Source organism: Dermacentor andersoni, chromosome 5 (assembly GCF_023375885.2).
Source record: "Dermacentor andersoni chromosome 5, qqDerAnde1_hic_scaffold, whole genome shotgun sequence".
Lineage (NCBI taxonomy): Eukaryota > Metazoa > Arthropoda > Arachnida > Ixodida > Ixodidae > Dermacentor > Dermacentor andersoni.
This window is the reverse complement of record NC_092818.1, coordinates 101,468,075-101,540,163: the sequence shown is the minus strand read 5'-3', so window position 1 is coordinate 101,540,163 and position 72,089 is coordinate 101,468,075. Positions and strand designations below refer to the sequence as shown.

Below are 72,089 nucleotides of genomic sequence, written 5' to 3'. Positions count from 1 at the left end.
ATTTCTTGACACAGGAATAAACAGCTGCTGCCAAGGATCAAAACTACAAGAAGAAACAGAGCCGTCATTTGCATCGCACAACGAGAACATGATACAGAACAACTTCTAAGTGCCGCTCCCAAGATGCGCCAGTGCCTTTGCGGATAGAGAAACTGAAGCTTCACTGACACAATCATCACCACGCTTCTTGATCTCAAGTGCTTCCAATATCTCCCTTGTCAGTTGATCATCAGCTCTGTCCAAAGCACAGGTTCTATTAAAATCTGGAATGCACTTGTGAGCCTTGCAAGGCTCACAAATTTGTCCGTTGTTTATTTGGCGCCTTCGTTGTAATCACTATCTATGTAACTAACTAACTAACTAACTAACTAACTAACTAACTAACTAACTAACTAACTAACTAACTAACTAACTAACTAACTAACTAACTAACTAACTAACTAACTAACTAACTAACTAACTAACTAACTAATTAATCGCTAACTGACTAACTAGTGTTGTGCGCGCAAGAGGCGGGTGGCGGGGCGATGTAGAGGACAACAGTGTTTGTTCCCTCCTCAGCTAGTCACCCTGCAATCCCAATTCTCATAAGCCCCCTTGTTGACGTCGCTCACCGCTGGTCTTGCATCACCTTTCGTCCGAAGCTGCGCGACCACGTGAATTGACCTTAGCCGAATGGGAGAAGCTAAATTTAGCTCCTATTGCGTCATACGTGGCGCGACAACGGCAGCACCTCTGCACGTGACTCATGCATGATCGAGTCATGTCTTGTCTTACCCCTACTTCATGTCTTCTTACCCCTACACACCGATACCAATGTATAGGCACGTGGGTATAGCAGAGTTGTAAATATGTACGCGATAATACTATTATGTTTTCGTTACATGTGGTTTTAGCAAGTGGCTCCCTATGCAGACCGAACTGAAAGACTTTTCCCGTCAGAACCCAACTCAAAGGTCGCTGCTTTCACACGATTTCTGAAATCAAGCATGAATCGCAGAAGGTGCTTGACCCGTTAAAGAAAGATTTCTAGGACATAAGCAATAGTAACAGTGAGAGCATGGCATTACTGAGCAAGGGAACTATTTTGAATGTGACAGCTGCTCGAATGCCCATAAATTTCTTTAAAACAGAGCCAGTCGTGAAACTTCGTGATACCAACTCGTACAGCTTCGTAGTCTTCGATGTATGATCTGCTCGGTTTGGCCTCCGTCTGGAAAGGTTTCCAATAACGAAATCTTTCTTTTTTCAACATGAAGTCTTTCTAAGCAGGTTACCACTCCTTTTCGGTATCGGGTATGTTTCTAGCCTCTTTCTTGGGCCGATCCCACAAGTAGTGCCGCGTAAAAATGTGGGCTGATATTCGCTACTGGGTATGCGCCCTGGAACCACTGGTCGCCGTAATGTTCCGCGTATTTATATATCTGTTTATGTAAATGTACAATTAAGCAAATAAATAAATATATAACAATGTCAGCCGGGGAGTTTCGATCACGGTACCGCCAGCACAGAAGCCCACCGTACTAATATTACGCCGCATGGTCATGCTTAAGCATCAAGAATAGAACATATTTAGACATATTTAGGAAATTTCCGCATGCAAGCCAGCGCGTGGAGATGCTTATAGGCGTTTTCCCGAACTCCGACGGCGTTCCGTCGGTCTCGCCTCATGCATACCGTCGATGTGCGACGCGCGCGACTCCACTGGTGGCGCTCTCCGTCACGCCAGCGTTGCCAGACGTTTGTTTCGTATAGCTGACAGGGTGCTGTTGCATAGTATGCACGTACGTCATTCAAGGATACTCCGCGACTTCCGGTTTACGGCGGCGCCATGTTGGGGAACCTGTAGGCCTATGCGCGCGCCTGCTGATAAGGTTCGCCAAGATGGCGCAAGGTAGCGGAAGCAGACGACAGCAGCGGATGTGACGTCACGTGCATACTATGTATTCAGCAGGAGCCGCCTTAAGTGCCGCGTCGTGCCGCACCCGCGTATGCCTTTAACACCATCCGGGGATTCCAAGCACTAGATCACGGGAGCCCGACACTATAACCATTACGCCATGGGCGCTTCCCCACTACCCTTTCCCCGCGGCGTGCAGTATAATCTGATCGTAGTTACGGCATCTAAAAACAACGGGAATTACTTAAACTTAATTACCGCGTCACCCTACATCAACATCTCAGCCAATCCAGAATGTACTGCAGTGAAAGATCACGCGAATCATACGCACTGTGGGAATCGACGTAAGCGAAGCTTCCTGAGCTATTTGATTTCATTGACCAGAATAAGCGCTGATGTTGACGGCGAATGTTTAATTTCTTCAGCGTTAAGTGCAATACGAAAGTGGTGAGTTGATGTTAAACGTTTCCTCGCGTGCCCACTGCTGTTTGTCTGCATAGTATACGCACAACACACAACGAGACGTGTTCGCTTGAGGCTCTGTGGTTCGCCATTGTTCATAACCACCGAGAATGTTAGCATTATCATTGCATTATATGACACATCGCGTCGGTGCAGAAGTGCTATACTTTGTGTTTGTTTTTAATTATGTTTCACGTGCCAAAACCACTTTCTGATTATGAGGCACGCGGTAGTGGAGGGCTCCGGAAATTTCGACCACCTGGGGTTCTTTAACGGGCACCTAAATCTAAGTACACGGGTGTTTTCGCATTTCGCCCCCACCGATATGCGGCCGCCGTGGCAGGTATTCGATCCCGCGGCCTCGTACTCAACAGCCTAACACCATAGCCACTGAGCAACCATGGCGGGTTACTTTGGTTTGATTACCGGGCTCTAGTGCGAAAACCGCAATCGGATTATAAGGCATGCCATAGTGGCAAACTGCGGATTAATTTTGATCCCCTAGGGTTCCCCCTTAACGTGCAACTAAATATAAGTTCACGAGCGTTTTTGTATTTCGCCCCCGTCGAAATGCCGCTGCCATATGAGACGTCGAAACCGCGGCACCTCGAGCAACGCCATAGCCGTAAAACTAACCATGGCGCGAGCCCAGAAGGGTTAATTTTACATGTAGGTGCTTGCGTATAGTGTTGCCTAGACCATACGGTGTTTTAATGCGACTTTGTGTATGCAGGCCCTGTGTCAATTGTCTACTTGACAAACTTGCTCGTTATTTTTTTTTATTTTTTTTTCAGAAGTAGCAGAAACGTGCCGTACCATATCTCGAAATTAAATTTATCCAATTGGTCCGCAACCGCTGTCGTGTGCGGTAGTAGCGTTTTCTTGCATTGTTACGTCGTCGTTTCCCTCTCCCGCCCTCCCCCCATGTGTGGAATGCGACAGTTCTACCCATTCTCTGCCTGCTCTCCCTACCTCCTCTCTGCCATTCTATTATACCTTCCCTCTGGGCCGTTGCACGTTAGTACAAAGAAAAGAGCTGCAGTTTCTGCAATGCTTTCGCGGGGGGTCCCAGATATTTACGGCAGTCAGGAGCGTATTGTAGCGCCGCCTAGATTACTCCAGAGAGCATTGTAGCGACGCAATGGAAAGGTCCAAATGAATTTGTCGCGTCACCTTTCCGCTCTGCCACGCCCCTGTCATGTCACGCTCTGAACCACCTCTCCATGTGGCGTACAAGACAGCGACAGCAGCAGCAGCAGCAGTAGCAGTAGCAGCAAAAGCAGTATAAAAGTAGAAGGACGAGGCAAAGAAAGCTTCGCTTTAAACAATTTACGAGTCCCACGCTCATCCTATAACCTCACGCGAGGGGCGACACAATAGAGCGTTGTGCGCAGTGAGTCCGCTCCTATATATCTAACCTCCAACTCACTCAGGAAGACTTGGTCTTTCGTCGACTTAAACTGGAGATTGAATCGCCATCCCATTTTTCTTTTTATAGATAGACTTTCGCAGCATCGCTCACGCTATCCCTCTCATTGCCCGCAGATCGCGCGAGATCCAAGACCCGGCGCGCGAGTCCCGGATGCGCCATCAATAACGGGACGGCGCAGCAGCATTGACATCGAGGGCTAGATCGCTCATCGAGTGTCCGTGTGATTACTATCACAATTAGACCAAACCAAAGGTGTTTTAAAACAAAATTACCTTGAAACCTCTTTTTCGGCAAGACTTGAAGGAAGGCTCCTTAGTGCCAACCTCGACACCACGCCACCTTCTTTCTGCATCCATTAGCAATAACTTAAGACATTAAACAACACAAATTCAGGCATATATTCACGTTGCATTAATATATTAGCTTAAAGGATATTAACGAACGTAAGGAATCTAGAGTTTGATCTTCATGTTGTGGTTGCCCCCTAATGTCAATTAGATATGCAGAAGTCATCTGCAGACTAACCAAAGCAACCAGACAGGCTTTTCACGATAGCGTGTGCTAGCTGTGCCAGCCTTTACCTGGCTCCATTGGCAGTGCAATTTTCCCGTTTTGTGTGTTTGCTTGGGGTGTGCCTAAAGTAAATTTAGGCCTAAGTAATACTTGGTCTTGTCTCGCGAGGCCAATTTTCCGTTTTGCGTCATCGCATCGTACGCATGTCCCGTGTGTATCATTTCATCTATCATCGCACATACTAGAAGTAAATGCTTACTTGCTATAGACGTGCCACAGTGGCAAACGTATGCAGTTTTCATTAAAGGCCAACTGCAACAAAGTTTTGTACCTCGTGACAAGCCTAGTTTAAGATAGGCTAGATATAAAATAGTCTCCATGCAAAGTTCGACGTTTAAGCTTTCGAACTAGAGTGTCAAAGTGGAAAAAGGTATGTGTGTGAAGTGAGTGAAGCAGGTCAAGTGGGAGAGGTACGGATAATATGGGAGAACTTAGAAGAGCGTGGATGGTCTAGGATCCAGTCGGAGATAGGAAGGAAGGAGAGAGAGCAGCGCAGCTGCGTATGCGCGCCCCAGAAAGGGAAAGTCGCAGCTGGGAAGGAGGGCGAGAGAGCAGCGCAGCTGCGATTATGTGCTTGAGAAAGGGAACGTGGAGCTCGCAAGGAAGGAGAAAGAGTGGCGCAGCTGTGAATTGACGCTCGAGAAAGAGAAAGTCGAGGCCGGGAAAGAGGGAGAGAGCAGCGCAGTGCGAATGGACGCTCGACAAAGGGAAAGCCAGAGCTGGGAAGAAGGGAGAAAAAGTAACGCACCTGTGAATAGGTGCTTGAAAAGGGGAATTCCAAAGCTGGAAAAAAGGGAAAGAGGGCAGCACAGCTGTTCTCTCTTCCTCCTTTCCAGCCCACTTTCTAATTGTAGCTAAATTATAAAAAAATTTCACGCTTTTACTTAACATTTCACGCTTTTACTTAACTTTTACTTTAATAATACATTGGCTACATTTATGAAAAAAATCCATCTAGGTTCTGGCGATCGATTAGTCCTGCATCTTCTGTACCTTCTTCCTTTATTCTTAATGACCAATCGTGCTCCCAATCTGAAACTATAGCCAATGCCTTCAATAACTTCTTCAAATCTGTTTTTTCTACCGATAATGGCACCAATCCCCCATTTTCCGCGTGCCGCAATCTGCCCTCTCTTCCAAATCTTGATGTTTCCTCCTCCGGAGTACATAACCTCATATTAAAACTTGATGTAACGAAAAGCCCAGGCCCAGACGGCATTCCAAATATGTTCCTAAAGAGGTACTCGGAATGGTGCGCAAACTATCTGACTATAGTATTTAAAAAATCAATAGGCTCTACAACAGTTCCCCGGCTGTGGAAATTGGCTAACGTCGTGCCCGTATTCAAGTCCGGAAACAAACAAATAATACCAAATTATAGGCCAATATCTTTACTTTCCACCAGCTCTAAACTCTTGGAGCACATTATTCACAAGCACATTGTGGAATATCTAAATGCAAACAATATTCTTTCCCGATCGCAGCATGGTTTTCGTGCTGGTTATTCCACTGTTACGCAGTTGCTTGAATTTACACACGACATTGCCTCTTCCCTTAACAGCCGAGGACAGCTTGATGCCATATTTATTGACTATTCTAAAGCCTTCGATTTGGTTTGCCATGCTAAGCTTTTAGTTAAACTTCGTACATTTTTTGGTGACAGCAAGCTGGTTGATTGGATAGCTGATTACTTACGGTCGCGCTCTCAATTTGTTACGTTTAACCGCGCGAAGTCGTCAGAGGTACAGATTACATCTGGGGTGCCGCAAGGATCGGTGCTGGGGCCGCTTTTGTTCATTATTTTCATAAATGACGTAGCAGAAATCATTGGAGATACTGAAGTTAAACTTAGAATGTATGCAGACGACTGCGTTATCTACAACACCATCTCTGATGCTCATGATCAGGTTGCGCTAAATAACGTTTTTTCATTGTTTTGTAACTGGAGTGAAACCTGGCAAATGTCTATTAACTTAAATAAGACTGTAGCTATGACCTTTTCAAACAAGAAACAGCCCCTTTCTTTTACTTATACTAATGACGGAGTCAGTCTAACACATGTTAAGGAGTTTAAATACCTCGGTGTGACTCTAACATCAAATTTAAAATGGCGCAAGCATGTTGAAATAATCTGCAATAAGGCTCGTCGAAAACTTTGGTATCTCCAACGCACGTTAAGTAACTCAACAAGAGAATGCAAATTGACTGCATACAAAACTTTGGTTAGGCCCATACTAGAATATGCATCGGTTGTTTGGTCACCTCACCTCAAGCACGACATAGCTATGTTAGAATCTGTCCAAAAAAAAAGCAATCAGGTTCCTTTTTCGTCGCTATGACCGGCAATTCTCGCCTACTTCTCATGCGCACGTTTTAACGCTGCAACCTCTCGAACATCGGCGTACTTCTGATCGCGTTATCCTTCTTCATAAGATAGTTCACACCAGCTTGAGTGTTCTGGCGCCGATTTCTTTTGTTGCAGCTTCTGCACGCTGTACTCGACGATCTGATCCCCTGAACATTGTGCCCTTCAGGTCGAATCTTGATTCTTTTAAGTTTTCCTTTTTTCCGCGGACGGTGGATTTATGGAATAAACTTGATGGGTCTCTGCGCAGACTCGGTACTGAGCATTTTGAAAATGAATTGCGTAATTATGTATTCTGTTAATGTTTTCTTGTATTCTGGTGAATTTTGTTGAAAGTATTTGTAATTGTATTTTTTTTTTACTCTGTACTCACTCCTGTTATGTCTCAGAAACTGAGACAGCAGTATTTGTAAATAAAATCTCACGCTAAACTGCAAGTTTAAGCGTGACGCTCATGTAAATGAGGCGCGGATGACGTTTCAAACACCACGTGACCGAAAATAAGCGCGACCTTCCTTCATGTAAGCGTGAGGACAAGATTCTGTGCCACAATTCGGTCTTGTGCGAGCGTGAGGAAGCCGCGCACGCGTGAGAAGAGCAAATCACGCGCTTAACATCCGGCGGAGCTCTCGCGAGGGAGTTTTCCATCACGCTTATAAATATCCGAATAGGGGACCCGTGATATATCACGTGATCTGCGCCGAGCGTGCGAGAACAACGATCTGCGCCTTCTCACTGCCCTGCGGACAATACGAAAACTTTTCTTGGGGAGGCTGAACGAGACCGTGGTGTTTTGAAGGCTGCGCTCGGCCATTTTTCGTGTCACTTTTCCGGCGGACGGCCACAATCGACGTTCGTTCATTGCAGCACAGAGCCTCCGGTCTAATTGTCAGAGTTGGTATCCATCGCCATGTTCCCTTCTACAGACATTCATGGTGTACAACGTGGGTGGTGCATGCATACATTGTGCACTGTGCCGAGTTTATGAGAGTTTACGAGAGAGAATCCACCACGGCCTGACGGCTCCAGAGCAGCACTTCTGTATGGATAATGGATATATTGCAGTCCCTCAAGTGCCCTTCACGGATGATAGAAATATAAGTAAGAACATTAGTTATGATACGCTTTTATTAAATGGCGGCTAATTGCCTATTTCTCATATAATTTCCGGTATGTGCTTGTATGATGTGTTGTGCAAAACTTGCCGTGTTGGTGCATTTATTGCAAAGCGATAACCTCTTCGCGAGAAAGCGAGCTTCGTGCTTTTTTATCAAATTTGAACGCCGGACTGTTGAACTCATCTGAATTGTTCAGTTTATTGTGCTGAAGCACCAAATTCCAAGAATTCCTTTTGTTTTTATTTCATATTCACCAGCTCACCGTTCTCTCTGTGCCCGCTGCTATTTCGCCTCGGGCAAGGGTGGTGAGCTGGGAGTTGTCCCTGTGCACTTTGGACCGTGCTTATTCTCATGATTACAAACGTTGTTAGTGGTGCATCAATGTGGTATATGCCGTGTACGCCGCGTAGTTGTCGCGTATGTCGCTCATAGTATACCGCTGCCTATAAAGCGAGAAATTCATAATTTTGTCAGTTATTTGTCGACTGACAGTAACCTGCATCTCAGAAGTGCCGTATGCGAGGTTGCAACCACACGTGCTACATTATTTGAAACCTAAAGTGCACTCTGAATTAAGATGTCTGCCTAGTGTAGCTCCGCATATTTTACATTTTGGGCTTTAGAGAGTGGAAGTGTGACTATGTTCAATGGACATCAATATACTCTGCCCGTTGCAGCTCTTGATTTCCAGATGCAAACCCATCTATGCCCGCAGTGAGAGTTCGCATTTGATAAGTTCACGTAGAATGTCATTCCTGTCAAATTTTCCATCTCCACTGGGTTGGGAATTTCATCGTAGCTACGTTTTTCTAGCTAATTTTTGATTAGGTATTAAAAGGTCTCATCGAATGCGTTGCCAGTTGCGTTCCTATTTTTCAAGTTTAGTTTTATGGAGAGCATGGTGGAATAAAATCAATTACAGCTACGTGTCCCACCTAAATATGTTTTGCCCATTGCTCCCTTGTTTTTCAGGTTACATTTGAAAGCGAACGAAGGTTTGGAAGTGGGATTGATGGAAATGAACAATAATTGAAAAAGTTCCTTCTGATCACGTCATAAGTACTGAAACTTTCTGAGCCTTCATACTCGTATGTAGCTTTAGAAGCGTGCTTGCGACCCAGACTTGCAATGCATGCTCTCATTACCGCGGTGAGGTGACCCTCTTTTTTATATCGCCTACTTCTAAAAACTACCTAACTGGAACATCTTAAGAGCAGTCAGTAGGAGAAATGTCAGAAGTCAAAGTGAAGTGTCAGAAGCAGTGAAAAAGCAAGCGGTCTTTGTTACCACATTTGGTCTAAAAGAAACATGTTTTTACCTCTGAAGTATTATACTTTGGATAGTAAGACATATTTCTTTTTTTTTTTCAGATAGCGCTAAATGACTTTATAAGACATTGCATTGTCTGGGGGAAATCAAGGCTCTTTATCTGCGGCTGTGAGCAAGAAAGCATTGAGATCAATGATGACACATCCCTAGAAAAGGCACTATCGATGTGTCTATGCCATTATTGCATGTAATATACCGCCTTAAACAAGCAAAACAGTCATTCCTCGCAGACACTGTTCCCTCCCTCCTTTCAAACAACCCTTCAAAATTCTGGACCATTATCAAGCGTCCCCAGAAACACGCCATTGCAGTTGCAGACGGCACTGGTCAAGTCATTCCCAATAACCAATGCTGTAGTATGCTAAATGAAGTATTTGCAAAGTCCCTTTCAGATACGACTACTGCCTTAATACCCCAATTACGCAGTCGCAAATTCTTTCCGATGGGTCCTATCGTGATATACTCAGTTGGAGTGATGCAACTGATCCGAGGCTTGAAGATTTCGTCCTCTTGTCGTGTGGATGAGATTGACTCGAATTTTTTTATAAACACTGAAGCGTACTCACCAGACATTTTAGCATACATTTTTACCCAGTCTCTAGAGAACAGCACACTGCCGCGGGATTGGAAGGTGGGTAAGGTGGCCCCGATTTTCAGAACTGGTAACGCTCACTCTCCTCTTAACTATAGACCAGTCACATGAACAAGTATCCCGTGTAAGCTATTAGAGCACATAATATATTCTAACTTCATAGGCTTCCTTGAATCAAGCTAATTTCTTTAGTCCCGCTCAGCACGGTTTTCGGAAACACTATCCATGCGACACGCAACTACTCTTCCTTACTAACAGCATAGCTTCCTCCTTCGACCATGGATTGATAATAGACTGCATATTTCTCGACTTTGCAAAAGTTTTCGATAAAGTCCCTCATATCTTGCTTCTTTTAAAATTACACACTCTAAACATTGGCCCTTCCGTTGTGCAGTGGATTGAATGTTTTCTTTCTAACGGCTCTCAGTTTGTAACAGCTAATAACTGTGTATCATCTACATCCCCCGCAAAATCCGGTGTTCCACAAGGTCTAGTTTTGGCCCCTTTATTGTTCCTAATATACATAAATGACCTCCCGAATGTATTTCCTCATCCATAAAGCTTTACGCCGGTGACTGTGTTCTTTATTATCGAATAACTAACTCTCATGATAACCTTCTCTTGCAATCTGACCTTGCCGCTATCTAATTGGTGCAACAGTTAGCTTATGACTTTAAATGCTGCTAAAATTCAAAAGCATGACAATTTCCCGCCGTAGTAACAAGCCTTTACCCTTTTGATACAGAATTAACTCGATACCCCTTGAAAATGTCACTTCCTATAAATATCGCTGTGTTTACCTAACAAATAACTTTTCATGGCATGTCCATCCAAAACATATCACCAAAAATGCTAATCGCACTTTGGGTTAATTACCTGCGCAGAAACTTTTCCCGAACGCCAAAAAATCTTAAGCTCACTTTGTATCTAACCCTAGTTCGACCTAAGCTCGAATATGCCTCCGCAATTTGGAGTCCAGCTGTTTGTATTTTAATTGACGATATCGAAGCACTTCCAAATCGTGCAGCGCGTTTCACTCTATCTAACTATTCCCGTACTTACCCGCCGTGGTTGCTCAGTGGCTATGGTGTTGGGCTTCTGAGCACGAGGTCGCGGCATCGAATTCCGGCCACGGCGGCCGCATTTCGATGGGGGCGAAATGCGAAAACACCCGGGTACTTCGGTTTAGGTGCACGTTAAAGAACCCAAGGTGCGGAGTCCTCCACTACGGCGTGCCTCATAATCAGAAAGTGGTTTTGGCACGTAAAACCCCATAATTTAATTTTATTCCCGTACTTCGAGTGTTTCCTCAATGAAATCGCAACCAGGTCTACTTAACTTACATCTTCGAAGGAAGTTCTCCCGTCTATGCTTACTTCACAAAATTTATTTCACTAACCCATTTTTAAAAATTGATCTCCTTTCCGAAGCAGCTTACTTATCAACATCTGTCGACCACACACATAAAGTTCACCCCCCATTCTGCCGTACAAATCTATTTCTGCACTCTTTCTTGCCGAAAACTACAACAGATTGGAACCACCTGCCCCCATCCATTGCCTGCATAGAAGATCCTGTGGCCTTCAATGGCGCGATCAAAAATTTTCTGCATTTGTAGCTTAAACACGTTAGCTTATCTTTGTACCTTGAATGTTTGTTTAAAGCCCTGCACCATGTGCTTTATGTATGTGTGTGCTTTGTTTTTCTTTGCTTTTCTTGATTTCATCCGTAACTTTAGATTCTGTTCTTGTTCAACCATGTACCCACCCCCTCTGTAATGCCCCAAAGGCCCTGAGGATAAATAAATAAATAAATAAATAAATAAATAAATAAAAATATAAATAAATAAATAAAGATATCCGGCAGTATATGGCCAGTTTTTGTGCAAACAAATATAAAGTCAAGAAGAAGCAAAGAAATACCATGGGCGCAAACAAGATTAAATGTTTTTTTTCACTGCGTTGCGCATTTAAATCATTCATTTATTCATTCATTCATTCTTTATTAACAACATATTTTACAAAATACGAAAGCATTACTGGACCCATAGCCCTTGGCTAGTCCCGGGTCCGTAGTCAACTTAGGATATAAAACGCAGCACGCGAGCAAACAAAAGCAGCAGACATAATACATAACAGTAATATTGACATAGACAACTCAGACACGAAGGTAAATATAACTCAGTGTTCTTTTATCCTTAACGCGCGTGAGCAACAAAACAGACATAATACATAACAATGAAATTGACATGCCCAACTTGAGCAATTGATATGTAAAACTTAGACAGGAATGTAAATATAAAAGAAGTGTTCTTTTATCGACCGTATTTTTCAAAAAAGTATTTTCTCACTGCAGACCTAAAGTTACGGGCTTCCTTTATATGTATTGGCAGAGAATTTAATTCCAAATGAGTACGCCGTTAAATTCCACAAGCCTTTTCCCGTACATATTATGACATGGGGGCAAATTAAAACACTGATTACTTGCAGCTCTTGTATTTCGTAACGGGATTTTAAACAAGGTAATTGGAAGTGGATTATTGTTTTCGATAATACTATGAATTACCTCAGCAATTTTCAATTCATACAATGCATGCACTGGCAACACATGCATTGAGCTGTACAAGTACGTACTAGATTGTGTGCACCTAGAAGAGGTGATAATTCTTAATGCGCGTTTTTGCAGACCGAATACAGGCTCAAAGTCAGTTGTAAAAGTGTTTCCCCATGAGTCAATACAATAGGATAAGTGACTCTGAATGAAGGAGAAGTACGGAATACGTAGGACAGGATATCCGAAACATTCACGAGCCTTAATAAGGATATAACATCCGTAAGCAAGCTTGGAACAAAGGTGTTTAATGTGAGTTTTCCAGTGCATGTCTGAATCGAAGAAAATGCCTAAATATTTGTAGGAGACAACTTGTAGTAGTTTTGTACCACGTAATGATATGTCCAGTATTTCAGTATTGAGTTGTTTCTTCCTGGGATGAAAAATTGTATACTTGGTCTTACTAAGATTAAGGGCCAGTTCATTGGACGTGAACCACTTAAAAACATTATCTAGCTCTGCATTTATTTTATACTGTATATCGAGCACACTGTCTCCAGTAAATAAAAGAGCGGTGTCGTCAGCATACGTCAAAGCCTGTGAATGACTAAGCGTTGCAGAGAAATCATTTATGTAGAGTGAGAAAAGCATCGGCCCAAGAACGGAACCCTGTGGCACACCAGTTAGTACGGTTTGTAAAGTAGACGTATTATTTTTAAGTATTACTTGCTGCTTGCGGTTACTGAGGTAGCTTCGAAGCGGGTTCAGGATTTTGCCCCTAAATCCTAGATTGTTAATCTTGTTCAGTAGTATCTGATGGTCAACTGTATCGAAGGCCTTTTTTATGTCGAGATAGACAACGACCGCAATTTTATTCTGCTGGAGAGCCGTATTCAGTAGGTGCGTCAGGGTGAAAACAGCGGAAGAAGTATATTTCTGAGGTTTGAAACCGTGTTGGTGGGGGCTCAGTATATTGTATTTGAATATGAATGTGTTTATGTGCGTAGAGAGTTCATATAAGTTCATATAAAAGCTTACGCTTTCTCAGCTATCTAAATATCATCATCATCATCATCATTTATTGACCTTTAAGGACCCTTAACAGGGCATTACATAAGAGGGGGGGCAGTATTGAAATTACATATAATGGAGCGAATGCTATTCAACAATGAACCAACTACGTTACAAGTACAGAGCGCACAATCTTTTGTCATTATTGTTCACCTATGATGAAGTACGGTACTGAGCAGTGGAAAACACAAGCAAAAATAAAAAAAAGGAAACACAAGGATGGGATGGAGCAGGTAATTAGGAATAAGCAAACAAACGAAGAAATACTTTATAGTAAGAGAATGACACCCAACCGGACATTGAAATACAAGTCAAAGTGTACAAATCATAATGTAAATCAATATCTTCTATTGGACAACGCCTGTAACATAAAAATGGTGCGAGAAAAGAAAAATGCGTAGTTCAAGTTATTTAACAAATAGTGTAGTTGAGGACTGCCTCAATTTTTCTGGATTTCTCTCAAGAGCAACTGCTACGGGAAGGCAGTGGACTGCCTCAATTTTTCTGGATTTATCTCAAGAGAAATTGCTACGGGAAGGCAGTTCCAGTATTCCATGGCTGCGGGAAGAAACGATTTGTTGAATGCAAGAGTCGAACCATGAAGGCGTGCGTTGGACGCTGTTGGAGTTGAACAGGCGGCAAGAGGTTCGAACGGGTGGCAGTAACAGTGTACTATGCAGGTGATAAAAGTTGTGATATAGCTTATGGAACAGGCTGAGTCGTGAGATTCTGCGTCTTACTGCTAAAGGGGGTAGTCCAAGAGATCATTTTATGGGGGTTACGCTGACGTGAGTATTATTGTTTGATGAAATAAATCGGGCAGCACGATTTAGACTCGAGAGAGGTAATTAAATAATCTTGGGACTCCATATAGGAGAAGCATATTCGAGTTTGCTCCTAACGATAGTTTCGTAGGCTATTTTTCTAATTTCTCGGGTGCGGGAGGGGGGGCGGGGTTAGACGTAGTGTTCTTAAGTAACCTAGCGACCTTGAGGTATCAGCTACAAAATTCGAGATATGTTCCGATCATGTCAGTTTACTGTTAATGAGGACGCCTAGATATCGGTAAGGGCTAGTATGTGATGAAGCTGCAGAATTAAGGGAATACGTGAAATTCGTGAATACGTGAATACGTGAAATTTCGTGAAACAACCATGCATTTGTACTTTGAGGTATTAGGCTCCATCAACCAGCGCGAGCACCACGTTTCGATTAGGGTTAGGTCGCGTTGTAGTAATGATTGATCACTACTGTTTGAGATTCGACGATATACAATGCAATCATCCGCAAAGAGGCGAATAGATGATGTTATTCCAGATGGCAAGTCATTTATGAAGATAAGAAAGAGAATGCTTTCACTCTGTAAGTTTTGTTTCTTAAAAATCAGCGTTTCACTGTATCACATTTTCTGGGAATCAATATTATGAATAAAACATTTAACCCAGGAAGAAATATGTCTGTCATATTTTTTTCGCTGCCTAGAAAATTCGCCTTTTTTAGAGAAAGCGGCCAGTGAAATAGAATGTGTCTAGGTATTTTGGGCCAACAACTGTAGAAATAGTGCAATAGCATGATTAATGCGGGAAATTCTGTTCTGACGTCCCTATCCTGCACAAGGCTTGCTATCTTCGAACGCGAGCGCCGCATAGCACGAATGAGAGGGCATTCGTCCTTTTGTGCAAGGAGATACCAAGCGGCTTGTTTACGTGCTACATTCCTTGGCGTCGTTGAAATGCGCCAGGACTTAGCAAAGCCCCTTCTTAGTGGATTAGGTTCGGTGTCACCGGCGGGAGCGTCTTGCGCAAACTCACTGCAGCATACTCAACTTCTACTTGGCCGGCATGCTGCCACTATCATAGCGTCTTGGTTCGTCGCAGTCTGCGCAGAAGTTTAACAGAAGTTAAAGAAGAGGACTGCGAAGAGCTTGGTGAGCAAAGCTCGCTTCAGAGAAGCGACCCAAGCGGCACCATGCACTGACAAGGGCCGGTGCGTCTTCTTAGTTTAACGCATGCAGAGAAGGGGCGACGGATACTGGGGCATGCCCCTCAACCCATAACCCTTGCCCCCTTCGGGCAGCCTATTTAAGCGTGGAGATTGGTCACACCATAATATGCATGGGAGCAGGGCCCTTTATCACGCCTGCTAAGCGTGAAGAGGGGTTCTTGATCACACCTAGCAGGCGTGATCGGTAAGCGTGGAGAAATATCACGCTAAGATTAAGCGTGTAAAAAAACCTGCAAACGCACGCTTAGATAAGGGTGGATTTTTAGAGTGTACATCCTAAAAAAATTCCACGCTTAATATCACCCTATAATTAAGTTTAAACGTGACGCGCATGTAAATGAGGCGTGGATGACGTTTCAAGAACCACGTGACTGAAAATAAGCGTGACATTCCTTCATGTAAGCGTAAGGACAAGACTGCGTGCCATCGTTCGGTTTTGTGCGAGTGTGAGCGAGTCGCGTACGCGTGAGGAACGCAAATCACGCGCTTAACATCCCGCGGAGCGCTCGCTCGGGAACTGTGAATCACGCATATAAAAATCGAGATATGGGAACCGTGACGGAGAACGCTCTGCGACTTCTCACCGATCTGCGGAGAATAAGAAACTTTTCTTGGGGAGGCTGATGAAGACCGTGGTGTTTTGAAGACTGCTCTCGGCCATTTTTGGCGTGAATTCTCCGGCTGAGTGTCACAACGTTCGTTCACCGCAGAACAAAGCTTTCGTGCTAATTATCAGAGTTGGTGTGCTTCGCCATGTTCACTTCTACAGACATTCATGACATTTAACGCGGGTGGTGCATGCATAAAGAGTGCGACTGTGCCGAGCTTACGAGAGAAAATCCACTGACGCCTGACGCCTCAGGAATGATTCGAATATATAGGTAAGAACATTACTCATGGTTCGCTTTTATTCATTGGCAGCTAACTGTTTATTTGCCATGATTTCAGGTGCCTGCTTGTACCATGCGTGTTGCAATATGTGCCTTAATGGGTGCATTTTTATGGAAAGCTTGAACCTTCTACACGAGCAGTAGCTTCGATCGAAATAAAGAGTAGTCAGCCTCCTGCTTTTCTAACAAGTTCTTACGCCGGACTGCTGAATTCCTGCTGAAAGTATGCCAAGGAAGGAAGGAAGGAAAAAGTGGAGAAGGAAGGCAGGGAGGTTAACCAGTTTTGCCTAACCGGTTTGCTACCCTACACATGGGAGCGGGATGGGGGGGATGAAAGATGGGGAGAAGAGATAGAGGGCACATAACACGGCACACACATCGTTGGTTACAGTCTGTCACTCTTGTGTGGTACGTGACATCACTGTCACAGTCGCTTGTCCAAGCCCGTGTCCTTCATAAACCGAAGTAGTCCCTTCGTCGCCTTCAGCTGCGATGTCTTCAGTCGGCGATATGTGAAAATGGTTGCAACTGACAATGGTCTACTGTCAAGGTGCGCTAGAACGGACGCCATGGACTGTCTCTGAACATTATATTCAGGACAGTCGCACAGAATGTGTTCCAGCGTCTCCTCGCAAAGACAGGCATTGCAGAGAGCGTTGTCGGCCATTCCAATGCGAAACGAGTAAGATTTCGTGAAGGCCACCCCTAGCCATAAGCGATAAAGCAGGGTGGCCTCACTTCGGCGGAGTCCGGTTGGCATACAGAGATGCATCAAGGAGGGCAGGTCGTGTTGATGATCGCTGCGGTTGGTCTGGCTGCTTGGTGTGCACCATAGAGAGAGCGTGATCTCCTGTGCAAGCACTTGAAGTCTGCTGGCTGCGTCGGAACGTGAAAGTGGTATGGCCTCTTCCTGTGTGTCTTCAAGAGCTGTCCGAGCGGCTTTATCGGCGTCTTCATTTCCGATGACGCCGCAGTGACTTGGCAGCCACTGAAACGTCACGTGATGTCCTTTCTCATGTGATGTATGAAGTAGGCATCTAATATCGAATACGAGCTGTTCAGATGGCCCGCGACGCAGAGCTGATAGTACAGATTGTAGGGCTGCCTTTGAGTCGCTGAAAATTGACCATTGTCGAGGTGGTTCCCGATTGACAAAACAAAGTGCAGCTCGAAGAGCAGCTAGTTCCGCAGATGTAGATGTCGTTGGGTGGTCAGTCCTAAAGCTGATGGTAATACCTCTTTCTGGGACGACTGCAGCACCGGACGAACACTGGATGTTTGTGGAACCGTCAGTATAAATATGTGCACTGTCTGCGTACCTCTCGTGCAGAAGAAGCAGAGACAGTTGTTTCAGCACAGGCGACGACAGCTCAGACTTTTTCCCGATTCCTGGCACGTTGAGATGGACTGTGGGGCTGACAAGGCACCAAGGGGGCATCGATGGTTTAGATGCAGCGGTGAAGCCCGAGGGAAGTTTGTCGTTGTACTTGACAATAGTTTTTGAGAATGATGCTTGGTGCCTTTCTGAAGGTAGTGTAGCAAGGTGGTGATAGGGGGCCCGTGCCAAATGTCTGATATGCGTTCTCAGGGTTTCCACCGTGATGTGAGTCTGCATTGGATGGTCCCGAGCAATCGCAATAGTTGCCTCAGTTGACGTGCATCTCGGCAAACCAAGACAAACTCTGAGTGCTTGAGCTTGCGCTGCTTGCAGAACACGAATATTTGTCTTGCAGGTGTTGTTCAGTACAGGTAGACTGTATCTTAAAAAACCGAGAAAGAGAGCTCTGTAGAATCTCAGCATTGCGTCTACTGACATCCCCCACGTCTTTCCTGTCAGGTATTTAAACAACTGGGAGGTTGCTGTTAGGCGTCGTTTCATGTAAGCCACGTGCGGCATCGAAGCATGAACGCTCCCCTAATTGCATGACGTGCGTTTGACGAAAGTATGCCAAATTCCCGCGATTATCATGCGAGGTAAATTTAAGACTGAAGTCGCAGCGCACCTCGCGTTATATTGTGGTTCATGACGCAAATATAACGTGTTCCTTTTTTTTTTTTGAATTCTATATTCGCCAGCTCACCTTATTCTCGGCACCCGCTGCCGCTTCACCTCGAGCAAGGGTGGCGAGCTAAGAGTTGCCACTGTGCCTTTTGTACCGTGCGCCTTCTTATGATTTAGAACGCAGTTAAAGGCGCGTCAATGTGCTTACGGTGTATTAGTCGCAACCTCGATCAAAATAATCGACGCTGTTGTGCAGGTGAGTCAAGCGAGCGGTCTTCGAGGTCGTGCGGTGCACCACCACGCAATCTGTGAAAGGGCTTTGCCGGGTTCGATTGTATCGCGGGCACTTGTGAATCACGTTGGTCCAATAACCTTGGTGTGTGTCACGCAGGACGACGGCGTTCTCGCTGACAGTGACAAAGGCGTCAGCTCTCGTCCTTTCACTTCATGTTGCGACGATAGTTCGCAGCAACGATGAATGAAGCATTGCGGGGCATCGGCTTTTAAACGTCGTTTCCTGTGTCTCTGCGGCATAAGTTCGCGTTATAATCCTAATATTTTTTTTTCTGATAGCCCAAAAGTCCCTCCATCGCGTTATATCTGTTGTCGCGTTATTTACGTGCAAATGCAGTATGCACGCCGATTAAGAAAAATAAATTTTCCCGAGGTTTTCTAGCCAGTGATAGTGACAAATATTATTTCAGACCTCAGACAGAAACGCTCTCTTTTTTTCTTTCTTTTGCTATTTTAACAGACCATAGAAGCAGAAGCTGCTTCTTGAGTTGAGATGTCTTTTACCCACATTAGAAGGTTGATGAAGGCATTTTTTGACCCCGAATTAAAGACGCACTGACAGCAATGCCCACGTATTTGCCAAATATAGAACTAGCAAGGAAAGCATTTATATTGATTTGAGCACCCGATGAAGCCGTTGTGTGGTACAGTTCATAGCTGGGGACAACAAAGCAAGGATCCAGGCGTTTTTGACAATGTCCCCTTGGGATCGAAAAAAGATTGTAAAGTACTCATGTTCAGAATTCATACACGCATTTTTGTGGTTCAAAGAACCGCAGGAAGTGTTTTTCAGGCTTGCAGTTGCTTTCGCAAAAAGCGCATCACAAGATACAAGTGCAATCGCTTTTTCGTTTCTGAGATCGCAGGGACAAGTTCACAAAGAATGTCATTCCTGTCTAAATTTGCATCTCGATTGTGTTGGAAATTAAGCGTAACTACGTATCTTTAGAATGCAACGCCAGTTGTGTTCGAGTTTTTAAACTTCACATTTGTAGAGAGCATGATGGACTAAAATCCGTTGCAGCTACGTGTCTCAACCTATATGCGTTTTGCACACTGTTCCTTTGCTTTTAAGGTTACATTTGAAAGCGAACTAAAGTGTGCAAGCAGGATTGATGAAAATGAAAAAAAAATGGAAGAAGCTCCGTCTGATCGTATCAAAAATACTGAAATTTCCTGATGCCGTCCTACTTCGCTTTATAAGCGAACCTGTCACCCAGGCTTGCAAAGCGCGTGCTCTTAATACTGCGCTGAGTTGACCTTCTTTACCATATCGCCTACTTTCAGAAACTTCCAAACTGCAACATTTTAAGAGCGGTCAATAGCAGACATGTCAGAAGAAGTGCGATCAATGTTAAAGCAGTGAAAAGACAAGCGGTCGTAACCGTTCTTAGTCTAAAAAAACGTGCTTTCACCTCTAAAGCATTATAGCAAGGTTATTAAGACTTTTCTTTTTCAGACACCGCGAAATGACTTGTCTGCCCTTATGAAAATATGAGAGGAGTTTCACATGAAAGTCTGATGAATTTTGACATCACAGCCATTAGACTTTCTGATGAGTTTCTTTGGAATTTTCTGATGTATTCCTAATGTCATTCTAAAGCATATTGGCCACCGTCTTTCTGTAGAATTCTTGACGAGTGTTTTTCTTGCGAGCATGAAATGTCTTCCTAATGTGCGCTCCAAAGCAGTTTTCTTGCGACTTTCTCATGTTTTCCTAGTGAATCTCTAATGAGCCTATAGTTAGACTGCTGGTGCTCATAGCACTCCTATAACAAAATTGGCCACCACGTGTGGTAAAATTTTCTCATGTGTCCCAATGGCAGTCAGACCTTATTTAATGATGTTACCTGTGCGTGGCTGTCTTTGGTGCTTGATATATGCAGCTTGTATGCATGTATATATGTCCAGCGAAGATGCAGCACTTTTGAAAACATGTACATGGGCCCTACATATGCTGCATGTTAGATATTACTCAACGAAATAAATTTAACAAAAACATTTATTGGGCATATCAATGCTTCCTTAAATGCAGAAGGAGGTTAAATGAAAGGAAAACACAGTATCAGTCTGGTTACGGATGTGATATTTTCCTTTCATTTAATCTCGCTACTTATCATTGAGGAGAGGCTGTTCTTGCGGTGGAGTGTCGTCATCTTGAAGTGAGTGCACGTGTACCCTGCATGGTAGAAAGGACAGAAAATTAACAAAATTTGGCAATCAACCACAGAAATACACGCTTTATCACTTGCTGCAGAATGATCTGGAGATGTTATAGCTAGTTCTGCAAAAAATTTATGCGGTGTCGGTTCACACAAAATTGTTGAGGAACCACTGTGTGGCCTTTGGGTGCAGCAGTAACTACAGTAAGCAGAAATTGCACTTGGCTGTACAAATGTGCAAAGTGGATCAGCTGTGGCGTGTGTACATGTCGTGAACTACTTCAGCTATATCGGTTTCCACTTGACAAAGGACGGCAGTGTCTGTGGATTGCTAGCGTGAATTAGAAAATCTCACTAATTACTTGGCATGGAAATGAGCGTAGGAGTGTTTGTGTACGGAAAACCCAATGCATCCCCGAGTCATCCAAGTGCCAGTCGTTGTAGAATATTTGCATCAGCTACCGGCACAGTTCTCATACATTCCAAGCCTACTACGTCATGCCTGTGTTGGCCTCCTGTATGATGGCATATATCCCATTCAAGAAATACACCACACCATGTCTGGGGTTTTTTATCGTTTACACCCGAGCGTTGCTTTCAGAGGGAGGGCACAAGTTGAAAAACAAATGCGTAGAAGCATGATAAACAAACTTGCATAAAAAGAATTTAATAAATAAGCATGGTAGTTGCTATCCCACGTCATTAGAGAGTATTCCTCTTTGTCATGCAATCATAATGAGCGTTGACTGACACACGTCCCATTTTTGGATGTGGTATTCCTCACTAATTTTGTTGTATCAATCGGTTGCCATAGGCGAACGAAACAGATAAACAATCTAAATCCAGTGCACAGCTTGTGTTAATTTATGGTCAAATGGGACGAGCACACTGGCCCTTTGAGTGAATTATGGTGCTCTCCTAGGCGCATGCTGAGGCACCGGCTAGTCAGCGTGGCCGATGTACATTGGACCAAATATGCAAGTGGTCAAATGAATAGCCTACACTACCCTTGACAGATACGAGACAAATTTTGGGTATCTTTAACTAAGCAAGCCTCCAATGCCTGGATGCCATTGTCAATTCACTTGTGGACTGCAATGCACATATATTTCCAGCAAAAATAAATTAGGCAGCATATGCACAACAGTCATGTTGTATGGTCTCCCTTCCGATCGCTGCGTAAATTTTGTCCTGAAAAGTTACATGAACCGACTGAATTAAAAACTGAATTGAGAAAGGCAAGGAGGCAAGCGAGGCTTGCTTGGTTAAAGGTAGCACCAAATTTGTCCAGTACGTGTCAGAGGCACTGTACTGTATTCCTTTCACATGTGGTCAAATGTACATAGCGCAGACTGGCTGGTGCCTAAATGTGTACCTATGAGATCACCATATTTCACTCAAAAGACCAGTATGCTCGTCCGACTTGGCCACACATATCCGCAATGGGGCTTCAGGCTGGATTAGGATTGTTTATCTGTTTTCACCCATGGCTGAAAATTGGCAAGAGAAATCAGTCAGGCACATCACATAAATAACAATAAGTGTGAGCCAGACCCCATTATCAATGCATGAAGGCATCCTTTGTAGATTACAAGGAATAGAAATCAGTCTGTGCCTATTTACTTACTTCTTTTTATGCAAACACCGTTTATCATGATTTTATGCCTTTGTATTACAACTTCTGCCATCCCTCTCAAATTAACTGGTGCACAACACAAGCACACATCCAGTGCTATTTTTGTTAATCCTTCCATCAACTTAAACAGTCAGTTGTTAGCCAAGGTGATGTTGCATGGTCTTCCTTCCCTCGCTGCGTAAATTTTGTCCTGAGAAGTTACATGAACTGATTGGCAGATTCAAATGGACACTTCAAGTTTCGCCAAGTGAACAGCGCTGGTTCTCAGAAATGCACAAAAACAGTGATGAGTATTTGTTGGCATCCTGTAGTGTGTGCAAACTACCTGTGACATTGCTGCAGTAGACGCACTCCCAACTGCTGCAATGCCTACCAGCATGAATACGGGCAGATTGCAAAGAAAAGAATATGAAGAAAGTGAGATAAAAAAAATAGAAAGCTTACCAGAAAACACCTCACAACTTAAGTAACTGCAGCACAATGAATACTCGCCTTCCTATTTCATTTCAAGAAATTCGAGTTCGTCAAATGTGCATTTGCCAGTGGCAGTTATTCTGAGAGCAAGACAGACCTAATTGTAAATATCAATGTTAAACAATGGTATGCACACTGCATGCTTAGACCTGTGACATATATGGCACACTACATTTCGATTTCTTACATGGACAAAAACAGCACATGTGTGTATCATAAGCAGAAAGGAAAATAGGGAAATATATGCTACAGCATAGGAAACAGTTCCAAACAAATAAAACCAAAATAAAAAAGAAACATACTGTGTAATAGGCAAAAATAAAATGGACTTGGAGCCAAGCGATTGATGCGAGAAAAATACTGAACGTCAGACATGCGAGGTGTAGTTTTAACAGAACAAGATAACGTGTGCATAATGTCTACAAACACAAATAAGCAGCAAGTGAAATAAAGTTGCATAAATATTTGGCCTATTTAGCAAGATGCATTAAGTAATATGTCGATACACTTATCCACTAATGATACCGAGATCCTACACGTACACTTAAAGCATACCTGACATGTCCATCCAGATTACACGCCGTGCTGCTGCAGCCATGGCCACGGGTTATGTGGACACTGTTGTGGGTCACGGCTTCACCACTACAATAAGAATTCTGTGTTAACTTATAGCTGTGGCACAATAAGACTATCACATCGTGAACACATGCAAGGAGCATGTAAAAACAGTCACGAAAACAATGCCTGCACTGGTGCAGGGTGGCGACAGAGCACAAAGTCGAAGTCACTGATGAATGTCACGATAACAGGGTCCCCTTCAACAAGGCAAAATTTCACACGCAGCAGCACGAGCGCATTACATGAATGTTTGTTTACATAACAATTCTTGAGTTACTTTAATGACTTTAAGTAACTATACCTTGTAGTAACTATTCCTTGTAGCCAGGAACAAGCAAGGTGGTGGTGGTGGTAACAACTTTATTGTGATTCTGCTCAGTTATGATCTGGCAGGCCCGAGTCCTAGGATGGCCCCTCACGAGAAGTGACCCTTTCGGCCCAGGCAACGAGGGCTTTTTGTAGTTTTTGATCCGGCGTTCTGAGCAGCATGGGCGCAAGCAAGATTAAAGAATTTTTTCACTGCGTTGCGCATTTAAATCAAGCTCAAATAAAGACTTGGCCTTTTTCAGCGATCTGAAAATCCTTTAGTTCCGTAAGTTTCGTTTTTAAACATGAACGTTTTGTTGTATATTATTTTCTGGGAATGGATACTGTAAAAGATTTACCCCAGGAAGAAATTTGTCTGTCACATTTGTTTCTCTGTTTAGAATATTCACCTGTTTTAGAAGAAGAGGCCAGTGAAAAATATAATTTGATCAGGTATTTCCGGTCAACACTCGGAATAAGAGTGCAATAGCATGAGGATTTTAATGGGGGCTAATGTTGTCCTGACGTCCCTATGCTACACACCGCTCTCTATCTTCAAACGCGCGGCGCCGCAGAGCATGGTTGAGAGGGCATTCGTCCTTTTATGCAAGGAGATACCGAGGGGCTTGTTCGCGTTTTACGTTCCTTGGCACAGTTGAAATGTCCCAGGACTTAGCGAAGCCCCGTCTTAGTGGACTAGTTTCAGTGTCACCAGCGGGAGCGTTTTGCCCAATCTCGCTGCAGCATATTCAGCTTCTACTTCGACGGCCTGCTGCCACTGCCATAGCTTCTTGGTCCGTCACAGTCTGCGCCGGCGAAGCAGCAGTTAAAGAAGAGGACTACGAAGGAGCTTGGTGGGCAAAGCTCGCTTCGGAGAAGCGACCCAAGTCGACAAGGGCCGGTGCTTCTTCACCTTCTGCGCACGCAGTGGATGGGGGATGGGGCGTACTCCCATCCCCATCCCCCTAACCCCCTCGGCCGCCGTTCCTCAGGTGCCGTCTCTGAGTGTGGAGAATGATCACGTCATAACAATCACGTGAAGAAGGGTCCCTATCACGGACGCTAAACGTGAAGTGGCGTTGCTGATCATTCCTAGTAGGCGTGATCGGTAGACGTGGGCAAATATCACGCTGAGATGAAGTGTGTAAAAAAGCTGTAAATGATCGAACGCTTAGATAAGCGTGGATTTTTTTCAGAGTGTAGTGAGCATGCATGTCGTATCGGCTTAGAACGAATATGAGGATGATATCGGTTTCGACATAGGCGCCGTCAAACTTGCGGTAAAAATACACGCTGCTCCACTTACTTTTTTAAGAAAACGCTGTTTTATGCATTGAGGTACAAAATTAACTAGAACGCCAGTCCATTTCGTTGAACACTTTGAAAATTTATATCTTGAATCTGGTCAAGTCCTGAGAATCCATTCCAAGTGGATATGCCTTGCATACTCACTAGCTACAATTCATAGATTAAAATATGTGTTGTAAGGTAATTAATTACAAATTTATTTTCTTATGGTATTGATTCAAATAATCATTTTGATTTCTCATATAAATAATGGCCGCCTCATCGGGAAATTAGGCCACGGGTTAATGCTGGGCTATCTGCTACAGGTCATTAAAAAGTTGTTGCAGCTAAAGAACTCCCTGTATGATGAACATTTTCACACAGTTGCGGTCAAATAACACCGAACTATGTTTAACTGGGAACGCTGCCGGTCCAATAAGTATCTCAAGCTTCCATAGCGTTGCACTATTTCTGGAAGGAGCACAAAGCGCGCGGCTCCTCGGCGTGACCTCCGCGATAAGGCAGCGCCCGCGGCTACACCCGATTCTCGGAGGCGGTATGCTGGGACTTGCGTCATAGCGACAACCACCAGATGCATGCGTCGTCTGCTTGGGTGCTGTTTAAAGTATGCTGGCAAAAAAAAAAAGAAACTGCAATTACGGGCCCTGCAGCTTTGCCAATATTGATTTAGCATGGTGTATGGTACCCATTTATAACAAATTTAGCCTCAGTGAAATTTAGGTTGAATGTACCCGTAGGTTGAAATTACCCTTTGTAGCCTGAGATAGAAGGGGCCGTTATCCGGGTTTTCTGCCGTAGGGTTTTCTGCCAATGATACGAAAGAGTTCAATGAACACCGTAGCATACTAACGCAGCGAGCGACTATTCCACTCCAGGACATCTGGGAGTTTACATGGCCCGTTGGGCACCTAGCTGGGACTCGGATGGTCGTGTGAATTGATGTTGGTTAATAAGGGGAGTAACTGAGAGTATTACTTGCTGTGGTTGTTGCAGTGTCAATGCGGTCCGCATTATTTGCCATTGTCTGTCTGTCTGTCTGTCTGTCTGTCTGTCTGTCTGTCTGTCTGTCTGTCTGTCTGTCTGTCTGTCTGTCTGTCTGTCTGTCTGTCTGTCTGTCTGTCTGTCTGTCTGTCTGTCTGTCTGTGTAACTAACGTCATCCTCGCTGTTCATTGGCACGCAATGCTGTGAAAGCATTATAACGTTTCTTTAAAGATCGACTGGACCCGTATGATGGACTTTAGCGCATTACATTTGTCTTGTTCACGCATCCGTTCAAAGAAAGAAATCACACTCATATTTATATTCTCTCGTGCTTGTTTCTCTTCGTAGGGTAATCGACCGGATGCTTTCTCCCGGTAAACTTCCCTGCCTTTTCCTTTTCATATTCTCTCTCTCTCTCCCCCTCTTTCAGCGTGTGTTCCCCCTTTGCTAGTTTCTAGCTCGCTGCGGTGGCAACGCATCATTCCAAGTAAGGGCTTGCGCAGTGGCCTCGCGCACAAACTCCGCGGGTTCCGGCAGCTGTCCATCCCCGAAGCGGTACCGCGCTGGGCCGCAGCCCCTCTGCCTGCGACGCTCGCGGATGCCACGCCGCGGGGCGACCGGCTTGGCGCGCAGCGGCCACTTGTGCACCGAAGGAAGCCGGCGACGAGCGCAGTTGGCGCCAGCAGAGCGCGCGCGCAGAAGGACACGTACTGCGTGCTGTACAGCTGGCGCACGCCTCGCCGCAGAGACCGGGGCGCGGAGGGCCCACGTGGCGCGCGCTTTTGGCCGCGCAGCTTGCTCGACTGCTGGCCGGGTCACGCCGCAGCCCGCGGACCAGGTCTCTGACAAGAGCGTTGGGCGCGCTAGCGCGGTGAACGCAGTGGTATAGGGCTGGCTAGCGCCAAGCGAGTATAGGGTTTCCATTCGATTCCCCGCGCGATGCTTTGCACATGCGGGAAGCACCTGATAGGCGGAGCAAAGGGTGAGGGACAACGTAGGGTCGTTGCCTCGAGTGCACCACTTGCTCGCGCGCGTGGATGAAATGCAAAGCCTGTTGTGGCGTTCATGAACCCGCGCGATGTATTACTGGGGCACACGAGCTCCAACCGATGTACAGACGCCGCAGCATTTCGAACAGCTGTAGGTGCCTCACATACGAGTAGATGATGCGCTCGAGTGTATCCACCGCAACATATAGCTTTGTGCAAAAAGCCGAAGCACCCACTGTGGTTGCTTAGTGGCTACGGTGTTGGACTACTAAGCACGTGGTCGCGGGATCGAACCCCGGCCACGGCGGCCGCATTTCGAGGGGGGCGAAACGAGAAAACACCCGCGTACTTAGATTTATGTGCACCTTGAAGAACCCCAGGTGGTCCAAATTTCCGGAGTCCCTCACTACGGCGTGCCTCATAATCAGAGAGTGGTTTTGGAACGTAAAACCCCATAATTTTTAAGGAGCCGAAGCACTGCAGGAACCGCAGCAGCGCTTGTGTTCTTGCTTCGTTTTCGATATGTTCTACAATATCGCCTCCTGCATTTGCGTGAAATTGTACCCCTTGTCACTTGCACCACTGCAATCTCCCGTGAGATAGTCAGTGGATACTCCATCTGCCCTGGAATATCCTGTGACCCCGTGATCAGCCGGGATGACTGAAACTCCCACGCTTCGGCAGTAAAATTTTGCGCAACTGAACGTGCCTGACGACTTCATTGTTGTTCAGGCAGCGCAAATAGTGAGCAGACGGAAAAGGAGTTTGATGTAGGCTTCAACTAACGTGAATGCGCGCCCTTTCTGCAAGCGTCGAACCTCCGAAATGTGTCAGCTGAACATGTGCGCGTGGTTTCTCTCTCGCAAGCAGAACCTCGCCGATGGGGCTCGCGATAGCGCATCCGGGGGGCTAGCCCATGCATGCGAACAGTGGAACAACATATGAATTCCCTGTTTATACCCGAGCACGTTGGTCGAAACACCGATGCATGCTGCAGTTTCACGTGGAATAATTGAGAACATGCTTTATTATCAGCGTTTTCTTTTCGTATTTGTGTTTCTGCGGTGATCGTAAGGCTCGGAAAAGATGACTTAAGACGTTAGCGATTTCTCCGTTATTGACGACCTTATATAAGTGGGGTCGTTGTGCGCGGCTTTGGAATTGTGCTCTGGGATTGGGCTTGAGCTCGTCCAGGTAAAGCACGGCAAAAGGCGATGTACGAGCTTGACTAAGAAGACAACGCCGTAAAGATCACCATAATTTACTTAAGTCATGGGTCGTCGCCTGGCGCACACGCGTGGTTGAAACGGCGCGGCACTTTATCACATTAATATGCTCGCGTTTACACGCATACAGAGCTACAGGTAAGTTTCTCTTTGAGGCAATAACACCTCATTGGACCGCCGGCCTATTAAAAAAAAAAAGGCGTCTTCATGTGACGTGTCGTCGCGAAGACTGAACACCAGGGGTGTTTTCTAATGCCGGAGGCTGACTGACGTCTTGAACGAGAACAGTTCGATTTTGTTAGGTGAAATAAATACGCTCGTATTTTAGGTCGCTTTTCGTTTGTTTTCTAGCCGCTAAAGAAAAACTACAAATTGATTGTCACCAACGTACTGCGTAGCTGTGTTTTTCACCAGCGCTGCGTGGGGGCCACATTCGATGACAAAACGTGGTCTTTAGCTCGAAAATTGCACTTGATTCTGGCAAAATTTTACAGCTCCTGGGTTGGTGCTGGTGGCATTATTGCATTTCTTATGAAAATTGCTTTGCGAGATAAGACTCGCCGCGTCGCCGTTATGTGTGACTTGCCAGACTCACGAGTCTGTGTTCTCTCCTCGCTGTGCGACGGTGTCGTCTTGCTCACTTGTCCCGTGCGACACCTTCTGAACGGTGACGGACTTTCCTGAAAGGAGACGCTTGAGTGGAGCAATTGCCAGCATGTCTTGCAAAGCTAGATCCACCTGCAGCCAGTACCTCCTCCTCCTCCTCCTCCTCCTCCTCCTCCTCCTACATGAAAATTATTTAGCGTACGCACAGATTAGCCGTGCAGTGAAAACACTGCATGGCTAATAGGTCTTTGGAAAATATGGCACAATGGAAAAACGAAAACAGAATGGACACTCCATAGAAATTGACGAAAGAGAGCGCACACAATGAAATAGCCCCTTCCCCCATATCTAAAAGATATCTACAAAATCTCACCTAACCTCGTTTCTTTAATTAATCATCTACAGTTTCTTTCGCTCGAACTTTTCCTCCGAACAATCCAGCAGTGGGAAAATGCGTATCATAGCCCGACAGGGTATTCAATTGTAACCACAAGACACATACTCATATCCGCTGGTGCAAGCTTCATTTTCTTTCCTTTCTGAATACCGGTTGCCTAGCTGGTCGTCGTCGTGATAGGCGCTGATTGCGCAATGTTCACTGGGAGTTGAATGCGATTATCAACGCACACACGAACGCACGTACTACATACGGCAGGGTCCAAAGTTTACCGGATGTTTGATCTGAGAAGAAGCTGAATATTTCCCGAGCCTGCAGGCACGTAGCCTGAATTTTAGATGTGCTTGTGTTAAGCTGATTTTCTTTTTTTTATGGCTGCAAGCTAAAACTGGGCTGATACTCGACTTTCTTTTTTTTTTTTCGGGAATCGAGTTCATCAAATTTATGACCCTGCCTTTAAGCACGCATGGTAGGGGCAGTAATTGTACGGTGTTCTGTGTGTCCCACGATCTTCATGAAGGAATGTGAACTGCGTTGAGGGTTCCACTCATCTGGTCTCTGCGATTGCGCGAGAAAATGACCAGAGTAAAAAAAAAAGAAAAGGAAAGAAAAAAACTCGTCAGGTCACTTCCATAACTCGCTCCGCCATCGTATAGTACAGTGGAATTTTTTTTTTCAGTGTTCATCCGCTTGTGATTGACATAGCGCTAGAGCCCGACCGGAGAACGCGGGAACTCAGAGTGAACATATACAAAAAAATAAGGGAAAGTAGAGCGCCAGCTTGATCTTAAATGAAAGGCGAGCTGCGCATTCGTTTATGCGAAATAATTAACGTTATGAAAAAAATATATATATATATAAAGAGAGAGACGGAGAGAGAGAGAGAACCGATGTAGGTCACCACATGCGGCGAAAGAAGAAAGCAAGAGCATCACGGCACTAAATCGCATCGAACGTTCACCTCTCAGGTACGAGTGGTGGCCCGCGCGCGTCGCCCGCCTACGGGCTACGGGCTGTTGCTCAGCGTGGGGCCCCCCCCGAGCGAGTTAAGTTCACTTGCCGCTCGAAACCTGCGGCTCGGATCGTGCGGGCGGCGCAAGTGCAACGCCAGTTGGCCCGGCCTGTTTCCTCCCCCGCCGACGGGCTCGGGTCGCGGTCAGCCAGCGCCGGCGCGTCGGACGAGGGGGAGGAACAATGGGGCCGGGCTCTCCCTTCGCGCGCTCCGACACCGAGGCACGCCGCGGCAGCTCTTCCCTCGTGCACGCGATCGGTCGCAGCCTCGTAAACACGCTTGGCGGGCGCATCGGCACTGGAACGCAGGAGGCGCGTGTGATATACACTCGCCGGTGTACGGCGCGGGCAACGAAAGATCACGCGCGGTGGCGCCGAAGCACACGCGCACCTGTGTCTGTTCTTTCGAGTCGATCGTGTTTACACCGGTGCTTAATGAAAGGGGAGGGAGGCAGCGGGAGACCGCAATCGGCACCTATCGCGATCGACTAACTCCCCTCGAAACAGGCGCCCAATGATCTGTAGACCGCGGACGAGGAAAAGACGGGGAACACAGATGAGACGAGGAGATCGCTAGGAGGGCTGGCAGTTTGCGGGTTTGTAAGGGTAGGACTCGCCGCAGGATGCAGGGAAACGTCGATGTTCAAAAAAAAAATATTATTTTCATATCTGTTTATCAATCAATAAGAACGCCACTAATTGATCCTTACACATGGCACAATTACTAACAGCGCTGGGATGCGTGGGTTAGTGAAGTGAAAATGCGGCATCCATCTTTTCGTTCTCTTTTACAGTTAAGCAGCTAGGGAGACTATATAGGACCGCTCGAAAACAAACGTCATATGCTGCTTTTCACGGTGTCCTGAAAGTAATAGGTGACTCACCAAGTCTGCTTTCAGAAGGAATGAAGCAGTGGAGTGCGTAGGCCAATTAGGGGCTAACTGAACATTGCTAAACCGGCTTTCTCGTCCTGTCTGGAGGCGTTGCATGAAAAGACTTACAAAGTTTATCTGTTGCCCTTGAAGAAACAAAAGTCTTAGAAATTCATTATTTGCTATGAATAGGTACGATATTATGGCTGACGTGTAGCGAAAGTTGGAACTTTGCTGGTTAATTACGCTATTCGCGGAAAATTACGTAAATGAGCATTAACGATATGTACAAGAGTATGTTATGAAGCGCTTATGAACCGCGCTGAAAGTTCACCCAATGTCCTGAACAAAAAGTTCAACGTACCCGCCGTGGTTGCTCAGTGGCTATGGTGTTGGGCTGGTGAGCACGAGGTCGCGGGATCGAATCCCGGCCACGGCGGCCGCATTTCGATGGGGGCGAAATGCGAAAACACCCGTGTACTTAGATTTAGGTGCACGTTAAAGAACCCCAGGTGGTCGAAATTTCCGGAGTCCCCCACTACGGCGTGCCTCATAATCAGAAAGTGGTTTTGGCACGTAAAACCCCATAATTTTAAGAAAGTTCAACGTGACACAAAGTTGAAAGTTTGAGCGAAAAGAAGCATTATTATGCTTGATGCGTCAGCGTAGTGTCGAAGTGTCATATGTTACAGCATTTAGAAAGAAAATATTAAACCAGTGTTCGTCGTAGACGGACGTTATCTGCCATTCTTCCCAATGTGCCGAAAGAAGTCTACATCACGGTTTTCCTTTGAAGAAAGTCGGGTGCATATAAATATTATAAAATTTTACTTCTCTAGCTTATTCAGAATCGTTGCAAACAATGACTGGAGACTTGTCTTTTTTTTCGGTTATTGCGAGCGTGTATGTAGCCATCTGAGGTGGGAATAAAACGATAGCTTAGTCGACAGTGCATTCCGAACGTATCGGCAGATAATCGGGGCCTTGAGGGAAAAGACCAGAGAGTTGGCTTAACATTTTATTTTAGCTCTTTTTGTGTTTAGGTACGTCCATCGGGCATCCGCACTCTTGTCTCCTGCAATTGTTTTGTGCGATATTTTGAATGACCGTTTTCTCTTGTGTAAGTGTAATCGTGCTTCTTTTTTTTTTTTGCTCCATCTGTGCAGTGGCAGGAACAAACGCCGATGCGATATTCTGTCCATTTCGGTCTCTTCATGTCCAAGTGCCTCCTGTTCATATGACCCGGTTTCATCAGATTTATGGCCATTTCCGAACGTTAAGGCCACCTATGAGCGGGCGCAAAAAAAAAAGAAGAAAGAAAGAAAGAGAAGACCCGCGCGAACTACGACAGTTTCGTCACGGTGGACTGGAAACAGCTGCGAAAATTCGGGAAGGACTGTTTTTCGCTTCTGCCGCGAAACTCGAATCTGCCATCTTCCGGCAGATCTCGCTCAGCCAGTGCCCTCGTCTAGGCATGCGCTTGAAGAACAAGCATTCAGGGAGACAAAAAATAACCTTGTGCGGAAAATGCATATGCAAAATTTAGTGATCTTTCTGGGACTTTCCTCCTAAAGGGCGCACAAATGGAAAAAGAAATACAGACAGGCGAAAGAGCAATATCTTGAAGGCTTTCAGTTAATCAAGCGTTGGCCCACAAATGTAGCGTTAAATACCTTAGGGGGTTGAGACTTGCAAATGTTATTGTCCTGTTACGACCACCTACGATGAGTAATTCGAGGAGCGAACGCGCATAGGGTCGAAAACTAATACTAAGGAAGTTAATGTTTAATCATTTGGAGGGAAGAACAGCATATTTATATATTGAACTGACATTCCCGCAATGAAGCACAAAAATTCGGCAGACACCCATCAAGTCAAACTGATTCGAAGGCGATTCAAAGTTCGACGTAACGAGATAGTCTTGCCACAAATTCCGGGATTCTGGAAATGAAATTTACTGGCAAGAAATGGCTGCGGAAGTGCTTCGAAAAGGAGATATAAAAATAAAGAAGACAAACAGAAACATTAATCTAATTTTGCGTGTCTGTAAGCAACGTCTTTACAAATTTAACCCTGGCTTCGCTCTTTTAATGATTTTCCTTTGCTTTAGCTGAACGCACTGGAGTGCTGACGCAAGAGTTAAGCACTGTCGCATGCCCCCTCTTAATCCTGTAGCACATGGACATGTACACAAATGCACTGTAACGCCTGATTGAACCTCTATGTCAAGCTGAATATCTGTAAGTAAACTGGCTTAGTGCAGACAAAACAAGTTGGCGACACGCTGGCACTGCTTTTATTTGCTGTTAGCAGCTTTTATCAGTATTCTGCGTCAAGTAATTGTTGAGGACTGCGGTAAATGCCGTACTCTTACATTAAAGGAGAATTGAATCCTTTAGAATCAGTCGAAAAATATCGCGCTATCTAGGAGGCGTTCCACCGATCGTTTTAACGCGCTCGCTTTCCCGCGAGGAGTTCATAACTCGAAGGACCGCTCAGCGGTGTTTAATTTGACATTAATGCATTGGCATTCACAACTCATCAGAAGCGCTTGGGTGTCTTCGGATTTCTTTTTTTTTATTTACTTTGTTTCCTTCTCAAAAGCTCGCTCTTGACTCCTGCTAAGTTGGGTCGAGCGCGAGGTGCTTTCGGAATTTCTTTCTTTTCTGGTTGCCTAAACGCAGATTCACTAGTGTCGGCAGCCACCACGAAAGCACTTCTGGTTAGTTAGAAGGCGCGATTAAAGGTGCTTATCGTAAGCGATATTTTTCTTTCTAGAGCGCAGCTCCTAAGAGTCCGTTCCCGCGTAGAGCGTCGTCAGCGTAACCGAGCGAACGAGCAGAGCGAAGGATGAAGGAGCGAACGCGGAGCGCAGCGGGGAATGATAAGCGAAGAGAGCGCGAGGAGGAAAGCGAAGGAGGAGGAGGCTACGGTAAAAGCGTGAGGAGGAAAGGGGAGGAGGATATGGTGAAATCGTGAGAAGAAGAGCGTGGTGCCGCTCTGCAGCGACGATAGCTACGAGATGGCGCCAGAGTATCGTGCGTCGTCTGTTCACCGATGGCATGCGGAGAGCGTGTACAAGGATACGGTATATGAAAACAGAGCACTGCATTAATAATGGTAACAGCGCGAACAAAACGACAATGGAGTGAAAGGACACAGGACGAGCGCCGACTCGCAACTAAGTTAACTGAAACACACAAGGCTGATTCTTGGGCTAGTTGGTACGGTTTACTCATACTGGCAAAGCCTTTAGCGCAATTCAAGAAGCGCAATTAAAGAAGAAGCAAGAATAGAATAAGTAGCCCTGTCCTGTGTCTCTGTCACTTCCCTGTCTTTTTGAATTGCGCTAAAGGCTCTGCCATTATGATGAAACACACACACCAAGGTATATAAGCGACACAGGCGATCACATGGTCAATTGAGGAACGCACAACCAGGCCACGTGGATACTGGGCATCTGTTACCATATCGAGCTATCTAGATAAATGAATTCCTGCATTAGCTACATTAGCGGAGGTCTGTTTGCGGCGCTGAATCGCGTCCACGCGTCGCCCACACGCTGTCTCTCGCGATCTCCTGATTAGCGAGACAGTCGCGCCACACTCCGCTTGCAACGCGCCACACGAGACAGATTGTCCGCGCCAGCCAATATATCGCGATATGAAAGCACGTGTAGAGCTGCGCTCAAAGTTCGCATTAGGGAGTGTCGTTATCGTCGGCGAATTTGTTTTTACGTTGTGCCTCTGTAACACCTACCAATGTATTCAGAATCGTTCGACTTATCCTCAGGTTCAGCTTAATCGGGCTCGCATGCATTATACCGCTGCTACATGAGAGAAAACTGCTATGGACAGCGAAAACGTGCGGACACAAAACGCTTTTATTCGCATGCTGTCTTTGTCTTTGTCAGTTCTATATTGTGGCACTCTAGAACAATGCATACCAGCGAGAAACAACTAGCCAAAATTGTTATCCTTGCATCTTAAGCGGGTTGCGCTTATCGTGAAGCTATACCGCATCTCGGTCAAGTAATTACACCGGACTCCGGTTAGAACAGTGTAGTTAGGGGAAAGCAAGAATAGGTTGTACTGCATTTGGCAGGCACTCCTGATTGGTGAAAAGCCACTCTCCCATATCCGCTCAAAAGGTTACACAAGACCAACGTACTTTGACGCTGTTATTGCCAAGTCGTGCTCTGGGGCGGCTTGCACGAGCATTTAATAAAGAAAATAATAACGAATTTAAGAACGCATTTCTGTGCGGCTAGGCGTTGTCTATGGAACATTTAATAACGCATTCTTAAATTTTAATAAACGTTTAATAATGAAAATAATAACGAATTTAGGAATGCTTTCTTGTGAGGACTAGGCGTTCTCTATGGAAGATTTAGGAACGCATTCTTAAATTCGTTATTATCTTCCTTATTAAATGTTCGTGCAGCCCACCCCCGGTCACTAAACAGAGAAAGAAAAAATAGAGGAGGGGGGACCCGACGGATTCCACATATGCGTGAATCGGCGATAAGCGAAGTGTTCTTTGGTGCTATTGTTGTTGCCCATCGAGCGTGTGGGTTATTTGCTGTATATACTGCGTGTGTATACTGGTCACTTCTTGATTTCTGCGTTTCTCAACTATCCTCGTTCTATGTACGCTCTCGTCCTATTTTATTCACTTCTTTCTCCACACTTAGCTGCTTCAGTTGCCGGCTTCTTCTCTGTAGCCGAAATCTTTACACGCAATCTGGGGGATTGGCCAAGGATGTTAACATTTTCAGTAGTCCAAGTTCTACTCGCACATGCACCCAGTGGCACAAGACCAGTTACACGTACCCACTGCCGGAGTTGTCGATTCGGGCGGTTGCCCAGTGGCAAATACGCGGTGGGCCAAGTTGCATTGCCGAAGGGTTGACATCCGGGCCAGTTGGTACATAGTTGAAGTAAAAAAAAAAACAGTCACAAAAGTCAAAGTACAAGAAGAGATGTTCACACCACAAGGACTGGCCAGTCGTCGTGGTGTGAACATCTCTTCTTGTCCTTTGTCTTTTGTGACTGGTTTTTTTCATTCAACCCAAGTTGCTGTTTAATTGGTTTGGCAGCAGTAGCTACGGAACACCCGCTAAGTGAAAAGCAGAGACAAACTTCCCCTCAAAAGAAAGGTCAGAACAGAAACGAAAAGAGCAAGTCTCAGAGTGAAAGGTATACGCTGATAACAACATATTAGGAAAGCGCAAAGTGTCTTTAAGCATGACATGTTTTTAGTTCGCGTTGTCGGCGACCTCCAAGTGACCTGTGTTTAAAGAAAGTTTATTTAAACAGGAGACGATACGAACACTGAGTCACAATCACGGCACAATTCCACCAGGACGAAAACATATACAAGAAACGAAGGATTGTATACACGGCACATTCTAAAAGTAGTGTCCGAGTCCTCACTCACTAACACATAACAACATAGACCCACGGAAAAACACAGTTGCACATAAGCTAATTGCCACATGTATAACATGATGTTCCATATATGCAGTGTACACAATGGTTATGTACAATGTGACAGAGACACTTACATAATCTTGAAGTGATGCTATGAGATGTGTATATTCTTCGAACCAAAAGCTGTTACCGTTATCCGGGAAAATTGCGAGCACAGAACGATATCATCCGGGCAACCAGCTAAGACCACATTAGATACGCTAGTTATTTTCCAAACAAGTTATAAAAATATTACTTTCGAGTTCTATGTTTGTTCACAATATCACTCAAGCCGTAACTTCTAGTACGTTGAAGTTTTATTTGTCATTCCCAATAGTGACGTTCAAAAGTCAGATACAGGACACCGTACTCTTGAATTCTGGGAAATGGAAATTGTTGCGGATCTGGTGCGCTCGCCGAGCTGCTATGTGGCGTGGCACCGGACGCGTCTGATGCCACGCTTTGAATTCGTGGAGGAAGGAAAAAGGAAAGAGCATTACGTCACGCAGCCAGCCTTGGCACGCGAACACTCTCTGAAGGTAGCCCTTTACTCAGTAGCGAACGAACACGTGACTTCTTGCGTTGAGATCACGGAGCAAGAATCGAGATTTGCTGAGACGTTTGGCCTCCTTCAGGCGCTTTTCTTCTTCTAGCTGGGCAACGCCCATATGGTGCGGTGTTGTGTGGGGGTGTGTGCCGTTGCGAACATGCACTACAGCCATTTTAGAATTGTGGGTAGTATCATCATCATCAGCCTTGTGACGCCCGCTGCAGGGCAAAGTCCTCTCATCATCATCATCACCATCATCATCATCATCATCATCATCATCATCATCATCATCATCATCATCAGCCCAGTTACGCCCACTGCAGGGCAAAGGCCTCTCCCATACTTCTCCAACTACCCCGGCAGTATGCTGATTGTGACTATGTCGTCCCTGCAAACTTCTTAATCTCATCTGCCCACCTAACTATCTGCCGCCCCCTGCTACGCTTCCCTTCTCTTGGAATCCAGTCGGTAACCCTTAATGACCATCGGTTACCTTCCCTCCTCATTACATGTCCTGCCCATGCCCATTTATTTTTCTTGATTTCAACTAAGATGTCATTAACTCGCATTTGTTCCCTCACCCAATCTGCTCTTTTCTTATCCCTTAACCTTACACCCATCATTATTTCCATAGCTCATTGCGTCGTCCTCAATTTGAGTAGAACCCTTTTCGTAAGCCTCCAGGATTCTGCCCCGTACGTGAGTATTGGTAAGACACAGCTGTTATAAACTTTTCTCTTGAGGGATAATGGCAACCTGCTGTTCATGATCTCAGAATGCCTGCCAAACGCACCCCAGCCCATTCTTATTCTTCTGATTATTTCAGTCTCATGATCCTGATCCGCTGTCACTACCTGCCCTACGTAGATGTATTCTCTTACCAATTCCAGTGCCTCGTTACCTATATATCGTGAACTGCTGTTCTCTTCCGAGACTGTTAAACATTTCTTTAGTTTTCTGCAGATTAATTTTTAGACCCACCCTTTTGCTTTGCCTCTCCAGGTCAGTGAGCATGCATAGCAATTGGTCCCCTGAGTTACTAAGCAATGCAATATCATCAGCGAAACGCAAGTTACTAAGGTATTCTCCATTAACTTTTATCCCCAATTCTTCCCAATCCAGGTATCTGAATACCTCCTGTAAGAGATCGTATCTCCCTGCCTGACGCCTTTCTTTATTGGGATTTTGTTGCTTTCTTTATGGAGGACTACAGTGGCTGTGGAGCCGCTATAGATATCTTTCAGTATTTTAACATACGACTCGTCTACACCCTGATTCCGTAATGCCTCCATGACTGCTGAGGTTTCGACTGAATCAAACGATTTCTCGTAATCAATGAAAGCTATATATAAGGGCTGGTACATTTCTCTATCACCTGATTGATAGTGTGAATATGGTCTATTGTTGAGTAGCCTTTACGAAATCCTGCCTGGTGCTTTGGTTGACAGAAGTCTAAGATGTTCCTGATTTTATTTGCAATTACCTTAGTAAATACTTTGTAGACAACGGACAGTAAGCTGATCGGTCTATAATTTTTCAAATCTTTGGCGTCCCCTTTCTTATGTATGTTGGAGTTCTTCTAAAATTCCGATACGCTCGAGGTCATGAGGCATTGCGTATACAGGGCGACCAGTATTTTTCTAGAACAATCTGCCCACCATCGTTCAACAAATCTGCTGTTACATGGTCCTCCCCAGCTGCCTTCCCCATTTGCATAGCTCCTAAGGCTTTCTTTACATCTTCCGGCGTTACTTGTGGGATGCTAAATTCCTCTAGACTATTCTCTCTTCCATTATCGTCGTGGGTGCCACTGGTACTATATATATCTCTATAGAACTCCTCAGCCACTTGAACTATCTCATCCATGTTAGTAATGATATTGCCGGCTTTGTCTCTTAACGCATACATCTGATTCTTGCCTATTCCTAGTTTCTATTTCTCTGCTTTTAGGCTTCCTCCGTTCCTGAGAGCATGTTCAATTCTATCCATATTATACTTCCTTATGTCAGCTTGTTGATTAACTTGGAAAATTCTTCTAGTTCTATTCTAGCTGTAGGGTTAGGGGCTTTCATACATTGGCGTTTCTTAATCAGATCTTTCCTCTCCTGCGATAACTTTGGTATCCTGTCTAACAAAGTTACCACCGACTTCTATTGCACACTCCTTAATGATGCCCATAGGATTATAGTTCATATCTTCAACACTAAGGTCCTCTCCCTGAGTCAAAGCCGAATATATGTTCTGTAGTTTGATCTGGAATTCCTCAATTTTCACTCTTACCGCTAACTCACTGATCGGCTTCTTATGTACCAGTTTCTTCCGTTCCCTGCTCAAGTCTAGACTAATCCGAGTTCTTACCATCCTATGGTTACTGCAGCGCACCTTGACGAGCACGTCCACATCTTGTATGATGCCAGGGTTAGCGCAGAGTATGAAGTCTATTTCCTTTCTAGTCTCGCCATTCGGGCTCCTCCACATCCACTTCCGGCTATCCCGCTTGTGGAAGGAGGTATTCATTATCCGCATATTATTCCGTTCTGCAAACTCTACTAATAACTCTCCCCTGCTATTCCTAGAACCTATGCCTTATTCCCTCACTGACTTGTCTCCAGCCTGCTTCTTGCCTACCCTGACATTGATGTCGCCCATCAGTATAATGTATTTTGTTTTGACTTTACCCATGGCCGATTCCACGTCTTCATAGAAGCTTTCAACTTCCTGGGCATCATGAGTGGAAGTAGGGGCGTAGACCTGTACGACCTTCAATTTGTACCTCTTATTAAGTTTCACAACAAGACCTGCCGCCCTCTCGTTAATGCTATACAATTCCTGTATGTTACCAGCTATATCCTGATAAATCAGGAGTCCGACTCCTAGTTCTCTCTCCGCTAAGCCCCGGTAGCATAGGACGTGCCCGCTTTTTAGCACTGTATACGCTTCTTTTCTCCTCCTAACCTCACTGAGCCCTATTATATCCCATTTACTGTCCGCTAATTCCTCCAATAGCACTGCTGCACTCACCTGACTAGATAACGTTCTAGCGTTAAATCTTGCCAGGTGCAGATTCCAATGGCGGCCTGTCCGGCATTGTATGTCCAGCAGTATCAACTCCAAGCAATTTTGCCGGTTGCCATCTCGTGCTTACATCTACTCTCGATTACGGGAGAGAAAGTAATCTTTACAGCGAGGCTGTATACCTACCTCTACCGTCCAAATTAATTTTCGTGTCGTTGGCGTGGTAAGCAAAAACCTCCCCGTACGTGGGCTGATCCCGAAGATATAGTGCAATGCCGGGCCGACACACGGCGGAGGTGAAGCAGGTGTTAAGCACTCCCCATACCTGGGCCGATCCCGAAGGTAGTGCAATGCCGGGCCGACCCGCGACTCCCCATAAGTGGACCGATTCCGAAGATAGTGCAATATCGGCCCGACCCATGATTCCCCGTACGTGGCACGATCCCGAAGATAGTGCAATACCGGCCCGACCCGCGGCAGAGGTGAAGCAGGCGTTAAGCATTCCCCATACATGGGCCGATACCGAAGTTAGTGCAATGCTGAGCCGACCCGCGGCGAAGGTGAAGCAGGCGTTAAGCACTCTCCATACCTGGGCCGATACCGAAGATATAGTACAATGCCGGGCCGACATACGGCGTAAGTGAAGCAGGGGTTAAGCACACCCCATACCTGGGCCGATCCTGAAGGTAGTGCAATGCCGGGCCGACCCGCGACTCCCCATAAGTGGGCCGATTCCGAAGATAGTGTAATAGCGGCCGGAGCCGTGACTCCCCGTACGTGGGCCGATACCGAAGATAGTGCAATGCCGGGCCGACCCGCGACTCCCCATAAGTGGGCCGATTCCGAAGATAGTGTAATAGCGGCCCGACCCGTGACTCCCCGTACGTGGACCGATCCCGAAGATAGTGCAATGCCGGGCCGACCCGCGACTCCCCATAAGTGGGCTGATTCCGAAGATAGTGTAATAGCGGCCGGACCCGTGACTCCCCATGCGTGGGCCGATACCGAAGATAGTGCAATACCGGCCCGACCCGCGGCGGAGGTGAAGCAGGCGTTAAGGGGCCCACGTACACAGCTTCGCTGGTCATCTTTGTTCACAGAGTGGAAGGGCACTGAGTTCTTGTTTTCTGAAGTTACTTGTGCCTAAGCTATTAACGCACCCGCCGCAGTGGCTAAATGAGCACAAGGTCGCGGGTTCGATCCTCGGCCGCTGGTGTCGCTAAGCGATGACAGCTGAATGAAAAAGTGCTGTACTCTATATGCTGCGTCTCAACGAAGCTGATGTGACATTTGAGATTGCCATTTGGTCCGAAATGTGCAGAGGCCAACACACGAGAATGGTGCACGCATGAGATACTTCTCACATACAGATAGAAACGGGGAAATCTGGCTGCATTATGCAGAATGGAGAAAGGTGGTGATGATACGCGTATGAGATAAAGCACGAGTACAAGTACAGAAAAGGTGAAAACGAGCTTCCGGCACAACGCCTCCGAGTGCTGCGCGCACAGTGTCACAGAACACTTTGACTGTCTGCGTAATATAAGGCAGCATATCAGCGCGGCGCCTGGTGCCTGTGTGGGATGTCTATTCGTTAAATGAGGTGTTTTTAGGCTACATACAGATGCGACAGCTTCGTTGCGGGCGTAAGGATCGCCGAAAGCTCTTTCTTTTGTTTTGTTTCGAAAGTTCTTGCGCCAATAATGGATATCATTCGAAAGGGGAATTGCGAAGTGGTTAAACGCGACTAGCCAAAGAACCGTAATAGTCAATAAACTCATAGAAACTTCATTAAAACTTCAGTTAAATATCATTGAGAACACATTTAAGAAACCAGTTAGGAACATTACTTCAGCTATATGTCCAGCGCAGGTTGCTCTTGTGCATAATGGTACGAGAACATCAGATATTGAGGGACTTGGGCTGGCCTTGGGATCACGAATACCAGTCAACCGTGAGACAGTCTCGAAGTAGATTTTTTTTCTTTTTTTAAAGGATTTGTTGCAAGTCATATGCGGGGAAGAAAATAAAATCAAATAAAGACTTCCTACTTTGCATAGTACAAGAACTGCAGCAATTTCTCCGCAAATGTATTGTTCGTCACCAAACAGGTGTTGTTTTCATGTACATCTGGCTTTAGTCCTGCCTTTCTTAACATATTAATCGTGATAGTCCGCATTGCAGGTCACTGCCAAAGCAGGTGTCATCGTGAATCGTGACTCTAAAACAGGCTCGAGCTTGAACCAATGATTCATCATGACTCTATATCCTACAGTAATGAGACCTTGGACCCGTGCGTCTTTTAGCATCTTTCGCAGCGAGCAATGCGCTTTTCGTGCTTAGGAACGCTTTGTCAAGTATAGTGTGAAGAAAAAAAAAAGAAAATAAAACGAGGTAGAATGAAAGACAGTGCGGAATGCGTGTTCTTACTGACGCTGAAAGGCAGCTTTCTGGAAACAAGCGTTGAGCCGCCGAACATGATCGATAATAACAGACACAGAGAACCGAAGGCTTAGTACTTGCTCTCGTTTATTTCCTACGGTGTTAGAAATGGTGGCTTTTCCACAACGTTCAAAATGATTGTATGAATGAAAGGATGATGTGATGGAAAGTGAATCCTTGTCGCTTTGAAGCAATTTGCCAGCACACGCGGGGCAGTAATGGCGAAATATTATTATTATTATTATTGTTTTATTATTATTGTGCCTATCACAGTCAATGTGCACTTTCCTACTGTTAGTTTCTTATGAAGCTGTGTAACTTTGATGTACGCCCTCCGTTAGGTAATGCCTTCGGGCCTTTAGGGTTGAATAAATTATTATTATTATTATTATTATTATTATTATTATTATTATTATTATTATTATTGTTATTGTTGTTGTTGTTGTTGTTGTTGTTGTTGTTACTACTGTTCCTTGCTGATGTTATTTTACTGATAGCATCAGCGTAATATGTGCATCTGCTAAACACGTGCATCATTGCAAAACTTAATAATGAAATGACGGAACGTGAAAGGGAGACAGAGCGAGGAGCTGCCACGAAGAAAGTCGTCGCCAAAGCGCGTGCCCTTTTTTTTCTCTCCAGCATTCGCGATCGTGAAAGACGCGCCTCTGCAAATGCCTGGTTTTTTCAGCACGGCAGCCGCATTGTCGCCTGGCCTTACACGCCCGGACGGCGGCACTGAATTGATAACGCGATGCGCCTGCGTCATACAGGCCCTTATTGCTTCTTTTAGACGGCGTGTGTGGAGCTGGCTCGGGCGAGAGGTCGCACTGGGTCTGCGCAGGCGGAAGGCGTTCCACGCGGCGGACCAGCGCGGCGGCGACTGAGACGCGCGCGTCGAGACGCGCTCGACATTTCGCTGTGCAGCTTTCTTCGCTCACTGCAGCGGTGCGCGATCGCTCTGAGGCTGTTGACTCGGAAACCCCTCGGGAGAAGTGCGTGTGAGTGTGCGCGCGCGCATTTCAGAGAGGAAGAGAGAGAGAGGGGGAGGTTGTGTCGCAGAGATCTGCCTTTTACAATGCGTGTTCTTGGCGCAACGGTGGAGTGAATGCGCTGCGTGGCAACGTCGAGAAGGCGACCATGGTTATGCGCTTGCGAGATTCGAGAGTCAAACGCTACCCGTGATGCTCCTCCCGTCTTCGTTTTTTTTTTGTAGTTTGTAGTTTGTAGTTTTCGACTCGTTAGCGGAGACGAGAGAGGAAGCCGCTCATCGGTGCGATAAATACGTCTAACTCCTCTTGTACTTGAAGTAGTTTAAACATTTTATTGCGATAGCAATTATATGGACACTCCAGGCGCACTTCTGCCGTCGGCGTCGCCGTCGCCGTCGTCGTGAGGTTATGTATATATCCAAGGGCGATAAAACCGTCGCCGCGCGCCGTGTGCTGTATGTGCGAGTGAAAGCATGCGAAGGTGAGCCGGCGAGTGCGGTTCCATCTCGCGTGCGCGAGCGAGGAACGCGGGCCGGAAGCGTGCCCTTTCCTATCGCGTGCGGGGCACGTGGTCAGGCAAGGCACGTGGGTTCTTGTCCGACGGCTGCTGGGTGTTGGCTAGGGTGCCTTGATGTCCTCCTTTCCTGCCACTCCGTACAGAGTGGAGACCATATTGAGATGTGTTGGTGGAGACATCCGCGGCATCTACTACGGCGTTGGGCACGCGAATGGCGGACACCGTAGGGACGCATTGCCGGCGCTCGTGTGTCTTGAAAGCGACCTGCGACGTGGTCAAAGTGTGCGCTCGCGCGGGCCTCATCTTCAAAGCTTTCAAGATGTTTGCAGAGTGCGCGTACTGTCGGTAGCTTCGTATGCGCTGTGCTTTCGACGTTTCGTTCGCGTTGAAGCCAGAGATGCACATTGGTCAATTCGCTTGCTGCTGCCGTGATTCCTCCCTCCAGCATTTTGACAGTGAGTTTCCGCGCTCATCGAGCGAGATGTGTTCAGGTTTACCTGTACGCGCGTGACGAAGTGCCTGTTAATTTAGTTAAAACACGTTGGCGGGCTAGTCGGTTTGAATCCATGATAGAATGTGTAAGCGCGACTGAACAAGGACGTAGAAAGAAGGAGACACACAAAGACAGCGTGTCTCTCTGTGTATCTGTTTCTCTGTATACTTCGTCGTTCTGTCGTGCTTACGCATTCTATTACTGTTAACTTCGTTAGTAATCGAATGTTTAGAAGTTTATATGACTGATAGAACTAATACCATTACTTCGTACAGCTATCTACTAATTTGCTATCGCAATCGTTTTTTCTTTCTTTTTTGCCGCAGGAGATTCGTGCGACGGCGTCCTCTAAAGGGATACTGAACAAATTTTGCTTAAAACTGAGGGAAGCATCGAAATTCCACTCGGAAGGCGTTTCTGTTCCCATAAGCAGTGTTTATTTCACATATTTTTTAACGGTGACTGTATTTTTGGACGTCATGTGTGCTGGCTTGTAGCAGCAGCAGAAACAGAGGTGGACAGCCGGCGCTTTCCCGACGTCCGCCTCTCTATGTTTCGTGAGCGCGCCGCAGCCATGCAAGCAAGGTGCGAGTGAAAGCGACTGCATGAGTGGCGCAATTACACAAAAGTGCAACGTGAACTTGCTCTGCAGTCGCTTTCCTAACGATAGAGTACATCAAGTGTACAATTGGAATAATGAATTAAACCGGTGTTTCGAACACAATTGTAGCTGAAAATGAAACAAGGCATTGTGTAAGTTGTTTCGAAATTGTTCACACTCATGTTTGTGAACGCTGTACAGAAACAGGGCGGCGATTTGCACGTTGTGTCGACAGTATTCACACGCTGATACAGGCAGTCGACCCTTGCGCAATAGCGAGTGTACGCATAGAACACCTGCGGCGTCCGTTCGGCATCCGCTCCAGTCCACCTTCTACTTGCACCAGCGCTGTTGTGCGTCCACTGCGGACGCTATGTGAAGCTCTCCCATAGCGTTACGCGGAAGTTTCGTGACCAGATGAAAGGTATTGACGGACCCTGCTACTGCTACGATGACACAGCGAACGCCGCGCAAGCGAGCAGCAGTACGAAGATGGCACGATGCCTTTGCTCACCGCCCCGCCAGACTCGTCTTCGTTTCTCCGCTGTGCAATGAAGAACTAAAAAGCACAACTCCTTTCATCTTCTCTTCTCGAATCCACTCCTGTTGCTCCGCTCCTTTCTTCTTTCCGCTTTCTGGAGAAAATGGAGGGGAAAGCGTCAGGATTCATACTCTTAAACAAATGTACACCTTTTGGGGTGTATATTTGCCACACAACAATAATCGTCATCTGTTTTTCTTTCGTTTCCCTTCTTGAAAACGCTGCGCTCGCTACTTTCCTGTCGAGAATGGTATGTCATGCTGATAATGCTATTTCGGCTAGGGTGGCATTCGTCTGACAGTCTGTAAGTCACTGTCCTCGAAGTGTTTGGAGCACAGAAAGTCAAGCTACCCATGATGGAATCCATTGCCTTCGAAGCTTCCGCTCTGTCGTGGAGGTAACACACGGCTTGTCTCGCCCGACGATACCTTTCACGCACCCTTGCGCGCAGCAGCGTAGAGGACTTCTCCTGCGTTGTTCCAGGGGCTTCACCGATCACATTACAAAGCAGCACACAACACAAACGGCGATGTTGAAGACTTGGGCACAAGCTCCGCTCGTGAAAACAAGGATGCGGCCGAGAGCGGCTGCGCTGTTGAGACGTCGTCCGGCACCGTCCATGCGGGTGGAGAGACGCTGGCGATGGCTGGCACGCCGGTATCCGGCACAGACAACGTCACATAAATGTCACTCCCGCTATAGTTCACGGCATGGCCGCTGGACGTGGTTCTTTCCGAAAAATGCATGAACTTCATTATTTTCGGCTAGTTTCTGGCTGAAAACAAGGTTGTGTGAACCAATTTCCGCACCCAAGCTTACATTTGGGCAAAAATCTCGGCGGCAAAAGTTTTGTTCAGTATCCCTTAAATAGGGAGTACATTCTATGATTAGTCATAAAAGTGCTTCAAGGCCCCTCTAATGACAGTAAGTGTTTGTGCTACATTGCGGAGCAGCGGACACTGGCATCAGCAGTACGAATGCCTCTTGATTTCTCTCTACACGGAGCGCAATCACCAGCGAGATAAGCTGCGTATCTAAGTTACCCGGTGTGCCCCTCAGACAAAAGTGAGCACTGCATGCAAACTCAAATCAATACTGGTAAGCACCGGCTTCACTTCACTGTACCACGTTCCCGACAGCTTTGCTGAGTGGGAGAAGCGTTTACAGCAGGCATTTACGCAAGCCACCCACCTTACGGTGTCACTTCCGCCTAAAGCTATCCGCTAACTGAAAAGTGAGACGACCGCACTGGGCAATACGAGCCCTGCCCACTTTTGCTTAAACAGCACCGCACGCTGTGGGCGACGACATTGGCTTTTCCTGCCATGTCTCACCTTAACAGAACGGCTTATAGCACATAGCCGTTTCCGGCGCTGAGACACCATAATGTTGGAACAAAAAAAAAAAAGAGAGAGAGAGAGAAAGTGAAAAAGAACGAAGGCAGGCCCGCAATGTTATAAAGATGCGGCAGCTCATTGTGGCAGCTCGAGCAGCATTATCCGCTCCACTTTTCTCTCAGATAGGAAGAGCTAGTCCTCGGTAGAAAAAGAAAACACACAAGCATATCAATGTTATCTCTTTTACTAGGTCAGAACATAAAAATAAATTCTACTCAATTACCTGAACCGTTATAAAGTATAGAGAAATAAAAAAATGAAACTCGCTGTTGTTATCCTGGGATAGCAAAATAGCAAAAAAGTGGGAAACATTAGGGACGATATGCAGGGAATGCTTGCAATCCGTGCATTAATTAGTGGTTGAATGAATATTGCTGAACTGTCGTTTTCGGCGTGTTTAGAGGCGTTATATATAAAACGCGTACAAAGTTTTTTCCGCTATCCTGCGAGGACCTATGGCGGCCGCAATTTCATATTTAGAGAAATTGGAGGTCATACGCTATGAATGATACGTGCCGAAAGTTCAAAGTGATCGGGTTAATTACGTACTTTGAAAATAATTACTCAATAATCGTTCTGCGCTAATAATCCATTCGTTATACCAGGCGTGTGGTAGGTTTTCCGTCTTCTTGTGTAATTATACTAGGCAAAGAGTTCTGAGTGACGAACAATAAATATTTAATTTTTGTAGTTTAATCACAGCCTCTGTAGAAAATTGTTTATTCAAGTATTTCGGAATTTATTACGGCCGTTATCCTCGATGTTGTCGAGAATCGTGAAACAAATATACAGGACATCAAGTTCAAATTTGAAAAAAAAAAAAAAGTTGTGCAATGTTAAGCGGCACGTTCCTGGCTTAATCAAGAGCATTGAAAATAATTACTGCACCCTTGTTCTATCCCGCGTCTTACACGTTACACAAGGTTTGTAGTTGATTTCCCCTGGCCCCTCAGTCAAATAAGCAAAACACCTTGTTTATATTTGGCGAAAGTAAGAGGCACGTTATGGGTAATTTGCACATAAAGTTCGGTTAATTGCGGCCTTTGCGATAAATTCCGTATGCAGGTGCTCCTGAGCGTGATGAGTGTTGCTTACGAGTAGTGCAAAATTGAGCCCATTGCTGTGGCAAAACTATAGGCGCTACCGTCATCCAACTTAGCGAAAATGGGGAAAGCACTATAACAAATTTTCATGCGAAGTTAAATGCGTGTGGATCAAATGCAGTCTTTGCAAACAGTTTCTTAAGCAACCGTTCAAAAGTTGCATACGTCCGTTATCAACTATATTTCTCAATGTCCTGAAGGAACTCTACGCTACACTAAGTTTATATCTGATAGGAATGGAGGTCATGTTAAGTCGAACGTGCGGCGAAACTTTAGCGCTCGTGGTCTGCAGATCAGCGTTGCAAATAATTACTGAACCACCGTTTTTCTTTATAATGTTTATGCGTTATACGAGGTTCGTAGTATATGTACGCTTCCCCGGTGAGCTAAACGAGAGACTTTGTTTATATTTCTCTAAAGTTGTGAGCAGGTCACGGGCAATGAGTGGGCAAAGTTCAAAGTGTGTGCGTTAGTTGCTGCCTTAGCAGCAAATTACGGATGCAAGTGATCCGGAGCGTTATAACTTGTTTCAACAGCCACGCAGGATTCTGCACGCCGCTCTTAGAACACCGTAACTGCCATCAAGGTGAAATTTTTCTTAAATGGGGGTTATATTCTGACCAATGCTCTCGCGAATAAAATGAGTGCGAATTAATTTATGCCTTTGTACAAAAATTCCTTATTAGATGCTCGAAAGCATTACACGAGGGCATGATTTCAAACGGGCGAGTTATGTGCGGGCAAGGTTTCAAACTACGTGGTAGTAATTGCAGGGCAACTGAAATTTTAAATTCAACTGCTCGAAAGAAAGAGGAAATCGGGTTGGGATTACGCAAGGTTCGCGGGAGTCTGCCATCTTTTTATTTTTCTTATTTTCTCGGAGCTGTTCGGCCAAGCAGCGGGCGTCAGCAGCCACCAACAGCAGCACAGCGCTGTCCCCAAAAATCCTTGAAGACTCACAAAGAAAGCTAGGATAAAACGTGCCTTTAGTCCGCAGTATTGTTGTGGCCATCCAGACAAAGATGTGTATCGGCTCCTCCTCGAGTGCACTAAATACGTACCCTAACGAAGGGTATTTGCAAGCAAATTTGTTGCTTTTAGACAGAAGACCATTCACTCTAAATAAAGATCTAAAAAAGCACATCTTGCCTTGAAGAAGTTTTTCGAGGACACCAACGTTTTGGGGAAATATTAATTTTCACTTAATCTCAATAAGCTAAATTAGTGATCTGAATATTCTTGTGGGTTAAAAATTGATTTATGTGGTGATTGTAATCTTTACGCAATGTGTAATTGTTCTGTGCTTGCAGTGTAATTACATGTGTGTTTTGGCTCTTCAAAATATCTGTATTTGTTTATGCGAATGACTACTGAACTCATGCACAAAACTTGACGATGCATGTACTGTGAGACGGCATAATTTGTATTCATCTAGTGTTCTACTGAGTGCCATATTTTGTGACATTATTTTCCCTTTTTGCACACATTTGTTGCCTTTGCTAAGTGACAAAGAGTAGACGGTGCCGCCATAAAGGCGCCAACTCTCTCCTAATATTTGGGAATTATAATCATAATTTATCATTTAATTATTTGAATATGACTTATTTATTTCATAATTAATAATTATAATCATAACGATAATGATGGCGAATCATGATCTTTAATATAGAGACGAGCAACTACGTTGTTTCGAATCAACAGCAAGCCATATCCATAGTCAAGCATTATTAATGCCTCGTCGTATACATAAACGCACGACAGATTTAATCAAGCACCCACCAAGATGATTCGAAAATAAAAGGGAAGCGGAATGCCGCAATAATGAAGCATAGGGCACTTTGGGGGCACAATAAATATGAGGTGGTGGGTGGATTCTGGAAAGGAGTCATGGGGACAGCGCTGACGTTCGCAAATGCCATCCTGTGCATCAATTGAGATATATTGTCGGTATTGGAAGTTAACCGAATATTGGTGGGACGGTTGGCTTTGGGAGCCCACGAAAAAACTACAAATGAGGCAGTGCAAGGGGACACGGGTTGGGCTTCGTTTCAAATCAGAGAAGCGTAGATCAAAGTTAGTTTTGGAGAAAGACTCAGGAGTGTGGATCAAAATAAATGGGCTGCTAAAGTGCACAAGTGTCTGCACCTAAAAAGCGTGGACACAGAATGGAGGAAGAAGTCAAGAAAGTTGGAAACCAAGTACAGGGTAATTCACAGTATAGATAGACAACCAAAATTGAAACCAAGAAGACCTGGGAGATATACAAGAATGAAATAAAAGAAGCTAGAAGAAAAAAAAATCTATACTATAACATGAAGAGGAGTGCCTTCTTATATGAGAATCGAGCTGGTTGCCTAAGGAATAAAACATACCGGAGCAAATATTTGGAATTAGATGAGGTATGTGTAGGCCGCAGCAAAAGTCCGTTGACCACTCAGCACATCCGAACGGAATGCGAAGGGATTAACCCAGCGACACCAGTACGTAACGTGCAACTTCTAGAAGTGCTTGAATTTAATGTAGACGGAAGTATCAACCGATCAGCAGTCGAAATAAGTAACAGTCGTTTAGAGTATTGGTGGGAAAAAAAGCAGGGAAGAGACTGATACGACCGGATCCTTCACAGGCATAGGCAGCGGTACAAGGCAGATAGAGAAGATATAATAGATGTATACAGCAATGCTAGAAGGAAAAGCATTGATAGCATACCTGAGTAACTCAATCAGGCTAGGTGACGATTTGTCCCCACCCCGTTATAAAGGTGATGCCAATTAATCATCATCATCATCGACCATTGGCGAAGTACCCTCAAGAGCTTGACAGTAAAAAAAAAAAAAGAAAGCCGTACATGAAATAATACTTGAGAGATAATTATAAGTTACGAAATGCTAGAGCGAGAAAGTGTTGTGTTGATAAAGACTCTGTAACTTTATCTTCTATGTGATGCACGCAACTTCCTTTCTACCTGCCGCAGTAGCCCAGCGGCTATAACGTTGTGCTGCTGCTCGGCTCGAGGTCACAGGTTGAGCTCAGTTTATTGTCCTTAAAGACCCGCGGAGGGAGTGTTACATAAGGGCCGGATTCTACATATGTTCAACATGACGTACACGTCATTAGCTATATGCAAAGTGATCAATCACGCGCCGTTGGAACGAGGACAGGCAAGCGACGGCAACAATGTGAGCAGGGAACCTATCCAGTCTTAAGCAGTTTGGAGAGTGAACGAGGCGGAAACAAATGAGCAGTTCGGGGGAACGCGGGCGTGCGACTTGCTGCAGATGACTGGTGCGGTGAGAGGTGCGTGCTGTGAGAACAACCTATGGCGCATGGTAAAAGTTGCTGAGACAGAACTTGTGATAGAGCTCAGGATTGGCGGCGCGCCTGCGATTAGATAGGTGTGTTAACCGGACTCTGCTTCCAGTGCAGAAATGCTGGCGCCATCTATCCCTGCTGCGGCGGCCGCATTTCGATGGGGGCGAAATGCAAGAATGCTCGTGTGCTCAGATTTCAATTTCTTTGTTCACCAGAAGATATCCTGGCAGGACTCCTGGGCTAGAAGCTGCGAGAAAACAGCTTGACGGGACCCAGGAGACCATTCATACATGACAACATGTGACAGGTAAACTGATAACAAATGTTTACAAGCATCACAAACGAAAGTTATTTACACAGCTAGTACAATATCATTATACATTAATTAATAACGTGCACTCTTACTCGAAAAGAAAAAAAAACAATGCAATTGTGTTGTAATGTTGCTTAGATTTGGTTGCACGTTAAATAATGCCGGCTGGTCAAAATTAATTCGGAGTCCCTCACTACAACGTGCTTCATAATCACATAGCGGTTTTAGCACGTGAAACCGCAGAGTTGAAACCAAATTTCATTTTTGTGTGTTAAGGTCAGGATCCTCCTATGCACAGTATAGCATGTGGTTGAATTCAAAATACATGCACAGAATTCTGCACTCTCGTACTCCTCAGATATAGGGCGACTCGTCTTATTGAGTCCGGATACACAGCTTTGTGGAACCTTAAGTTAGCAGCCCGTTAGACCGAAGCATTACAATAACTTTATTTATTTTTTTGTCCTCGGTGGACCAATTTTTTATTATTCGAAAGTATTTTATTCAGACAATCTTGGTGGGCATCTAGTCTATATTTGTTTCTCATGCGTGTTATATATTTCATCATGGTGAAGTTGCTTTGTGATCAGTCGGCAATAAGTTGCGAGAAACTCTACAAAATATAGTCATATTTCTTCTTTTCTCATTCAGCAAGATTGCGACCAAGCAGCGTCCGGACAACGTTCAACTTTCCGGACATGTCGCCAGCACGAATATCGAAATGGCCTTGAAGCTTTTTTACACTATTTTTAAAAAAATTCTGTTTACGTAAATTATTGTTTTTATGTTGCCGAGGATGAGGCAGCTGCTGCGCTAAAGGCCTCGGTTTCCAGGCTTGGTGAGTCGGTCTGATGGCCCCAGCTGGGCGTTATTTAGGTCGAAATCCGCCGCCGTATCCCAGTCGCCACGGTGTTGTGCTTCTAAGCTCACCATAGGCGGAGAGTTTTCATTTCTCCGGGGAAGGGGCTGGTGCCCGACCAGCTATCCGAACCCCATAATATCATAGGGATAACTTTAATAAAGTGCCGGCAAACGACGGTTTAACGCGTCGTGACGCTGGCCAAGCGTCGACCCGGGGTTATACCCTACTCTGCACTACCTCAGTTGGGCCCGTTTGTAGTGGGTCATGAGGCTTGTGCTTTTCGCGCGCACCCCGGGCCTGCTAGACGGCCCATAGTTGTGTGTCCTTGTATGGAGACTGCAGTGCACCTTCAAGTTCGGGCGGGTAAGACCTTGAGGTAGCTGCCGTCGGGAACCTGGCACAGTCCCACATGATGTGCCATTGGTCCACCGGACCCGCTGCACAAACACCGCACAGCCCACTCGGATAGAGCTCTGGGTGAAGCACGTGCAGCATTGCGGGGGCGAGGAGTGACGCGGTCTGTATTTGCCTTAGGATTACGGCCTCCTCCCGACTGAGAGCCGGGTGGGGAGGCGGCATTGTCCGTCGACCTAAGCGGTAACACTTCGTAACTTCGGCATAACTGGTCAATCTGTCCTTGGTTTTGAACCACCACACGGAACGGTCGCTCTCGGGGGCGCGACCGTTCGTTGTGGTTCGGTGAGGATGCACACTCGCCGGCGTGCGCCGGGAACCACTTGATACGGACGGTGCTGCCGCGGTCTTGAAGTTGGAGCTTGCCGATGATGGCGGCCGCCGGCGCACATATTCGCCCCATGGCAAAGTTTCGCACGGCATTCCTCGAGTCTCTGAGCACTGTGCGACACTCGCTCACCCTATTCACTCGAAATCAGAATCAGTAGCAGTAATGCGCAGCAGCGCTTATACTCGGACTCACAAGAGAGAGTCCGAGTATATATATATATATCAGAAAAAGAAGCAGTTCTGGGTCCGGGTAAATATTCACAGTGAAGCAGACGTGCGTATGAAGCGGTTTATTGACGTTTCGGCCGGGGTCCGGCCTTCATCAGAATGACAACATGTCATGTTCTGATGAAGGCCGGACCCCGGCCGAAACGTCAATAAACCGCTTCATACGCGCGTCTGCTTCACTGTATATATATATATATATATATATATATATATATATATATATATATATATATATATATATATATATATATATATATATATTTCTTGCACTTGACGAAACTTCGTGTGACCTCGAAGAATTGAGTGCTGAAGTGCCGGCGTTACAGGACAATTTCAACGTTCAATTTCACAGCCTGAGTCCTCTCGGTGGTATAATCTTCCTCCGTGCAATTGTCGCATACTTGGCTATCACTAATACTGCTTCGCCTTTCTGGCGAAACTGCAGCCTCTCTCTCTCTCTTGCGAGTCCGATAATAAGCGCTGCTGCGCATTACTGCTGCTGATACTGATTTCGAGTGAATAGGGTTTGGCCTAATTTCGATTACTGATCGAATTATTCAGTGTTCTCCAATTGTCATGCACCAAGACTTAAAAAAAAAAAAAACGAGTGGTGGCGTTACTCAAAGAAAACCTAGTGCACATTGTTTCCAGTACAGTGAAGTAGCCGCCAGTAATTCTTTCGTTATTGAGATTTAATTCAGTATTTCCAATTAATTATCTAACTCGAGAAGTACTGTCCTAATTTTCGAAGTGTCAATGAGGCATTTGTAGGCACTCCGAAATGACATCTAAATACGGTGCTTTCAGTGACGTACTAACTGCGTACAATTTTTTCCAACTGGCAAATAAACCTCACGAAGTATGAAAAATACCACGTGAGTGCGCTCGCACCCGCATCATAAGGCAGCGCCTTCGAATAAGCTTATTGAAAGCGACTGCATTGCCCGTCGCACACCCGGGGAGAGGTCGCATCACCTTGATAATGGTACGGAAGGAACACCAACAGCAGGTTTCGAGGCTTCGCAGCAATTCCTTCCTCTCATTTCTACGTCACACTTATTATCCGTCTCTCAAGGCCAACTGATCCCATTGATACCAAAAGCCCCTTGATAACGGGGTCGAAAGCGCCGCTCTGACCACGCAAGAAATGCAAAAAGCACTGTAATATGCATAGAATGTAATAGGCATAGCCACTGCCTTTCCGGGAGAGTCGCTCTACCATCTGAGCTAACTAGGCGGCTAGTAGATGGCAGGGTCCCGGGTTCGAGTCCCGGAACAGGACCAATTTTTATTCAACTGCGAGGCTTTTCTTTCGAGGATCCCGTATGGGTTTCCTTTGTAGCAATTTGCTACGTTTGGGTGGATGTCTCACTTTCCCTTTAATTACTTCTCTACACTTTGCGGGCTTCCGCAGAACTGTTACGTCGGAGTTCTAAATAATAATAAAAAAAATACGTATCTGTAAACTGCAGAGTTTTCGAGCTGTGTACATCATGCGTGCGCGGTAATAATACATTTCTGTTAGATGAAAGACATCGGCTCCTACTATTGAGCAACAAATCCTTACCAACCCTATAACAAAGCTTTTCATATAACTCAGTGACATGCGTGACTTTCTACTGCGACGAACGAAGTGCATTTGAGCCGGCATCGTCGCTGAGCCGGCGTCGTCACGCACACGGCTTGTGCACGGCCTATGCGCGAAGGGTTAGTAGATGGCCTCCTGAGAGGCGATCGAAGCGCAGTGCTTTTCCCGACGACAACTTTGTGTGGCAGCACAGCCAAAGCTAAGCGCACGCGTTCGCACCTGCGAATGCGTTACAACGCCAAGGAATAGCGATGTTTTGCTCGCGGTTTACAGGACCAGGAAAACCAGAAATGGACACCACAAAGCAAAAACCAGGAACAGCAAGTCACGAAACCTTTCCTCAGCAAGGTTTTTATTTGTTATTATATAAATTGTGAAAAAAAAATTAAAACGTTAATTGGTACGATTTGTTTTACGCTGCGTAGCTTCCAGTTGCTTGCACTTGCGGACTACATGCAGATGCGCAGTAAAAAAAGAAATGCGTGCTTCGGCTCCGTAGCTTTGGCTGCGCTGCCGCAGAAAGTTGTCGCCGGGTGTAGACTTCTTTTGAAGCGAAGCTTTTTTGCCTGTTTTCCTGACTTTCCGGGCGCTGCTGCTGTGATGGCCTTACCGCGCGCGCCGCTGGCTTTCTTGCAACACCACCAGATGGCGCTTGCCTCCTGGTATGGTGGCGCAACCCACCTCCCCGTTCCAAAGGGGACGCTCATAACATCCATCCATCCATCCATGGTTATCAGAAATACGTGAGATAAAGAAGGCCGCATCTAGAATATTTTGCAACCACATAAAATTATTAATCAGGAAGCCGACAACAATACAACATATCCTATACGAGGATGGAAACAAACTGGAAGGAGAAGCGGCAATAAATTACATTCGAAAAATAACAGCCGAATCTTTCCAAGGCATTGACGAGGTTGTATTTGAAGAAAAAAAGGGCATGAAAGAGAACCAGGTGGAAAAGGAGCTGGTGCTGACAAATTTCAACTGGAAGAAAGCCGAGGAGAAAATTCCTAAGCGCACAGCTACAGGGCTAGCCGAGGTTCCCGTTAGGCTGATTAATCAACTAGGACCAAAAAGTAAGGAAGTTCTGGTAGAAAACAGTGGAAAAAACTTTAAAAGATAGACGAATACCAGACAGTTGGCGACAAAGTAGAATGAATTCAATTTATAAAGGTAAGGGGGAGGAAAATAGAATTCACTCGTATTGACCGTTGACCATTACATCGGTAATATACATGATAGCAATGCAGGCAATCAAATTAAAGCTGCAAGCATGGGCAGAGAATAATGGCATTTTGAGAGAACTTCAGGATGGCTTCAGAATATGTAGGCATTTGAATGATAACTTATTTGTTCTTACTGAGTATATTGAAATATCAAGTGTAGAAAGCAGACCGTTATATGTGGCCTCTTTAGACATTGCAGCAACGTATGACAACGTAGACCGCAACATATTGTGGGATATTCTGGAAGAGGAAGGCTTAGGTTACGATTGTCTATAGCTTTTGAGAGAGATTTACCTAGAAAATACCGTTTCCGTTGAATGGGAAGGGATGAGGAGAAAGTTGATATCAACAAGGGACTGAGGCAAGAGTGCCTTTTATCCCCACTGCCATCTATGATGTACATGGTGAGGATGGAGATGATGGAGAGGGCGCTAGAAGGAAGTAATATTGGGCTTAATCTCTCATACAAACAGGCGGGTACAGTAGTAGAGCAGCAGCTTCCAGGTTTATTTTATGCTGGCGACATTGTGCTGCTAGCTAACAAGCAAAGTGATTTGCAACGTCTGGCTAATATCTGTGGACAGGAAGGCAAGAATTTAGGTTTGAAATTTAGTGTTAGAAAATCAGGTGCTATGATATTCAATGAAAACAGTCAAGACAGTGGCCATACAGGGCCGGGAAATACTTGGGGTAAGAGCAAGTAAATACGTTGGTATATGGATAAACGAAGGCAACAGATATATGGAAACATAGGAAAAACAATAACACTAAAGGGGAAGAGAAATGCAGCCATAATGAAGCACAGAGCGCTATGGGGATACAATAGGTACAAGGTGCTCCGGGGTATGTGGAAAGGTGTAATGGTTCCAGGACTTACTTTTGGAAGTGTGGTTGTTTGCTTTAAATCAGGGGTACAATCAGGACTCGATGGGAACCAAATGTCAGTGGAACGCCTTGCATTCGGCGCTCACGGGAAGACTACAAATGAAGCTGTGCTGGGTGATATGGGCTGGACTTGTTTAGAAGTGAGGGACGCTCACAGTAAGATTGATTATGAAGAACGACTGAGGAATATGGAAGAAAATAAATTGGCTAGGAGAGCGTTGGGGGAGGTATCCGTACAGGAAAAACATTGATTCACAGAGAAGGAAAAGAACTAGGAAGCTTACCAGCAAGTATGCGGCCTGTAGGGTAGGCAGCACAGCAAGAAAGAACGTCAAGCGGTAAGTCAGAGAGGCTGAAATAATCTCATGGGTAAGGGCAATGGAAAGGAAACTTGCCATGAGTAACTACTTAAGAGGAAAAAACTAAATCAGGAAAGAAACAATTTATGATAACTCAAAGGGAAGCTCATTATTTTTCGAAGAGAGATCGGGATTCCTTAGAACACGCACCTATAAAGCGAGATATAAGAAGGAAGAAGAAGCATGTGCTTGATGCGGTAAAGCTAGGAAAATGATGGAACATGTTTTATTAGAATGTAAAAACGTCTGCCCAGCGGTCGATTTAGGCACCACTGGCCTCCTTGAAGTCCTTGGTTTCAGCGAGAGCAGGGGAAAAGTAAACATGTCCGCAATAGAGATTACTAAGAGGCGATTCCAAGACTGGTGGTAGAAAAGTAGGGAAACGACAAAAAGCGGTGACATACAAAAGCAAAGTTCGCAATAGGGGGTCAGGAAATTTGGTTGTGGAAGTTCATAGTTGTTTTTTTTTCTTTTTTTTAACCTATGTAGAACATCAGGCAGTATAATTGCAAGAACTTGGTGGCGCAACCCACCGCCCCGTTCCAAAGGGGACGCTCATAATATCCATCCATAACATCCATCCATCCATGATGCGCAAAAGAACATTGAGAAGATAATGGAGACGTTTCCTATAACATTCTGGGAACATAAGGTGCTGGTAGACGTTGTACAGAAAAAGATAAGACCGACAAGGAAAGACACTTTTGGATCGGAAAGAGGAAAGCACATAAGCGCTGGAACAAGGAAATAAAGCAAGTTATAGAAGAGCGTAAGCAGGCGTCTAGGGATCATCGAGAAGCCAAAAAGTTGGGATTACACGAAGGAGAGGTGCTCCTTAAAATGGAAGGAATACCGCGAAAAGATAAGGGTGGCGAGTGAACTCGTGCAAAAGAAAATTAAATACACAAGTGAACGTTGGGTGCAATACATTTGCAAAAGCGACAAAGGTGCACCAAAAAGATTCTGGTACCATGTAAGAGCACTCGGAGCTCCAACTAAGAATTTGGAGAAGGCTATAAGGGATGAAGTTGGTAAAATTTTCAAAGGAGACGATGCGCTGTGGTATATAGCAGACACTGTTAGGGCTAACTTTGGCACAAAAGAAAGCATAGTTCAGACCCAAACTGATCCAGCATCAGCAGAAAAGCCTGAGAAATCAAAATGTATAATAGAAAACTTTTACTGGAAGAAAGCAGAAGAAAATGGCCCTAATAACACCGTTACAGGACTCGATGGAATCCCAATACAGCTAATCAAAAGCATCGGTCCAAAGAGCAGGCAATGCTAATGCCATTGAACAAGTGATTAAAAACGAAGAAAATTTCAATTGCATGGCCTGAAAGCAAGATGAACCTTAACTACAAAGACAAAGGTGATGAGGATATTACGAGCTCGTACAGGCCAATTACAGTAACGTCGGTGCTATATAGAATGGCAATGCAAGCTATAAAATTAGAACGGTCGAAATGGGCGGAAACACTTGATGTACTGGGATAACTACAGGATGGGTTCAGACCAGCCAGAGGACTAGAGGATAACATTTTTGTTCTAACTCAGTGCATAGAAATTTCAGTAGCTAAGAATAGACTTTTATGAATAGCATTTCTAGATATTAAGGGAGCCTATTACCCCTGTCACATGGACACCCGCGAACTCCGTTGACATGAAACTTCCTAATGGAGATTTACGGCAATGGAGTTGCCGCCGTACTACATGGCACAATGCGAGCTTTCGACGAGATCCGCATGGAACGGAAGCCGCGCGGAACGCCGCCAAGGTCGGTGAGTGCTGGCGCTGGCTAACACGCCCAGGTTCTACTAGGAAAACATAAATACCCTAGAAAGTGGATGAGGAAACGGCGCCGCGGTAGCTCGGTTGGTAGAGCATCGCACGCGAAATGCGAAGGTTGTGAGATCGTTCCCCACCTGCGGGAAGTTGTTTTTTCATCCACTTTCATTTCCATGAACTTATCGTTATATATATATATATATATATATATATATATAAAGACAACGGAGTAAAAATTGTATGGGAAGGCCGAAATTGTAATGAAGTGGTGGAAATTCACCAAGGACTGAAGCAAGGATGCCCTACTGTCTCCCTTGTTATTCGCGCTTTAGGTTAAGGCCATAGAAAGACAACTGGAAAACGGCCGATTAAGATTTGATTTATCGTACACGCGTAATGGGCAAATGGTGTAACAGAAGGTCCCCGCACTGATGTATGTGGACGACACAGTGCGACTAGCGCGCAAAGCAATAGACCACAAACGCTGGCCACATGTACGACAAATTTAGACTATAAATTTAGCGCGGCGAAATCGGTAATCATGATCATTAAATACAGAGACGAGGAACTACGTTGTTTCGATTCAACAGCAAGCCATACCCATAGTCAAGCATTATAAATACCTAGGCGTATACATAAATACAAGAAAGGCTTAATTAAGCACCCACCAAGATAATCTGAATACAGAAGGGAAGCGGAATGAAGCAATCATGAAACATAGGGCACTTTGGGGCCACAATAAATGTGAGACGCTGCGTGGATTCTGGAAAGGAGTCATGGTGACAGCGCAGACGTTCGCAAATGCCATCCTGTGCATCAATTCAGATATATTGTCGGTATTGGAAGTTAACCGAAAATTGGTGGGCCGGTTGGCTTTGGGAGCCCACGGCAAAACCACAAATGAGGCAGTGCAAGGGGACATGGCTCGGGCCTCTTTTGAAGTCAGAGAAGCACAGAGCAAAATCAGTTTTGGAGAAAGACTCAGGAACACGGATCAGAATAAATGGGCGACTAAAATGCACAAATATCTGCGCCTAAAATGCGCGGACGCAGAATGGAGGAAGAGGTTAAGAAAGTTGGCAACCAAGTACAGGGTAATTCAAAGTGCAGATAGACAACTAGGAGTAATCAGAAAGAATGTAAGAGAAACAGAGACAGCGCATTGGATGCAAAGAATGGAAACGAAAGAGACCAGGGATATTTACAAGAATGAGAAAAAAGAAATTAGAAGGAAAAATATGTGCGGTAACTTGAAGGGGAGTGCCTTGTTATTTGAGGCTCGAGCTGGTTGCCCAAGGAAAAAAACGTACCGGAGCAAATATTCGAAATTAGATGAGGCATGGGTATGCCGCAGCAAAAATACGTAGACCACTCTGCACGTCCTAATGGAATGCGAAGAGATTCACCCAGCGGGACTAGTACGTAGCTTACAACTTCCAGAAGCGCTTGGATTTAAAGTAGACATAAGTATCAGCTGGTCAGCGGTCGAGATAAGCAAGAGACGTTTAGAGTATTGGGGGGAAAGGCAGGGAATAGACCGATACGGCCGGATCCATTACAGGTACAGGCAGTGCTACAAGGCAGATAGAGAAGATTAAATAGATGTATACAAGAATGCTAGAAGGGGAAGCTTCGATAGCATGCCTGAATAACTCAGTCAGGCTAGGCGACGATTTGGCCCCGCCCCGTTTCAAAGGGGATGCAAATAAAGATTCATCATCATCATCATGCTCGCACGCGCTGCTGAGTTTCTCGCATGGCTAACAGATGGCGCTCGCCTCCGCGCATCCCGGCCGCGGCCGGGTTGCACAATTTGTGCGTACGGCACGTGCTGTGCTTGCTTCCCTATGCGACCATAATGTAGCTGCTGGGCTGTGGATGTCGCGTGCCGGGCCGTGATAGTGTAAACATTACAATCATCCATAGCCTGGAGAAAGCGCTTGGAGCTGGCGTCTCAACAGCGTGCTGGCCACGTACGCAGAAGGAGCACGTAAACACGCGCCAGCAAAATGGCTACAAAGCGCGCACTCAGCGTCGAGGGCTCCCAGACCCAAAAGAAGCGTCGCGCGGAACAGGAGCTTCTCCGCTACGCAGCAAAACGTCGTGCAGGCCACGAATGTCTGTGCACAATCATAAAAGTAATTTAATTACGTACAGCCCCTAAACCAGTTAAAGTCTAACACTTTTGCCACGATGCGATGTGCCATGTGAGGCAATGATAATGCTCAACCCTATCATACATTATGAACAATGACGCACAACAACGCCTCAAGCAAACACGTCTGCCTGTGTGCTCTGGGAACTACGCAAACAGAAGTGCTGCATACGAGGTAACGCGCAACTACTCACCACCCTCGTATTGGACTAGACGCTGAAAAATTTATACATTCGCCACCAACATCCTCGCTAATTATCATTAATTATCTTTAAGAATTTGCCACTGGATGCGAGGCAATCGAGGGAACAACTAACAGCGTTCGCACACATCAGCGTGTCACGCTTCTCGCCTCGGAGACCACGCGCGTACTTTAAGCAGCGCCACTAGATGGCGCAGCGTGTCGAGAAAGAAGCGCGAGAGAGGAACCTGATTGCTGCATGACGCGCTTCTTAGCGTCGGCACGCATTGGCGCGTCATGTATTTCGGAGACCACGCGCAGGCTTCACTGTGGCACCACTAGATGGCGCCGATGTGTTCTTAGTGTAGCACGAAAAAGGAATCCCGCTGCAGTACACGCCCCATACATAACTCGTTTCGACTGTTGCAATACGTTGTGTCGCTATATTGGTTCAATGCTAAACGCATTGCCGTCGACAGTCATCGTGAGATGGCTTCTGCTGATTTTTTTGTTCTTAAAACGCAGGCTGTACAAAACGACCACTTTACTGACGACAACTTTTAACAAGCGTATCGGTCTATATTTAGTTGTGAAGAGCGAAACCAGCAATGTCTGATGCTTTGAACAGCAACTAGGCAGAGTTGGCACTTTATGCTCTTACAAAGCTAGACTAACTCTCGTATTAAGGAATGCGCCTTAAAGTGAAACTCATGCTTGAAGTTTTCAAGATAACGCCTAACGTGAACGCGCCGAAGGAAGCGCAATGAGCGTCTTGGTCACGTTCACGTCAAACGACATCTAAATCAAGTCAAGCCGGGCCTTTCAGTTAAGGCGCATTTCTAAATACGGGGGATAAGCCAGGTGCCCACTATCAGCAAGTGCAAGGTAGAGGTCGCTTCAGCCTGGCTCGCACAATTGTCTGTGGAGTGGCGCAGAACCGTGTATGACACTACACGGCCACACACACGTCAAGCTTTGATGTTTTGCTCGGTGACACGACATTCGAGCAGGCGACTTTCTCGTGACGAGCCCTTCTGTTGTTGGTCTTGTCTTTGTTCTTTTCTTTTTAGTTTTGTTTTATAGCGACACAATATCGGACACGTCGCAATGCTGGGTGCACGTGTCAAGGACGTCATCAACACGACGTGTGAGAAGTTTCCAAGATGCCTATAATAATTTTTATATGCAAACGCTCAACCAATTTTGATGACCTTTCTCGTATTTAAAAGAAAAAAAAGGACGTTAAACTTCAGCGATTCCTCCCACTCGTAACTCATTTACTCATTTTCAGACCTCAACGTTGCTATTCCTTGCCTACTTTTCCAAAATAATAATGATTGTCCATTACGTGATAATGACGAAGAATTCGGCCGTTATAGGGTTGTTGGTTGGAAACGGGAAGGAGGGGGGCTAGGGGGTCGTACGGTCGAATAAAAATGGGGTAACTTGCAAAGAACTCGCAAGAATTAAATATTTCAAGGAATATTTACCAATAAGTACAAGTTCCGAGGCATTTGAGAAAGAACATTGACTGTTGGTTAGGTAAACGCTTTGTTATTTGTTTCCTTTGTAATGTGCACAATTTCTATAGTGTACGCGGTTTACTTGTGCTCGTCTCTGTTCCTCTCTCTATCTCCTCCTTCCACTCTTTTTCTCTATTTATCCCCCTTAAGCATTGCCCCCGCGCAGGGTAGCCAGCCGGAACTACCTCTGGTTAACCTCCCTGCCTTTCTATGCATAACTTCTCTTTCTCTTCCAGTCTGCATGGAATAGTGAAGCATTTTGTGTGCACTTTGTGAAGTTAGCAATGCACCCACACAGACATTAGCACTCTTAGATTCCCCATAAGCACAACATATTTATTTATTTGGAATGTGAAGCTTTATGAAACCTATTTTTGTAGCTCTTTGGCTAAAGGCATGCGCGAACTCGTTTTCGAGGCGTTCCAACTTTTCATTATTTGAAAATATTTGTTTCAAGCAATCTTAGTGTGTCAGGCATGTTTTCGTTACTTTCGTGTCCCATCGCGGCGACATTACATTTTAGACCGAGTAATAAATCTTCGTGAAGTCATGTGAAACAGACACATCTCTTTCCATCACTCAGCAGGACGACGCAGAATCAAGTACATGACAGACGTGCCGGGAGCTTGGTACTCAATTTGGAATAATTTAAAAACTTTCTTAGATCATTTTTAAAATACGGCGTTTCTGTAAATGATGCTTAGGCCATTCGGGATCACGCAGTTACTGGATCAAAGGCTTCTTGCTTTTCAGGCTCGATGAGTCGTTCAGAAAATCTTTCGTGGCTAATTGCTACGCTCTTCATCTACGATGTATCGAAAGGATGCAAGCATGACGAGACTGTCAAACTGTAAATGGCTTTGCCTAAATTGAGAAAACAAAAATGCACATTTGACGCGCGAAAGCAAGGCTTTCTTATTCAAAAACTGGAGCTTGTTGAGCAGGATCGATCTGTCAAGTGCGCTCGCCTAGGAACTGGCGTCTTGCTGCAATAATTGCGGTTTTCCTGCAGCAAAATTATTTGGAATATTCCTCACTTTCATCGGTTCTTCCCCATCGATACTTCAAAAACTGCTGCCTTCCCTCATATTTGAACAGAAATGAATATGCGACAATTACGAATAGTTAATTCTCGAATCGAAGCCGAATCGATTAGAAAGACTATTAGATTCCTATTTAAAGTTACCAACATTCGTGCACACACGGCCGCCAAAAATAACAAATAAAATCTTGACGGGCAAGGCGTAGTTTTCTGAGAACCCTTTGTTATTACAATAACAATAACAATACCAATAACAATTATACGAGCATTCCAGCTAGGAGCATTTTAGCCGTCACCGTCGCCGCGCTGTCCCATATAAGACCAAGTGCGAGGAGAAAGAGAGCCCGCGCGCCGTTCGTCGGTGGTCATGAGATGTGTTGAGGGATGCGAGGGCGAGCCGAGAATGGTGTTAGCTTCATGCACGCCGTCTTTCCGCTGGGCTCTAGTGTAGGACGTCGCGTGATGGAGCCTGCGCCACGGTCGGGCTAGAGGAGGAGAACGTTCGTGTTCTCTTCCAGCCCAGCCGTGGCTGCATGCGCTTAATTTGAGTTTTGAGATGCAGTACAGTTGAAATGGTGTAACGAGCGGCAGCAGGAAAGGTTCGCTTTGGGATAAGCATGCGCGCTCCTTGCTGCCTACGCTCCTTACCGCACCACGTTGTCAAAGAGAGTGCTCGCGTTCGTCGAGTGACATCTGTTCGTGTTAGTCTCGCGCGCGTGGCACCATGCCTGTTTAAGTAGTAAGTGAATGCTTTCTGCAACTTTTATACGTGCGAAAGAACTACGAGTCTTGCTTGGTGTAATTGCCTGATACTTTGCTGTTGCTATGAATGCGCTCCTTTCGGGCGAAACAGATACATTTTTTGTGCCGTTCTGACCGCGGCGTTAGAAAAGATTTGCTAATATTACGGGAGGTCGCGAATGCACTACCTGAGGCAGTAAAATTTGAAAGGATAGCCGTTTAGCGTCTTTTTTTTTTTGTGAAGTGAGGGAGGCAGATCACATCGAGTAAGCAATTTATTCGTTTGTAGATGCTTCCCAGAAACGCTTGCATCGAGTCCGAGTCGCAAGAACTAAAATCGCGTTGTAGTTGCCAGGACAACGTTTGGCTTGTTTTATGTGCCATTCGCAGACTGCCGCCAACGATGAGGATAGTGCTGCTGTCTGAAAAGAGATCACTGTGTTGGGGTTAAGATAATATTCGAAATCGCGGACCTTGCTTATTGTCAGTTCCTTTGCAGTTCCTTGCGACGTTAATCTACTTTATATGTACAGCTGGAGAGAACGAAGCTTCACGCAGGCATGTCATCTCAGGATAGCGAACGAAACTGCATTAATTAGGGCATCAGAGTGACTCGCCCTGTGTTAAGAACGACAATCGTTGTCAAAAGCACGTCGCTGCAGCTATACTAAAAATGCTGTCTCAAAGAATCCGAATGACTTGAACTCTGCGAAAGAACACTGGCTTAGAATGTATGCATGCTTTCGCTGGCATATTATTATTGTTGTGATATATTTAAGGTATATTGACAAATAGACAAACAGAAAGAGATGGGAAGGAGCAAGCTGGCGACTGACAACGGCAGAGGCACAGCGCCTGCCTACACTTCAGAAAGGAGGGGACGGTAACATAGATACCGAAGATTAGGTGAAGGAAAGAAGAATGACAGAACAAGGGGACAGATCACAAAGACTCTAGTAGCGATGATGATGGCACCTGGTAACAGGGAAAGAAACAATACAAAAGCTGCGCAGGTCGCACTATTGAGCGATGCTTGTAATGCAGTAAGAAATGACTTATTCTTACAGTTGCCTCTTGATACGGACAACGGGGTTTCTTTTCTACGGAACAGAGCCAGTTTGCTAGATGACGTAAGTGTCTCACACAAAGGCTACTCATATCGGGGGAGGCATTATGATAGTCCGCGCGTCGGGTACTCACTTTTCAAGCGCTAGGCCAGACCATTTTCTTTTTTCACCGCAAGTGAATCAAGGGATGATTGTATCGACAGGAAGATACAGGCATAAGAGCATGGAAACGAAGAAAATTATAACAGGGCAGAGAAAATTAACGACCGTAGTGGCGGCACCCAGATGCAGAAGGACGCAGTTGAAGGTTGGTAACGCAGGCGCAGTAGACAGTATGAAAGAAACTAGTATGTCTAGGGGACGCCCAAACTCCTACAGAGCATAGAACGGGAGACTTCCATGTCGTCTGCAGTGTAGACTGGACACGCGGAAAGAATGCGCTCTATTGTTTCGGTAACGCGACAGGTGCGGCAGACAGGGCTCAAAGGCAGCCCCTAGATAAAGGCGGGCCAGCTGCAGGGCACCGAGTAGAAAACACGAGAGAAGCAAGACCGTTTCATGTTCAACTGAAAGGTGGACTGGTGTGTGTTACGCGCGCTGTGTGAATCATGCCTATAGAAACGATCAAAGCCGTGACGAAAGGCCACGCCGGACGAGTGTTGGCTCTTTCCTCTTTGCCGTGTTTTTCCTCCAGTTAGTTATTGCTCCAGAAACATCTTACCGCTGAAAATCGCAAAAGAAGGAAGAAAAAAAGAACGCAGAACAAGCACTAGGTATTAAAGTACGTTATCGTACATCAAATCCAGAATCGTTGTTTTCGCGATAGGTTTCATAGGGTTTTCAGGAATCAGTGACAATAGCACGGCAGTACGTCTGCTATCTACGTTTGTTTATTAACTGCACTTGTTGCAAACACACCGTACGGTAGTGTGTAGCTTCCTCGAATCTTCGAAATGTTAACTTGATTGATAAACAGCAGTACTTGTAGCGAGCATGTTACGGTTCTGAATATGGTGACAGCTCAAAATTGCTAATTCTTCATCATAGGGAACTGACACTGCGAGCAAGCATACACTCATGTAATTCACTTATAAGTATAAATAATGGGCAAGATCTTTCGGGAGTTCTTCGAGTGTTTCTATTTGCACGCGGCGCAACGTGGACTCTTTGCTACGGGTACAGGTTCCGACTATAACCTCTCCCGCTGCGAATTAACTCTCTTCCATCGCTTATAACTGGGAGTAGCGTTCGTAAACGGCACTCCCAGTTACGAGCGATATTATACAACCGTATATGATAATGACTCATCGCCCGCTGAACTTTAAAACCGAAGTCTCCTATCGCGGTAAAAAAGTGTGACATGGTGGGGAGCGATTCTTCTTGAAGAGATAAAAAAAGTGATCGATATTGCGATGATTCCTCAAGGAAAACATGTCTTGCCAATCGTAGAGCAAAAAAAAAAAAAAAGCGACTGTAGAAATATGTTTTCTTTTTCTCGTTCTTCTTGATAAATTTCTTTGGACAGTGCAGCGAATAAAAAAAAGGTGAACATGTGTCATGCTGTCAGGTGAGAAAACGAAGGAAGCAACTTAACAATACGAGCATCAGAATGTATCACTGTGCCCATTGTCGCCCAGCTTGAGGAGCACAACTTTTTAATGATCGGTCATAGTCCCAACACGTACGATGGTAACACAACACAAGTTGACTAGCATGAAGGCGGAAACCCCAAATCTTCTCTTTTATGAACTCGATCAATGCAATGAATCGTAAGCATTTTGAGAGCCACACATACGGAGCAAACAAATATACAGAAAGGGAGTCCAGGTATATATATGCAAACAAAACTCAGAGGCGTTCTTGTGCTTTCTTCGTGATGGTGCAAACTTCCAAGCAAGTTGACATGAATACTTCATATGCAACACAATTACACAACAGAACCGCTATTCTTTAATCATAATCACAAGGGTTTCTTTATTTAAGAAACCATTGTGATTATGATTACAGTGCTCTGTCCTCTCCTCTGTCCCCTCCGCTGTCCTTGCGCTGTTATTCAAACTTTAAAGCATGTTTCTTTATTTGAGGCTTTTGATACGTTTTTACGAATGTAGGAGCCTAATTTAACTAGTTTCATTTCAATATATCACTGCAGCGATGACTATCAGCCTACGACTGGCACGTTTTGAAGTTCTTAAATAACCTTTGGTAGGTTTATAGCATGCCTGACGTGGAACTTTACATTCTTTTATTTTCTCTTTTTGAGATACGTGCATGCGCTTCTTCTGCGATTTAGGGAGACCTTTGCAGTCCATTTCGGTGCGATGCTGCTTCGCACTACAGTCGAACGCATTTATAACAAACAGGCTCAAAACAGGCTCAAAAAAGTGTTTTAGATATCCAGTAATTTAATATGCCCAAACTCGCATACAACGATCCGGAACTAATATGAGGCGTTCGTTATCTACCAATTTATTATCTCCAGTGGAGAAAAGACGCAAAAGAATATATTGAAGACAGAAGTAGGCACTAAAGTAGAGAAATATATGTAAGCACTAGTTCTTGCCTGTGTCTTGAAAACTTCCTTAGCGCTACCGAGAATGGCGTTCTCAATGCGCAAGAATGTATTCCCTTTATGAATTTACTGCTCTAACAGCGGATTCTTCACGTTCTATATAGTCATTGTCCAGTTCGTTATGAGGGAGCTTCACTAAATTCTCGTTATAGCGAAGGCAATGAACGTCGCCCCTACTTAGGCCACTGCGCCAACCTTTTCATCACAGTTGATTATTTCTCGATATCTCGTTATAGCGAAATCGCTTTATTCGAAATATCGCTGTATTTGAAGTATTCCATCTTCTCGCCTTCAGATTCTCCAATAGCTCCTACACTTCGAACTATATACTGCTGTCGGTACGTAAGTTTCGCGCGTTCGATATAGACAATATTTCGCTTTTTCCCGGTTCGTTATTTTCTAAATCGACTGTAAGGTTACGATTTGGCTTTGAGATCTAATTTGCCATACTGCTCACTTTCACTAAATAGCGCATATGATCACCCGCCGGGCCTAAAGTTAATAAGTACAGTAACGCACAGGTTCAAGCCAAGGGATCTTCAAGGCGCACGTGGGGTGTGTTAAGGTAATTGGTTGACAACACTGGTACTGACTGTATGCGTTAGAACATCCCGCGGCTCCACGATATCTATGAATCTTGGCCTGCTCCCATGATCAGGTGGAACAAAATGGAGATGGTGATATCGCATGTATTATTCTCAAGTAAGGTAACTTTTGTGGCCCGGAGAGAAAAAGATAGCGAGAAACGAATGAAGTAACGAGCACAGAAAATTCGGCTTTCTACTTTCGGGCAAAGAAGAGGAACAGATAGAAATATTTGGAAAAAGAAAAAAGCAGACAGACAAAGCACAAGCACATGATCACGCCACGGGATCATAACACCAATTAATACAAAAGCCATCTGAGCAGGCTCTTATCTTATAAGAACACAAAGAATGCCGTCGTTTCCTTCTGCAGCGGCGACTTATGAGGTCATCATTCCAAGATACTGCCCAAATTTCATAGCAGCGACTAACATCGGATATAAGAAATTGTGTCATGATCACCAATAGGCTTATGATACATCTGAACTTCACAAACGAAACCGTCTACCTAAGCACCTTTAAGATCACGTTCCAAGGGCCGATGCAAAAGGTAGGCTAATTAACTGTTTGACGAATGCTTCGCTTCACATCGATTCCAACATGTGCCTTGAATATCCGTAATATACAGAAATGAGCACCAACTTCGACATCATATCGCTTTCTTTCGGCCAACGATAGAAAAGGTTTCAACAACACAACTTGAGGAATATTCGGCTAGCATTAGGAGATGTTTTATTAAAGGGCATTAAAAAAGCATAAAGAGTAGTTCTGTAAGAAAGCTATATTGGGATTGCCTGCAGCACTATTTAGATATATGAACAAAATCTCAAGCTTAAGCAGGGCATCAACAAAGGCTTTTCAACATTGAATGCACCAGCAGCGTCTGCATAAATTCGGCTCTCCACTCTCCATCGATATCATCAGGAAGTTGCTGTAATTAATACTTCTCCAGAAAGCGCAAACAAGAAGTGGACCTGGAAAAATTTGGAGGACGCTTAAGAGGAAGCTTTAGGTCGGGCCCAACTCCGATGCGGCCTATTCAAGAATTTGTTGCATTTGAGAGAGGAAGGTAAATTCTAGTGACAGTTGGAGGCGGAATTTCGATTTAGGGTCTGAATTTTGTCAAAAGGATTTTCAAAAATTCGGAGGCATTTATAAAATAGAAGCACGAAGTTCACAAATTAATAGCTCTGAATCAAGAACAGATATCGCGGTTCTTTACGCGGCATCCATTAGATCATTCAAAGTGGACAAATTTGGCATGGGAATTTGTTTCTTACGTGAATTTGTTACGTCGTGCACAAGGCTTCTGCAAGAGCTGTATTTCGGTATTACTGAGTTTTTTTAGATTCATGTGCAACATATAAATTTTGTCAGCTTTAGATGTACCATCACATGCAATTAACAGAATTATGATATCATTTTTCTTTGCTGAGCTGGAGAGTTGTAAATTTGATAGTTTTGTTTTCTGAAAATTTGCTATTATTGCCAATATTTAGCAAAAAACTTTCGACCTAAATCGAAAATTCGAAACGAACAGTTACTAGATTTAAAATTTTTCTTTTAAATGCAACAAACCCCGTCAGGTTTGGTGTAGTGGATGACGAGAAAAACGAATTCTCCTTTTACATGTACTTCGATAGTCGCACCCGAGCTAAAGCTTCCTCTTAAGCTTCGTCTTTAAGAGGAAGCTTTAGCTCGGGCCCAACTCCGACGCGGCCTATTGAAATACATGTAAAAACGCAAAAACGTTTTTCTGAGATAACCCCTGGACCGATTTTAATGAAATTTGTTGCATTTGAGAGAGAAAGTTAAATTCTAGTGACTGTTGGAAGCGGAATGTTGATTTAGGGCTTGAATTTTGTTAAAAGGATTTTCAAAAATTTAGACGTTTGAAAAAAATAGAAGCACGAAGTTTACAAGCTAATAGCTCTGCATCAAGAACAGATATCGCGATTCTGTAAACGGCATCCATTAGACCATTCAAAGCGGACAAATTTGATATGTCAGTTTACATCTTACGTGAATTTGTTACGTTGTTTACGAGGGTTCTGCAAAAGTTGTAATTACACATTACTCCATTTTTTGAGGTTCATGTGTAACATATCAATTTTGTCCGCTTTAGATGTGCTATCAGGTACAATTCACAGAATTGCGATATCATTTTTTCTTGCTGAGTTACGGAGTTGTAAACTTGATAGTTTTGTTTTCTGAAAATTTGCGATTTTTGCCAAATTTTTATAAAAATTTGACAACCTAAATCGAAAATTCGAAACCAACAGTCACTAGATTTTAAGCTTTTCTTTTAAATGCAGCAAACCCCGTCAAATTTAGTGCAGTGGTTGCCGAGAAAAACGAATTCTCCTTTTACATGTATTTAGATAGGAGCACCCGAGCTAAAGCTTCCTCTTAAGAGTGGAACGTGATAGCACTCCAAGATCTCTGACTGGTTCTCACACTGCCCGGCAACCGCAGCTTATGTTTACCGGAAAACGCTGACGCCGAACGCTATGCACGAAGGCGAGCGGGCGAGCTTTCTTGTAGAAACGCGGCCTCTTGCGTGGGCCGCGGATGTGCGGAGGCGAGCGCCATCTGGATGGTGTTGTTGCAAGGAACCGGGCGCAG

The 72,089-nt window shown here is 45.1% G+C and overlaps 1 long non-coding RNA gene across 1 annotated transcript; it reads right to left on the bottom strand.

Moving 5' to 3' along the window:
• Nucleotides 1–20,566: 20,566 nt before the first annotated feature.
• LOC126532411 (uncharacterized) lies at nt 20,567–23,542 on the bottom strand. Its single transcript, XR_007599778.3, has 2 exons — nt 23,410–23,542; nt 20,567–20,761 (listed from the first exon to the last, which is right to left on the bottom strand). It is a non-coding gene; the product is annotated as an uncharacterized lncRNA (long non-coding RNA).
• Between the last annotated feature and the right edge of the window lie 48,547 nt (nt 23,543–72,089).